We start from the raw sequence: 52,807 nt of genomic DNA on the forward strand, positions 1-52,807 counted from the left end.
TGGGGTCCTGAGACTTTGGCCCTGGCCCTCCCTCCTTCCGTCTCCCACGGGGCCTCCCACGGGGTGCACCAGGGGCCCCCAGAGATCAAGTCTTCCTGGGCGAGGGAGTCCCAGGGTCCCGCCCACACACGTGCACACAGGGGCACCCAGACCACCTCAGGTCAGAGAAGGGTGGACGGAGCCCTGGGCCACGTTAGTGTGCTCCCTGGGGTGGTTGGCAAGGCACCCCCCGCTCTGCTCCGCGCGAGCTCCCGGGGCTCCGAGCTGGGCCTTGGGCCGACCCCGCCATCCTCTCTCCCCCGATGAAGCGGGAGGCATGGAGGACAGCGTGACCTGCTACCAACAGGCACAGCCTCTTCGGAAAAGGAAGTACCGGGACCAGGCTCCAAGGAGCAGGGCCCGAGTGGCAGGGGCCTTCCCGCGCGGCCTGAGACCAGACCCGAGGACCGCGCGTTTCCTCTCCCCACGGAGGGAAAAGCGAGGTGGGGGCGGTGCATCTCCTGAAAACGGAGGGGTCGGAGGGGAGCGCCAGGGACGCGCTGGCCAGATCCCTGCGGCCCGCGTGCGCGTTGTGACACACCCCGCCGCTGTGCGACGATGCACCAGAACGAAAACATGCGAACACAGGGGCTGTCACCACTGGACCAACGGTCCCAGCGTCCTCCCGGGCCAGGGGCGATGAGGCCAGGACACCGTCTGGGGAGGCCCAGCGCCCTACAGGCCTGAGGGAGGACCCCAGCTCTGTGGACCCGGCAATAGAGGGAGCTTCCCTGGGCTCGAGGGGGCTGCGTCCTCCACGTTGGTGACCGGCAGGCTGCGGAGAGAGCCAGTGGTGAGCACGGCAGGGCCATGCGGGGCAGCCCTGGGCACTGAGCCCAGGCCAGCCTCCTGCCTGTCCTGCCCAAGGCCCTCAGGGTGGCCTAGCTGGGAGTGGCAGAGAGGATCCGGGCTGGTGCTCCCAGCTGGTCCCAGGCCAAGGAAATGACTGTGGGGTGGGGGACAGCAGGGCTCTCCTCCAGCAGGGAGGGCAGGCCGGGGGACATGTCTGCAGAGGGCCCATGGGGACATCTGGAACAACACAGTACTGGCAGAGATCGCAGAGTATGGGGGCACAGTGGACTGACCAGGACACTGGCCACAGAGAAGTCAACACAGGCCCACCCCAGAGCATGGCCAAGGGCATGTGACAGTGGTGTGGACTGCCTGCCAGGGTCCTAGGAAACAGCTGCTGCCCGCGCCCTGGGCCCCTGCCCACTCACCTGGCCAGCCTCTGCAGCCAGACCTTGGTGGTGGAGTGGACCTCCAGAGCCACACTCTTCAACAGCCCCCACATCCACCACAAGTCTGTAGGCGCATCAGGAAGCCACATCACCAGCCTGGAGGGAGGTCAGCGTCACCCTGGCCCAGCCACCAGCCCAGAAGCCACCTCCCCCAGGCCGGGAGTCACCAGCCCACAGGAAGTGATGGGGGCTGCAGGATTGGGCAAGAAATGCCCTGGCCATCATTGAGAGCAGATCAGAACCCGGGGCACCCACGTGACAGGATGACCCCTGGTGGGCTTTGAACACATGGAGGCAGCAGGCCTTAGGTCGCCAGCCACAGCACAGGGAGGAAGCCAGGGGTGGGAGAGGCAGGGCTTTGGGTCAGGCTGGCTTGGGTGCCACCCACCTCTCCTGCCCACTAGCTGTGTGAACTGGGAAAGTTGGGGAACCTCCCTGGACTCGTTTCCTCCCTTTGAATGAGGACAGCCCGCCTGCCTGCAGTTCCTAGCCTCCTCCGCATCTCCCCCGCCCCTCCTCGACTCCCCTCCATCTGCTGTGCTCTCAAAAGTCAGCGAAGTTCCTAAAACATCATCTGACCAAAGCCTCCCCTGCTCAAGATGCTCCTGTGGTCCCTGCTGCTGTCCTGACACAGCCGGCACCAGATCCAGGTCCTCAGTCACTTCTTGTCCCACCACAGAAGAAAGCTGGAGCCTATCTACAGAGCCACCACCCCAGACCAGCAGAGGGCCAGCAGAGGGCCAGGCCCCCTACCCGTCACTGAAGAAGCACTGGCTGGACACCTCCTCAGACTCACTGGATGCTGTAGGTCCTCCCCCCATTATCAGGTTGCCCTGGGAGAGGCCTAAACCAGGGGCTCAAGCTGGGCAGACAGTCCAGAGGATGTAAGTAGCAAGCAAAACAGAAGCTGGGCCATCACCTCCCTTATTCTGGGCCTTCTGCCCCCATTAATGCAATCTACATGCTGAGCATGTGGATTATGGAAAAAACTAAAGTGAATGTCCGTGTATTCTGGGAAGACTCTCCATCAGTGCTCACATAATGGTTTTTTTTTTTTTTTTAACTGAAAAGGTTAGAGTTCACCCTTCTTTTATTTCAACTTGCAGTTTCAGTAAATAGCTCAGCATGAGGAGACTCTGTAGGTAGAATGTTCTTTCCTGGCTTTGGACCACTGGTCATTTAAACAGCAGGGCTGACCCAGTCATCAGCTCAGTACGGAAGAGGACAGAGGCCTGTGACTTGCTGTCATGGACTTTACATGGAACACTGGATTTTTAAAATGCAGAGCTCCCTGTGACACTCCACTTGAACCCTCCGCATCTTGCACTAGGATAGAGAGCACACCCAACTCACTGCAGAGCCCCACATGTGGGCCCTTGTCAGCCTCCTGCCCCCCTGGACGGCATGCCAGCTTCTCACTCCAAATGGCCTCCCTTTCTGCTCCTTGAATATGCCTTACTCCCTTCTGCCCCAGGACCTTTGCAGATGCCTTCCCATATGCCTCAAATGCTTTTCCCTTCCCCTGTGTCTAGTGAACCTTCAGATTGTAGTTCACAAGTCATCTCTCCTCTGGGCAGCTTTCTGGCCAAATAGCTACTAGTGTGAGCTGCACAAGCTCAGAGCCCGTGCAGACCTCTCCCAGGTCTCTCCAGGAGGACCCAAAGTTGCACAGCAGTGGTTGGCAGGTGGTGAGCTCCACAGACCAGGAGCTGGGTCTAGGTCAGTGCTGCCCCCTTGCCCAGTCCCTCAAGGGCAAGTGGTGGAGTGAAAGGAGGAAGGACTGATGAGTGCCAAGCACAGCCAGCATGCCCTGGAAGGGTCTTGCCTTAGAGACGAGGCCCCGAGGCCCGGCACAGTCACGAGAGCTGGCCCGGCCACATGGCTCCCGAGCTGACGTGCTCTGAGGGATGCAGGAACAGCACACCGTCTCCGAGGCTCTGACAGCGGAGCAGGGGCCAACAGCCCTGGATGCAGGGCAGGGCCAGGAGCTGCCCCGGGCTCCCAGTCACAGCTGCCACCCACCTCCCACCCGTCCTCCCCTGCAGAGGAGCCCACCAAGGCCAGCCCTGCCCAACCCATGTGCCAGCACCAGCCCACCGTAGGCCCTGGCCTCCCTGCCACAGGCCTCACCTTCTGCTGCGGAAGTAGACGTACTCCAAGGGCAGCGTGCAGGGCAGGAGAAGGTACGTCAGCACCTGGCCTGGCCCTGACCGGCGGAAGCGGGCCCAGGAGCTGGGGTCCCTCCTGACAGCCTTCCTCAGTGCTGTGGAGAAGTCACCTTGTGGCCTGTCCATGGTGCCAGCCCACCTCCAGCCACCCCTCCAAGTCACTCCCTGAGAGTTGACAGTCTGAGCCCCTCTCTATCTCAGGAGGGTCACAGATTGCACCTCACCCCACCCCTTTCTGCAGAGGAGGACACAACAGTGACTGAGCCCAACCATGTGCCAGGAGGGTGCCAAACCCTCTGCACATGTACTCTCATCTGTGTCCTGGAGAGGAGCATGGTGTGCCCCTTTCATAGACAAGGAGACAGGGTTCACAGTGGAGATATGACTTGACCATCACCAGGCAGTGCTCCTAAGCACCCCCACTCCTCCTGCCCCTCCAGAAGTCTGCCATGGCCCCCTTGGATGGGACCAGTATCCCCATCGTACCTTCCTCCACAACAGTAGCATTTGGCATATTAACCACAGCCGCAGCTGTGACCACAGCGACCATTTCCTGAGTCCCCTTCTCACTGACCAAAGCCAGAGCCCAAATCCCAGCCTCAACACATCCCAGCAGCCTCCAGGCCAGCGAGGGCCAGTGTTTGAGAGCTCACAGACCCAAGGCCCGGCCCCACCTGGGATGCGTCCTTCCCTTCCCTGAGCCTAGATAAAACAAGGACACAGGCACGATCTTCCTCCCTGGACAGGTGGGTGAGGGTTGAGGGATGTGGACAGGGGCCAGCACTGCCCATTCCTTCCCGACCCTGCCAGGGCTCCAGATCCAAGGCCTGGACCTCAGGGGCCAGCACAGATCCAGGACCGTCGGGAACCAGGAAGAGGCAGCTCCCCCCAGGCATCCTGTCACCACCCCCACTGTCCCTGCCCAGGCCTGAACCACCACCACCCCGCCCCCAGCTGGGTGCACTAGACCTCACGGGGCTCCCACTCACTCCTTCGCCGCTCCCAAGGCTGCCCACCGGGCCCGTCTGGCCCCCTTAACCTCTGTGCTGGAGCCCAGTGAGCCTCCCAGCTCTCCCTGACCCTCGGGGACCCTCCCAGGTGTCTGCTGGGTGTCCTTGGCCTCCTTTGAAGTCTCAAACTCACCCCACCACCTGGCATGTGCCTATGGGGCTTTGTCCTTTCTTGTTGCTGAGATGATAACGCTTGGTTAAACCAAACAGGGGGCGCAGACAAAAAGGTTCAGAGGAGAGCTGTGCCCTGCCAGCGGCAGGCTGTGTGGGCTCCGCAGGTCCCTGCCCGCCACCCCACCCCAGTGTTGCCAGAAGACCCACACAAGCCTGGCTCCCTCAAGGGGGTCCAGTGTCTCTCATAATGCATGCCCTGGGCTTTCTCAAGCACAGGCCTAGATTCGGTCCCTGCTGCAGGCTCTGGGACCTCACCAAGTCCCTGTCCCTCTCTGAGCTCCAGTTTCCTCATCAGGGAAATGAGATAAGAATGATGCAGAAGCCGGGGCGGGATGGGGGTGTGGAGGAATGAGTGTGGTAGCACGGAAGAGGCCCTTTGCACCCTTGGCACTTAGCAGGTGCTCATTAAATGAGTCCTGACTGCTGCAGATCACCAGCACCTCAGGGCAGGGTTCCTGAGCCCAATCCCCAGCGCAGGAACGGGCAGTACCAGCCTCCAGCTCTGGCGAGAGCTGCTCCAAGCTGGGCACATCCTTGACCAGCAGATTGGGCACATCGCAGTTGAAAGACGGTCCGGCATCCGGGGTCCTAGCTGCTGGGGCTGGGGGATCCTTAGACACCAACGTCCACAGCACAGGCTCCTTAGTGAGTCCTGGCCAGAGAAAGAAAGAGGACCCACAAGTCGGTGCCGCTGGAGCCCCGCTGGCTAAAGGCCCCGCCCCGCGCGAGAAAGGCCCCGCCCCCTGACTAAAGCCCCGCCCTGCGCCAGCACACGCTCTGCTGGCAAGCATTCCTGCCTCCCCGCGGCGCTGTGGGTTGCGGTGACTCTCCAGTGTCTCCAGTGGTTCGCCAGAGCCCAGACCCTGAAGTCACAACCCGGTGCCTGTATTCTGGCTCCACCGCCTGCAGGCCGTGTGACCCAACCCCTCTGTGCCTCAGTTTCCCTCTCCGTGAAAAGGCAAGTGAAGGCCGCCTGACAGAGCGGTTCTGAGAATGAAGCGCAATCAGGACAGACACAGGCTGTGCTCGGCCAGTGCCCGCTGCTCCGTGTGCGGACCTGCTGCACAAGCACAAGCGCTCTAGTCCAGGAGACCTGTCCCCGCCTCTGCTGCCCCAGGAGCGCACTCACCTCCCGCGTCTTGAGCTCCCCGCTGTGGGCTCTATGACCTGGCCAACTCCCTGTCCTCATCCCAGGCCGAGCCAACATCTCTCCTGGGCTCCCACAGCCTGAGCGTCCCTCTGTCACTGCACCCCGCTCCCTGCGATGTCTCTCTCTGCACCAGGGACCTGTGTGTGATTCCTCTCTGGTCCCCAGGTGTCCGGTAAATGCCGAGCAGAAGCATGCGTGGGAGTATGATGCTGAGCAGGGAATGAGTGAGCCCAGGTTCCCGGTGACTCAGGTGCCTAAAAGGCAGGGTCCACCTGGTACCCCTGTGAGACACGATGCCCTGACACTCACCACGTGTCTCCAGGAACCTCAGGGCATCCAGGTAGCCTTGTCGGCAGTTGTCAGCCACCACCTGCCAACACACAGGGCAGGGGGCTGGGCCAGGCCAGAGTTCACCCCAGGCCACCAGTCACAGGCTAGAAGCTGGAACTCAGCTGGATGCAGTCTCAGCCCTGCCTACCCTCACTGGGCCACCCCTAGGCTGGGCATGGGGACCCCAGGGTACCCTGGCACCAGGTAGGGAGGCCTATAGGGCCTACTGATCTGCTTTGTGCCCCCTCCAGCCAGTGGTCCCACATCCTGCTCTTCTTGGGGACACCTGGCTGCCAGTTCTTGCCCCAATCCTCCCTTAGGCCTCAGGGACGTCCCCTAGAAGATGGGGTAACAAGCCTGGCCCAGGACGACGGGCTTCGCCTGGCTCTTGTAGGTCAGCAGATGGCCCTTCCCTTTGTCCCTTTGATGTTCATTTCCAGGACCAGTCTGAGGTGGGCAGAGGAACCAGCAGGAGAGGTGGGAGGGGCCGGGGAACCGGAGTGGCTGGGGGAGGGGTGTGTCGCAACATGGACTGATTGGCCATCCACAGTCTAGGGCAATGGTGGAGACCAAGGATCGGAACTGGCTGAGAGTCTAAATCTTAGCTGTGTGACTTTGAGCAAGATGCTTAAGGTCTCTGAGCCTTTATGTCCTCTGAGAAATGGTGACAGTGCTCATTGCACCTGGCCCAGGGGAACATGGCCAAGGCCTTGCTGCAAACCAGCTCAATAGCACCGACGTCCATGTACTCACCCAACTTGGGGCCTGTCCTAACTCTACACCCCCTTAGTGAGGGAAGGAAGAGCAAGAACCCATGCTTTGAATGGGAGGCTTGGTGTGAGACTGGGCTGCATCTGCCCTGAGGTGGTGTGGAGGGGACACGGGCACAGGGTCTGAGCATGGGCCCTTGACCATGGCCCAGCCTCTGCAACGGAGGAGCCAGACTTACCTCAGGTTTGGGGGGTATGAGCGATATGAACCCCAGGAAGAAGTTCTTGGTGGAAATTTGGAAGCTGGCGTTGAAAGCGTTCAGCTCGTGCAGGCTGGCCGAGGTGCTCCGGGGACAGATGTCCACTGTCCCATGGAAGGGGGACACAGTGATGGTGGACGGGGAGTCCGCGAAGGGCAGATTGTTGCTCAGAGCCCCATCAATGTAGCGCTACAGTTCAGGTAGCCAGGTGGCTATGCTGCCCTCTCAGGATGTCCACCCTCCTCCCACACCCCGAGAACTGGCTGCAGCAGGTGACCCTCCCTGCTGGGTTGCGAGGCCCACACCAGCCCAGGAGCTGAGGCCCCAGCAGAACAGAGGGCCAGGTATGCAGTAGGTGCTTTAGGACAAAGGAGGGATGTGTACCCAGCCACCCAGAGGCGTGGACGCTGCACCTCGAGAGGCACTCACCTGCCCTCTGAACTCAGGGGGGATGGTCCCGCAGTAGACGGGGAAGTACAGGGTGCAGACCAAGGCCTGGAAGACAAGAGCCCCGAACGCAGTCCTTCTCGCCCTCCTCCCAGCACAGTCCTCACGCCGGCAGAGTCCTCAGTGGAGAAGTGGTTTGGACGCCCCCTCCTTTCTGCCAGGGGAACCCCTGCCCATCCAGGCTGTGCTGGGATCCCACCAAGGCCTCGTCTCCTTCACCCGTCCAGCAGGAATTCACCTCCGGGAATGCAGGTATTTCTCCCAAAGACTATTCCCTGGGTGTTGGTCCACAGATGCACCTCCCCAAGGAATCCTGTCCACTCTAGCCACCAGGAAAATACCATCACTCTTCCGTAAAGGTGCTGACGAGTCTTACAGAAAGCTAACCCACCTAACATAGATGGATAGGTGGCCACTCAGGCTGGCCGTTTCCGTACTGGTGGCCTGCTTTCCTGTATGTGGCAGGATGTGTGGCAATGTCCATGTGCCGTGGGGGCAAACTCGCTTCTGGTTAGGAACCGCTGACCGCATGCTCACCATGCTCATGGGACACAGACCCTTGCACAACAGGACACCTCCCACCCCCTCTGGGAGACGCAGACCCTGTCCTGCCCTGAGCAGGTGTAAAGGCAGGTGAGCGCCTCCTCTCTGTAGACGAGTTACAGTGACAGCAGCCAGGTCTTCTGAGCACCTACCACCCGGGAGAGGAGGCTGGCACTCACTCTGGGGTCCCCAGCCAGATTCCTCAGGAGCCCGGGGTCCTCAGCCTGCAGGAAGTGACTGGACCCCTCTCTGTACACTGATAATCAGACACTTACGACTCGGCCACCTCGGAACTGAGATAGTCCCGAGCTGGGGGCAGGGAGCACCACGGTGAAGCTCCCTGGGTGGGGCCCAGGGTGGCTGGCAGACGAAGCCCATGACGGGAAGGGTGGGCACGGCTGCAGTGGGGGCCCAGGACTCCCCACCCAGCCACTGCCTCACGGGAGGCCTCTCTGCTACCTGTGTGAGCTCTCCCAGGGTCTGGCCCACTCAAACCCCCTGGCCACTCCTGGCCTGCCCCACTGTGTCCTTCCTGTGTTTTCCTCCGGTCTGTTTCAATACTGGCTGGTTTCCTAACGTCCATCCACATTAGACCTAAGTCTCGGGGAGGCAAGGAGTTTTGTCCATTCCGTTCCCTTGTAATCACAATGCCAAGAGCTGCGCCCGGCACAGAGTAGATGCTCAATAAAGGCTTGCTCAAGGACTCAAAAAGTGCCTGGAGGACTGGGCTCCAGCTGCGTGGCATGACACCTGCCTGTGTGCGGGAGCCCTAGTTGGATCCCCAGCACACAGGTTGGATCCCTGGAGGATGGGGTGGGTGAGGCTGGGCAGAAAGAGCAGCCCTGTGGGTCCTGACCGAAGAAGCCCCCTCCCCAACCTGGTCCTCTGAGGACAGCCGAGGGAGCCTCCCTGGCAAGCACACGCCCCTGCCACCGTGCACACCTGTCTCCTTATTTATAAACAGACTCCGGAGACTCAGTTTCCTCTCTGCTCACACCTGCCAGACTCCCACACGCATCTGCCCTGGGAAGCACTCCATCACTCTCCTTCCAGCCGCCTACCTGCCCCCGAGCCCTGGGTCCCAGTACCCAGTACCTGCTCACCTGAATGAGCTCATCTCTGGTGGCGAAGTCAGTGACTATGGAGTTGCGGCCATCAGGCCAGTGGGTCAGCGAGATGCCCAGCCGCTGGGAGGCCAGGATGTGACAGTTCTCTGGCAGTGTGTCCTGCAGCTGTTGCTTAATGTGCTCGATGGGCGCATAGGCGGGGTGGAAGATGCCCAGGCTCAGCCCCTCCACATGCTTCACCATCTCCAGGAGGTGTGAGCAGCAGAAGTCTGCGTGAAGAGGGGGAGGAGTCCTGAGCCCCGCCCGGGAGGCCGCAGCACTCTCCCACTGCCGTCCCGGCTGGGGCAACTCTGCAGAATTTCTATGCCAAGCCCTGGATTCAAACGCTGCATCTGCCTACTGCCACCAAGTGACCTAGGGAACAGTCTTTCTGTCTCTGAGCCCAGTATCCCTTCTCTGCAAACAGCGGCAAGTGTTTAATCCCCATTAATCCAAGTGTTTAATCCCCAGATTAAATGGGAATTTGGGGACTGGGGACTGTTGGGTGTAGTGACTTCAGCGCACAGAGACAAGCAGGAGCCCTCTGACTCCCCCGCCCCCGTCAAGAACCAGCCTGCCTTGGGATGGGAACGGGGTTGCCCCTTCCTCCGCGCCCTGGGCAGCCCTGTACTGGGACCAGGACCGCACGCACCGACCGACTTGCCGCAGACCACGCTGACGGCGTTGAGCGCGCCAGACGAGGAGCCGTAGAAGCGGCGGGCGCCCTGGAGGAGGCGCGGGGCGCGCTGGCTCAGGCAGTGGGTCACGCCCACGTGGTAGAGACCCAGGAAGCCGGCTCCCGCGAAGGACAGGCTCCAGCTGCCCTCCTCCAAGAAGTCCATAGCTGGCGGGGCCCGGATGCGGCGTCTGGCTCGGAAGGATCTCTTGCGGTCGGGATGCGCGGGGACCAGGCCGGGATGGGCGCTGGCCATGTGCGCTCTGGCCGGAGCCCGCCCTCGGCGTGGATGTCCCCTGCCCCGCCCCGCCCCAGACTGAGTCAGCCGCGGTCACAGCCAATGAGGTTCCGGGGCCGCGATCACCCCTGCGAGATGTGCCAGGTGTGCCCTAGAAGGCCTGCAGGCTCTGCGCTGCGGTTCCGCCCCCAGTCGCCCACTCTGGGCCCAGATCTCAGCCACAGATATGGGGCTGACACGGCCGGGAAGTGGTACCCAATCTTCGCCTGGTGTCAACCTTAGCAGGTGTGTTATCCCGACCTCTTCCCAAATGGGAGGAAACTGGGTGTGGTCAGGGAAAGTGGGAAGCCGCAGAGGAGGATCCGCAACCCCTGGCGGTTGGGGTCAAACCGGACTCAATTCCTCAGCTGTGCTGCTTCAGGGACCCGGGAGAGGTGGGAGTCGGGAGGTGGGGGTCCAGGCTGAGGCCCCCCCAGCTCCCAGGCTTTCCTGGACTCCTGTCCACCTCAAGGCATTTTTCCACACAAGGTGTGGGTTTCCATGTGAGATCCTACGGAGCCCTTTCTGCTGAGCCCTACACTCAAACTCAGACCCAGCACAAACTGCCAGCACTGGGGCGAAGGGCTGACAGCAAGGGACACCTGACTCCGGGTGGCCACAAAGCAGGTTCCCCCATCAGCATGCTAGGTGCTTTCTTTCCAGTCACCCGCATAAGCTGTGTGTTGGGGACAGCGGTGCCCCAGTGAGAGGGAAGGCTGAGCCCTGGAGAGGCGAGGGGCTCACAGCCAGTCACACCTCCTCTGGCGATCCCTGCGGTGAGATCCTCAGCTGAGGCCACAGGCTGCTCAGAGGAGGAGGAGGGCAGTGCTGTGGGGTTGCTGAGGTACCCACCACAAGGGGATGGGCGAGTCAGTCATCAGGGGGCTTGAAAGTGACAGGTATCAGCAGCACGGGGTTTATTCCCGCTGCTGTTCATGCAGACGGTTTAAAACACTCTAAACACGACTGCGTTTTCAAACTGCTATTGTTATGGGGTGCAAATTAAGAACAGACCCATCACCACTGAGAAGTCCAAATTGGAGAGTCTTTATTAAGCTGGCCAGCTGACTGTCTCACACAATGCCCCAGAAAAATGGCTATTGAGAGAACAGCCCGGACCACAGGGTTGTAGGGGTTTTTATACCAAAAATCACATCAATCATAAGTGTCTGTTGCTATGATTTAAAACTACATACTAACATCATGAGATCATCGACAGAGGGGGAAGTGGGTCAAACTGACCCTTACCTAGGTACAAACTAAAGAATGGTTGCTAACATCCACACAATTACCATTTACATGGTTCATTGGTTACTACATAGGAGTTGTCATTGTATATTATTAAACATGTCACGCTAAGTAACTGATGATGGGCACAGAGGCAGGGTGTTCCCATGGGAGAAGCTTATCTCCTACATAACATGGAGTCTCAGAGCAAAATGGAGTCTGTTGAGTCATTTCCCTTAGAGTCTGGCCTGTAACATTCTCATGGAGCCAGATCTGTCAGCCCATCACACTATTGGTACCTGGAACGTCACTGAGGGCCAAGGATGCTGAGAAAGGGGAGTGGGGAGCAGGGAATAAAGTCATAAGATGAAACAGATGAAGTGCAGGTACAGGACTAACAGAAGGGGGCCGAGACACTGCTAGAGGCAGCAGAGCTGGGCGTGGACCAGGCCAGCTGGGTGTGAATGGGATCCCACCCACGGGTGGACCCTCATGGGCCCATGTGAGGTTAAGATCATGAAAGACAAAGAAATGCAAAATGAAGAAGGCAAAGGAGACAAGACTACTCAACACCACACAGGTGCTCCTAGACACACGACGATGACTCGTGACCTCCCCAAAGGACTCATTAACGTGGGAAGCATCCTAAGTCAAAATGTGGTTGACACACCTAACCTACTGAAGGTCACAGCCTAGCAACACAGCACACCCTGGAGTATCAGATCCTTGGAGAGTGGGGTGCTGGCAATGAACTAGCCATGGGGCTGGGGAGATAGCTCATTTGGTAGAGTGCTTGCCTCGCATACACAAGGCCCTGGGCTCAATCCCCAGCACCGCCAAAAAAAAAAAAAAAAAAAAAAAGAACTAACTATAAAGGACATTACCAGGACAACTGGCAAAATTTAAATATGAACTTTGAATTAAATAACAGTGCCCCGTCAATGTGTCTTTTACCAATTATATATAAGAAAAAGTCATTGCCCTTAGGAAACTGGATGTAGGAATAGATACATAATTATCTGCAGACCAATCTCAAAAGGCTCAGAAAAAGAACTGTTTTTCTATGTGTCTATATCTCTCTGTCTGTGGAGAGAGAGGGACAGATGGAGGTATGCAAGGAAAGGAAAAGCAGGGTGTGGTCATGGGCAGCGGCTGGGGTGTCGGAGGAAATCTGCAAGAGCAGGGACAAGAAGAGGAACTGTAACGGAGCAGGCTGGCCCTTTATGAACCCAGCAGGCCAGTGGGCCTTGGCCATCAGCAGGGGGGGGGGGGGGGGCAGTAATGAGGAAATCTTCCTATCCAGGGAAAGAATGTGGTCTCAACACATGAGGTCAGAGGTTAGTAAGCCACATGGCCCAGGCCATTGGCAGAGGAGGAGGAGGGAGGAGGAGGCTGTGCTTAGCCAGACCTTGGGAGGAGGTGGGACCCACTTCCTGCTGACTCACACTTCCTGTCTATCCTGGCTGCTGCACCTGGCTCCTGACTGGCAGGATTTCCCAAAAGCATTTCTGCCCTGGACTCAAGATCTAGGGATTTGAGCACTAGATCCCAGGGCACTTGGTCCTAATCTTAGCCACTGAGTCCTGGGCAAAACTGCTGCCTCTCTCTAGCCCCAGTCCTCACCCCCCTGCAAGTTGAGGAATTGAACTATATCAGCAGATCCCAACCTTTACAAAGATGGGGGTTCTGCTTAACACACAAAAAATGCCCCCAGGGTACCAAGGGACAACAGTCCTCATCTTAGCAGCCTTTGGTTGAGAAAATATTGGAAGACCAACAGCAGCTGTGACTTTGGGACACTTTGGGAAAAGTGAGCAGTTTCCCTCACAACAAGCACTACCAAGATATTTGTGCAAAAAGCATTCTCTTAAAAAAAAAAAAAAGCATTCTCTTGACCTGCAGCAGGGACTCCGTCGGTGTGGACACAGACACCAGGGCTGCACTGGCCCCTCTGCTGGTCTGGTACCCAGCACAGAACCTGGGCACTGCTGGTGTGAGCTGAGGGACGTTGTCCAGATGAACACTAGGGGAAGCAGACAGGCCCTGGGCCCAGGGGGCACGTCCACCCCCTGGTTCAACCCATGGGAGGTGGACCGGGGAAGCAGAGGGCAGGCCCAAAGCCTAGGAGTAGGTGGGGAATGCAAATGAGCACTGCCATCATGGAGCACCGCGTGGAGATTCCTCGGAAAACTGAAAAGAGAGCAGCCAAGGACCAGAGACCTCACTACGGGGCTTCTACCCCACAGACCTGGGATCAGAGCGCTGAAGAGACACCGGCAGTCCCGTGTTCAACGCCACACTAGCTCGACAGCCAGAGACCAACCAACCTTAGTGTCCCCCAGAGATGAGTGGATAAAGAAGATGTGGTACAGAGAAGACACAGCCAACACTATTCACCACGTCACTCATGACAGCATGTCCTGGACGCGACTCCAGGACATTACGCTGCACGAAAAGAGCCAGGAAGACGAGTTGTTCTCCCTATTTTTTTAATTTTTATTTTATTTTATTTTATATTTGTGCTGGGGATGGAACCGGGGGGCTCTACCACTGAGCCTGGCATCTCCAGCCTTTTTAATTTTTTTATTTTGAGATATGTTCTCAAAGTTGCTGGGACTGGCCTTGAACTTGAGATCCTTCTGCCTCAGCCTTCCCAGTCACTGGGAGCATGTTCTCACTTATACGTGAGGCTAAAACAATCAGACTCCAACGAGCAGAGTGGAACAGTGGTTACCAGAGGCCGCAGGAGGGAGAGTGACGGCCCAAGGCCACGCAGCCCAGTTAGACAGGGGGACGTGGGGGCTTTCTTTCCATCCTTTCTTTCATTCATTTTTTTTGGTACTAGGGATTGAATCTGGGAGCACTTAACCTCTGAGCCACATCCCCAGCCCTTTTTATATTTTATTTTGAGACGGGATCTTGCTAAATTGCTGAAGCTGGACTCAGCCTCCTGCCTCAGCCTCCCAAGCCGCTGGGATTACAGGGGGTGCACCAGCACCCAGCCAGGTTTTCCTTTGAGATAATATTGCAGAGTGTGGCAGGTTGAATATAGTAAATAATCATGTGTGGTATTACACATTTCAAAATTGCTAAGAAAGCAAATTACAAATGCTTTCACATTAAAAAAAAAAGTATCCAAGGTCCCACAGGACAGGAGAGTAGCAGGAGAGCGCCCTCTGCTCAGCCCCTGCGGCAGGCACAGGTGCTGCCCCTGGACTCTGCTGGAACACAGGCTCAGTCCCCCAGGGCAGGGAGGGTCCCTCCAAAGTCACCAAGACTCAGCACCTCCCAGGTGTTCACACTGCACACGGCTTGTAGCCGTGGCTTAGCGAGCACCCTGGGGACCTGGGGTGGGTAGTGCAGGTGGTGGGGCAACACCAGTCTGAGGGAGGGAGGCCTCTGATCATGGCTACTCAGGCACTGTCTCGACTCCTCTGCCCAGCCAGCCTGCCCCGCTGCACACCCAGTGACCACAGAGGGACTGTGGTCCTGGAACCTGCCACTCCAGATTCAGGTCACTGGGAGGTCAGGGACCTGTCCATTTCATAGATGAAAACACCAAGGCCAAACCTTCCTGCCTTCCTTTGTCTGTGAGACCCACCTTGATCCGAAATCCATCCTTCATATATTTTGTTTTGTACTTTTTTCAGTATGAAAAGAAGTGGGGGTGGGGGCAGCAGGGGAAGTACCAGCAGAAAAATGAGATTGAGCTGGGCGTGTGGTGCACACCTGTGATCTCGGTCATCTTGGAGGCTAAGTCAGGAGTGTCATAAGTTAGAGGCCAGCCTCAGCAACTTTTCTGTTTGTCCCAGGGATTGAACCCAGAGGGTCTTTACCACTGAGCAGCGTCCCCAGCCCTTTTTATTTTTAATTTTGATAAGTCGCTTAGGGCGTCACTCAAATGCTGAGGCTGGCCTTGAACCTACGATCCTCTTGCCTCGGCCTACTGAGTCATTGGATTACACGTGTGCCACCATGCCCACACAGCCTCAGCAATTTAGGCAAGCCCCGTCCCAAAATTTAGAAACACTAAAGGCCTGGGGATGTAGCTGTAAGGTAGAGTGCCCCTGGGTTTATTCCCAGTGCAAAGGAAGAAAGGAAAAAGAAAAAAGAGGAAAGAAAAGAAAAATGAGATGACTACGTAGTGGTGGTGACTCTGGGCACCTGGCCCACGGGCTCTAGGGGGAGGCGTGGCCCACGGGGCGCCCCAGCTTGGTCTGGGTCCGAGGGAAGGAGGCGGTCCTGGTAGACTCAGTCGTAAACACTGAGCTATGGTTAGGGAACTGCCAGTCTCTCCGGGAAGCCCAGGCTGACCCCAGAGCCCGCCTCCCTTCCCCACATCCCTCCCTCGGACGTGGAGTTCTGAGGCGGGGCCGCCTGGGCAGAGGGCCTGGAGGTGGAGCTGGAGCACCGCCCTGAAGAAAGGGAGGAGCCCGGGGGCGGAGACTGAGGCTCCAGAGCCCAGGCACAGAGCTGGAAGCACCGGGCAAGTTGGGGACTTGCCAGGAAGCCGTGGGGTTAGAAGAAGGACAGAGGGGAGGAGCTCCAGAGGAAGCTCTGTTGAGTTGGCCACCACCAGGCAAGTGTGAGCAGGTGCACAGGATGGGCAGCTGACCTGGGGCCACATGCGGCGGGACCAAGGGCTCCCAGTCTGTCGGTCCTGCCTGGTCTGCCCCTTTGGAGTGCGGGCCAAAGCTTCAAGAAGGAGGCAGGAGTCCTGTCCCCGCAGGGCGAGGCCAGCCTCCTGCATCCCCACCCTCAACCCCACCAGGATGGGCTCATGTGCCCCACAGCCTGCCTGTTTCTGTGGCTGTGAAAAAGGACGGGGACGCGGCCTCCAGCCGCAGGGGCTGTGTGAACGTGGGCGTCACCGCGGCTGAGCGGCGACCAATCGCCACGCCCCTCCTCAAGGCGGAAGTGCCTGGTGGGAAGCCCGGCTTGGGAGGGTCCTGGATAGCGAACTCAGCCGGCGTCAAGGTCAGTGTCACAGGGGGATGAGGGCAGGGGCGCAGAGCCTTCCCGGGAAGCCCCGCCAGAGTGGGAGAGCTCCTCCTTCGAGCGCTGCCCTGGGCCGACTGGTCCCAGGCAGGCAGTGCCCACCAGGTTCCCTTGAAGGAGCTGCAGGAGTGAGTGGCAGGTCTGGGTCCTGGGGCCACCGTGGGACCTGGGGGCACGACCTTACCCCAGCCCGGCTCTCTCAACGGTCTGTCCCTGCAGGAAGCTGCCCTCCCCCAGCCACCCCCAGCTCCTGACAGGGGAGCCCTGGCCCTCTCACCCCTGAGCACCAGCCTGGAACCTTCCAGCACCTCCATCAGCATGGGCCCCTCTCAGCCCCCCAGCAGCAGGACAGAATCCCAGCCCCCTGCCCTCCCAGGCCCCGCGGAGCTCACTCGCCACGCCAGCCCTCCAGTTCCAGCTCAGCTCCGCCTGCCCCAGGCACAGGAAGCCTGGTCACCTCTCCCCGCATCAGCTGGGGCCACGCCACATGCCTCACGGTGGCTGTCATCCCTGTCACCCCCACTCGTCATTGCTGCTCTGCCCACCTCACTGACACCAACAAAACAGAACAGGGCCAGCCCTGGTCTCAGTAGTCCATCAGAGACGGGCTGGCTGTGGACAGAGGGCCATCCGCATGTGCTAACAAGGGCCACTCCAATGGAGGGAGCCCCAGGGAAGAAACTGTGCGTGAGCTTCGTCCCCCGGTGGGTTTTGCTTTCTTTTTTGAGGATCACACAGAGTACACACACCTCCGCGTTCCCGACCCAGGACCCCCAGGAGAGCCAGATCCACTGAGGGGGAGACGCCCACTGACCCGGAAGTGCTTCATGAACTGTGAAGCCCCTCTGTCCTGGGATTCCTGCCTGGGTTCTGATCCGGTTCCAGCATGTCCTGCAGGTGACCCAGGGGACGCTGATGCCGGGTGCTCACCCAGGCAGTGGGAATGACAGCGCCCCTCCTCCTCTCGCTGCTAGGTGCGGCGAGGGGACAGAGCGTCCCTACCGCCGGGTGTTGGGCCTTGCCGGCACGTGACAAGCAGACTACACGGTTACTACCGCTTACTGCGCTAAGGACTGGGCACTGCGCATGCCTTCTCACCCGAGCCCCCGGGGTAGGGTGCCGCTGGCTCTGTGCCTGCAAGAAGTGGGCTTCACGAGCCGCCTGGACGGAGGGGTGGAAGGTTCTGCTCGTCTGCGTGCACGCTCACCCTTCACCCGCCCAGAAGCCAGGTCAGCTTGCACTCGTGGGCACAGGAAGCCACAGGCCCCAGCCAGACAGGCCGGCCCGGTCTCCCTCAGAGTGGGCGGCACCAGCTTCCCTGGTCCCCCTGGAACAGGTGCCTGCCTCGGACTCGCCCGGCGGTGGGAACCCTGGCGCTGGCCGGCTCCTCTGAGTCTCTGTGCTTCCCTCCGGGTATAAGCGGCTGGGGGGCTCTGGGGCTTTCTGGCCGTGGGACAGGCTCCCCAGCTGGATCTGAGGGCACAAGTGTGAAGTCCCCCTGTGTCCTGGGATCCTGTCTGGGTCCTGCCAGAGTCTGACCCAGCTGAGCTCTTGACCAGCGTATGTTGCAACAGTTTTTACAAACTTGAAAGTTAGGCTGGGGTGATAGCTCAGTCGGTAGAGTGCTTGCCTTGTAAGCACAAGGCTCTGGGTTTGATCCCCAGCACCCCAAAAAACAAAACAAACAAACAAAAAAAAAAACTTAAAAGTTAGCCTCTCAAGTCGGGCACACCTGGAGTCCCAGCTCTCCGGAGGCTGAGGCGGGAGGGTCCCTTGAGCCCAGGGGATCAGCCTGGGCAACATAGCGGGACCTCACCTCAAAACCAACATTAAAATCCCCTCAAAGAAAACCTGTATATAAATATAACATTATGCATTAGCTTTACTTGTGAAGATATAAATACATGTATGAAGAAAAAGAAGGTATCCTCTCCCTCCAGTCACATGGCCCTAAGCCCCTGGGACCCCCTTATCACCTCTGTGCCCCGTCACTTGCCTCATACCCCACTCAGCAGGACCCAGTCTGCTCCGGGGAAGTCATCTGCACACAGTGACTCCACCCTGGCCTCACATCCCGGCTCCATGGACTGCTTGCTGGCCGCCCTGGCTAGACCCTGCACATCAAATGCCTCCGTTTCTTCCACCTATAACTGGGGACATGATGGGACGTCCCTCATAGGCTTATGGCTGGGATTGGAGAGAATGACAGTTGTAAAGCACTTACTAGGGTGATTTAGCTTTTGATCTTCTGAGAATTCCTGCCTCAGTGTGGAGAGGTCTAGGCATCTGCTCCGGCCAGAGTCTGGGGATCTGTGGGCGAACAGGATTCGGTCCCAGCCCTGGAGTGGCTTCCTCATCTCCAATCTGGAAGACAGGCGATTGCCAACAACTGATTGGAACACTGCTCAGAATCAGCCAGGGCAGCCCCGCTGCAGCCCCAGAGAGGGAAGGGGAGGTGGGGAGGTCTGAACTGGCCTCTGTTGGTGGAAGGACATCACAGCACAGGCCCCTGGCCAAGCACCAGGGAGCTGGAGGCCTCAGCCCCAACTCCTGTCAGCTGGTTCCTGAGAGCAGGTCTGGGCAGGTGGGAGCTAGAGCAGGAAGCCAGGCATCCGTGACTCCGGGAGGCTGAGGGGCCTTGTGCGGCAGGGCGGGTCACGGGACAGCAGAGGTCGAGGCTGGGGGGCAGAGGCTGGGGTGGGGAAGGGTGGCACCCAGGACTCTGTGGCTGTGGGGGGACACTGGGAAGGCTGAGCAAGAAGAGTCCTGGGAAGCAGTGGTGACTTGGGAGGGCCGCAGGGGCATGGCCATCAGCCGTCAATTTCATAAGATGAGGTAAGGAGAGAAGGATGGGGCCTGAGTTCCCCAGAAGACCATCAGCTGACAGATGGGGAAACCGAGGCAACAGGGGTGCCGCTCGCCAAGGCCACACCTCAGCTCCCATCTATCCTTCCAGTTCTCATGGCCCCCACCCCGATAGAGCCAAGACCACCTCCTCAGTGCCCGGATTTGCCCCGGAGGCCCATGGCCAGAGGGCTGGGCTGGTGCTGGAGCAAACTCGCTGACTCAGTGCAGGTTCCGTGACATCGAAGGCAGAGGCAGCTGACGCTCCCCTTGGCAGGTGGGTGGGCTTGGCAGGTACTGATCCTACCAAGCTGGCATGGCCCTCACAGGCCTGTCCCTGCTGGCACTGGGACCTGGGCACCGTATCCCTGCCCCCACATCTGAGTCCACAGTGTCTCCTGATCCCTTTGAGCCTGCAGCAGTCTCCTCCTCTGACCAATCTGGCTCTGCAGGTGGCCAGCTGGCTCCAGGATGCTGCCCAGTCTGATGACAGCTCCTCTGGGCCAGGGCACCTCCGCTGCCAGCTGTGGGCCAGAAGGCTGTGAAGCCCAGAGCAGCTGCCTGTCGGGTCATGCCTGCCCGGCAGGCTCAGGATCGACCTTGGCTCAGCCCTTCCTTTGCAGGTGCCCTCAGCTTCCTCCCACAGCGATCTGGAATGATCTGGAGCTGGCTGGTGCTCTTGTGGAACCTGCACCCAGAGAAGAGCCTGAGTGGTCCTCCTCGTGGGGAGAAGAAAAGCTTCCTGGCTCCGAAAATGGGGGTGGGCAATGGCGGCTGAGTCCTCTGCAGGCCCATGCCCAGGGGATGGGTGGCCGACCCCACGCGACTGGAGGGAGAGATCACTTTGGAGTTTCGTCCCTCGGGTGTGCGCTGTGGGTGAGGACAGGCTGGGCTCCTGCTGACCTGCCCAGGGCTCTGCCAATAGTCCTCCCTGGGACCTGGGCTGCCAAGGGGCATGGTGCCCTGGCAGAGAGGCCAGCACTCATACTGCCCAGGGTGCTGGCCAAGCCCGATGTGGCCTGGTGGCCCAGAGAGCAGGCAGAGAAGGCCATGTATGGACAGCTGAGGAGTGTGGGCAGGGACCAGGCCCTCTTCACTTCTAAGGCTACAAGGGCCTGTCACCTGCCAGGTCAGGCACCTGAGAGAGGCCCTCAGTGCAGAGCCTTCGCCGTGCACCTTGCCCAGCTGGCTGAGGGCCCCGCCTGTTCTCTCTTCTCGGACTCCGTCTCCCCTCCCCTCACCCATGTCTGTGGGTGCTGTGGCCTCCCAGCTGTCTTTCCCTCCTCCCCCATTTTCCCAATGCATAATGGGGGGCCAAGCTCCCCAAGGAGAATCCTCTGCTGCCATGTTCTTCCACGGTTGTGGCGGAGGCAGGAGGGGCTCATGCTGCCTCTGAACGTGTCTTACTCGTGTTAAGAGATAAGCCCTTCTCAAGCAAGGGTCCCGGGCTCTGAAGTCATGAGAAGGTGGCTGCCAGTCCTGGCCTGGCTACTGATGTTCCCAAGCTTTAGGGATCCCTGCCCCAGCTCCCAGCAGGCTGGCCGCCCCTGAAGCTCCCCTCGCCTGCCTCTCTGGGTGACAAGGCACAGCCACCCCACCTCAGGGCTATTTCTAGAGGCAGAGGCCAACAGAAACATCCAAGTCAGCAAGCTGGTATTACCTGTTGCTCCTTATTTGAGGACAGCTATTTGTGTCCTGGCACTTGGATGGCCCAGTAACTCACATCTGCACCCGCCCCCTGGGTCAGCCCAAATGCTCGGCCAGAAGATGGGCCAGCCATTCCTCTTCCACCTGCCTGGGAAGGGGGGCTGAGCGGTCTCCCCATTTGACTGCCTGGAGGCTGCAGGGGTCCTTCCTCCCTCCCTTCTTTCTTTCCTTCCTTCCTTCTTCTTTGCAGTATTGGGGAGCCTAGGGGCGTCTACCACTGAGCTACATCCCCAGCCCTTTGTATTTTGAGACAGGGTCCAAGTTACCCAGGCTGGCCTCAAATTTGCCACCCCCTGCCCCATTCTCCCAAGTCACTGGGATCACAGGCCACGGCGCCCACGCCCGGCTCACTTTGTTTGTCTTGTAAGAATGGAAACCATTCTCCTGCTGGTTTACCTCCACCTGCCCTGCTTCTTCCAATTTCTTCAAAGTGAGGCTTGTTTCCTTCCTCACAATGAGTCCAGGGCACTTCATATAAGACTGTTTAAAAAAGATGAGTAATGTGTTTCTGTGCACTGATTCACAGTGTGGAAATGCAAAGTCCAGGTTTTTCAGTTCACCTTGAACTGTTCCAAACACTGGATTTGGGAGGGAAAGGTGACATCAGAATCACCTTCCTCCCAATCAAATGGTCCCTGTGCTGTACCCCAACACACACATCGATCCTGATAAAGCCCCGACCTGGGTCGTGGCCCTGTAGTCTGTCAGGGCTGCTGACCACCATGAAGGTGAGCCGGTGGCAGCTCACAGGACCTGCTTGCCCCCAGTGGCACCATGGTGACAGATTCTCAGAGGAGGAGGAGCATGAGCCAGGCCGTGGGTGGCAGTCAGGACAGACAGTGGGAGAAATGGGGCTGATCCGGAGACTCCTGGTGTCTGGGGTGACAGGCTGATATGGACACTGATGTCAAGAGCAGTCAGGTTTTTGGACTGGACTCCTGTCCTGACTGGGCCGCCTGCTGCCCCAGAGAGATGCAGGTCCAGGCAAAGTCACAGAAGGCACTTTCTGGTCAAGGTCAGCTGCCTCCTACCAGTGCATCCTGGTAGGATCACTCTGGCTGCCAGGGTCAGCCCGCCACGGGGCTGCCAGAAAAGGGGCCCTTGTGGCATCTGGTGCTAGAGCCACCAGGGCACCAAGGGCAGTGGATTGCCCTGGTGAGCAAGACAGGGGCTTGCAATGGGCATGCTCTGGGCAGTACCAGATGATGGTGTGGATGAGGTGGGACAGGTATCAATGCCCCAGACTGGATGTGTGGCATGTGCCTGGAGTCCCAGGTATTTGGGAGGCCGAGACAGGAGGATCACTTGAGCCCAGTCTGAGCCTTTTGTGAGACCCTGGATCCTAAACAGAATGAAACAAAAGGATAGGTGCTGCTCCCACACACGCATTTCCTCATCAGCAGTGGCAGGTGTGACACAGATGGGCCCACTCGCTGCCCCAGAGAGAGATACAGGTCCATGCCATGTCCCCTCCTCCGAGAAGGCCTCCCTGCCGCATCCCTCTCCCACTGAGGTGGCTGTTCCGTGGAGGTCCTTGGCCCACTAAAGGACGCTCCGGGGCAGCTTGGCTGGAAAAAACAGGAAACTGCTGATCCCCAAGGGTATGTTCTGGAAATGGATGTTCTGCCAAGGCTGCCCAAGGGCGCCTCAGGAGGGACAGAAAGCACAGACTGCTCCCTGGGCTGTTTAAAACTGCTGTTTGTGCCTTTCCAATCTTGCCTGCAGCTCCTGCTTGCTGATGTGATGGGATGCAGCAGCTCAGCGCTCACAGTTACTTTAAACTTGTCTGTGGTTCCGTGTTCCTGAGGACGCACACTGTGTTCACCCTCCTAACAAAAGGAGCCGGTCAGCCTGGGACTTCATCTTGGGTGAGGTCCCCCGGTCCCTGGCTTCAAATGACATTGTCTCTGTCATTCATTCACTGCAACCAGGGCCTGGCTGGTCTGGGGAAGAGGGAATTAGACTGGCCGGGTTCCAGCCCTAGTTCCACCTCTGGGCCGGCAGGGTCCTGGGTGAGTCCCTCAGCTTCTTCACCTGTAGAAGGGTAAAAACACCTCACAGAGTTGCTGTGAGGTTAAACAAGAGCCAGGAAGGGGCGAGTGGAACTCAGTGCCGGAGTCCTTGCCTGGCGCCACAAGGCCCTGGGTTCTGTCCCAGCACCATGCACGCACGCACGCACGCATGCACACGTGTGTAACAGGCACACTTCCTGCTATTCCCTGGTCGCACTAGCTATTATAACTATTGTTGTTAAAATTAACAGTACTGATCACACACCTCTAATCTCAGCCACTCAGGCAGAGGCAGGAGGACTGCAAATTCAAGGCCAGCCTTTGCAACTTAGCAAGACCATTAGCAACAAAACCCTGTTTCAAAATAAAAAATTAAAGACTAGAGATGTAGCTCAGTTGGTAACATACCCCTGGGTTCAAAATCAAAAATTTTTTAAAATCAAAAAATCAAAAATTCTGAAAAAAAAAAAAGGTGAGCCTGTATTTCTGTTAGCGCTCCCATCTTGGGTTATAAATTCATGCGTCTCAACCACCAGCCCATAGGCTCTGGGACACTGAGGCAGGGACCCTGAACGGTTCGTCTCTGTGAGCCCAGCACACTGTCTGGCAAACAATGTTAATAGTAGCAGCAGCAATAATCATGGCAACGCTTGGAACTCTGCTCTGTGCCAGACGCTGCCCATGGGGTGTGGAGACATTCAGCTGATCGCCATGGTGGCCTCCCAGGGAAGACCTCATCTGCATTGCTCTGCCCTGCCTGAGGACACGGAGCCTGTCCGACCCTGAGGCCGGTACCCGTGCCGGCCAAGCCATGTGCCCTCCACTTGCCTGCAGGGGCAGTAGGTGTGAGGGAGAAGGACCGTGGGAGCCCCGTGACTCAGCCACGGGCGAGGGAGATGGGCTCAGGATGTCGGGTCCCAGGCGGCAGGGAGGTCTGCACTGCCCTTCCAGCTCGGGGTCCCGGGCAGGGCTTGGATGCTGGAGGTTCCCTCCATCTAACCCCTTCATTCCAGGAAGCCACAGTTTGAGAATAAAACTTGCCTTATTTATGAGTAAGACCCTCAAAAGCAGGAGGACAGGGCTGGGGCTGTAGCCAGTGGTAGAGAGCTTGCCTTGAATGCAGAGCAAATTGAAGCTAAGTGTGTGCGAGGCGGCCAGCTCGGGGCTGGGAGGGACCTGCAGGCGGGTGCTGGCCTCTGGGCCCCTGTGCGGGGCTCAGCTGTGACATCGGAGGTGGAACCTTATTCTCAGCTTTCAGGCAGGAAAGGTGTATTGTGCCCAAGGTCACAGGGCAGGTCTGGTCCAGATCAGAGGCCTCCAATGAGGCAGGTGGGCTCTGGTTTGTGCACCTTTCCCCCAAGTGTGATGGGTCCCCACTGTAGCCAGTGCCAAGCCTCTGGGTGTCCAGATAGGGTTGGGGGTGGAGCTGGTGTTGGCCCTGCTGACCCCGTCCACGGGCTTGCACTCTTTGTGCTCTGGGCCCCCATTTCCAGGTGAGAGCCGGGCCCTGTGGCGGACTGTGGACTCTGCTTAGTTTTTCCCCTAGTGTAACAGTGTCCCCTTTATGCTTTGAGTATCACTTGCTGCTCTGCCACTGCAACTTATTTTTAAATCAGACATGTTTCTTTCTCTTCCTCCCTGTCACTAATCTCTCCCCTCCCTAATCTTGGGGGAAATAGGAGCACCCTTCTTCCCCATCCGAGGCAGAGTTATCTGTCCTTGAGCACACACCCACCACAGGAACAAAGTAATTCAGACTTCGGGGATGGCACCAGAAAATCTCAGAAATGACCGACTCCCAAATGAACAAGTGAATTACAGCTCCAGACAGAACACATGGAATGTAGCCTTTGAATCACCTCTTTAAAAGCCCCTGCTCCCCTTGATGGGCAGGATTCTGGCACATCAAGGAAGGAGTCCCTGTGCTTCTCCTTTGGAGCAAAGCAATAAAACATCTTTTTTCCTTTTCCTCAAAACTGCATCCTTCTTATTGGATTGGCATCAGGGACAAGCACCAAGCTTTCGATAATGAATTTGGCAACCCCGTCGGGACCTGGGAGCAGCCCCTGCTCCAGCTCTCTTGGGCAGGCCTGGCTCTCCAAGGAACCCCACTTCCGTGCTACGGACTCAGCATGGCCAGCGAAATTGTTAAGAGTCAACTGCAGGAGAGTTAGGGGAAGGGTGAGTTTGCCTCGGGTCGAACCAGAGGTTCTGTGAGTAAGGAGAGGGACTGAGGGGCCGTCCTGGCAGCTGCCAGCTCCTTTCACTTCAGGGAACTCCCAGCTTCCCTCCCTGGACAGTCCAGGTTGCTCCACCATGGTCCACTTTGAGAAAAAGGAAACTGAACCTGGTTATGTCGTGACACCCTTGACCATCTGGTAAGTTCCCGGCGTGCATGCCGAGACCCTGGTTCCTCTTCCTGGGAACATCTGGTTGCATGATTAGGGGTCTGAACAGTCAGGAACTAAGTTGAAGGTGCCAAAAGGCACTGCCTCTGGTGTGCAAGGATAGAAAGGTTAAGAGAGTTTCTCAGCCTGGTCCCAGGCAGTTGCAGGTCATCTTGCTGTGATCCAAAACAAATCCCAGGGAAGCCACCTGGGCCGTAGCAAACTGGCTGAAGAGACCTGGCCTCCGCCCTGGCTTCTAGGCTCTTTTGCCCATGGTGGGAAGGGGGCGGGGTGGAGGCTGTTGGCCACAAAGAATGTGGCAGTAGGTTCCAGCACTGTCAGGTTATGGCCTGGGGACAGGAATAGTCTCACTTTCAGGATCTGACAGGACACCCTATTTGGCCAGGGGATATCCATCCTTGGGGCAGAGCAGTTCTGGCTACGACATTATCCCATCAAACTAAATGCCTGGGGGGACGGGTGGGACAAACAACTGCACCTGGAAAAGAAAACCAGAACAAAGGCCAACCCCTGTTTTGTTGGCAGCCTCTGCAAAGGGATCTCAAGGAAACCTGAAGAGAAGGATGGAGAGGGCTTCCTCCACTGCACAGCAATGTGCCTGTGATAAGGAAGGGCCCAGAAGGAGGCTCGGGGTACAATTCGCAGTCGGGAACTCACTTAAAGTTGATGGCATTGTGATAGTGATAGGGCAGACAGGTCAGGCTCAAAAATATCCTGACTCCAACCCCTTGAAAGTCACCTGGGAAACAAAAGATTAAGGCAGAGCTTTTGCCTATAGCAGGTTGCAAGACCCTCTCCTGGCATAAAATTTGTTGTGTAAGTTAAATACACAGATAAATTCATAAGGATTGTTTCAGAATATGAATTTAAGAAAGGATCTCAAACTAGAAAAGAGATATAAGAAAGTCATAGGTATGGAAATATATTTTAGTATGGAAAATTAGTAGGTAAAACAAATGTTTCTACGTGAGAAAGTTTTTTATATGGTAAATTAATATTCTTGTGCTAAAGTCCAAGAAGAAAGAGGGCAAAACTAAAAATAAACAAGTTGTGAATGTCTAAGTAAGTTGAAGAAGGTTTGTGGAAGGCAAATCTCAAAAAGTCTGGGTATGTGATTAAATTGGCTATACTTAGCACAGTCAGTTATTCAAATTTTAATGTAGTGATGTGAAGTAAATCTGCACAATCATCTGCTCTGAGCTATCAAGATAATTTTCTTGTATCTGTTAGGTTTTATTACATAGGGAAACTAAGTCTTAAAGGAATTAGGGTTTGTGCCAGTTTTAAAGTCTTTTAAATGATTGCTTTGTAACTAGTTAAATTAACAGTTCTTATTTTAGGTTATCAAAATATAGTTGACACCCTAAATTTATGTAACAAGGCATATGTATGCATCTGAGAACTACATCTGTCTAAGCCTTAGCTAAATGTTGTGTAAGTTTATAAAATGAATGTTTATGTTAGTTTACCGGCAAGATAACCAATAAGTGCTCTCTTTGATACATTGTATCTGTCGTAGAAGGGTCACACTGCCATTTGAAGACCTGTCTTATATCTTTTTGCTTGGAGTAAATCTATTTCTGATTCTTAACAGTTTCCTAAATGAATAAGAGATTTAGGACTATCCTTTGATTTTTGCTGGTACTGCCTGTAAACTCAGGGACATGGTTAGTGGCCAAATAACATCAGACAGAAAGCGGCCAAAGCAAATAGGGGAGTAAGGATAGGGGTCAGCCAGGTGACAAGAGTGGAGTTCAGCCATCCTGGCCAGGGGTCATTTGATTGATGTTGCTTCAGCCTTTCACTCAGATGTTTGAGTTTCGACGTTCTTTTCGACCAGTCCAGTTTCATTACTGTAATAGCAGCATTCTTCCCTTAAGAATAGACATGTCCCCCTTTGTCTGCTGTCAGAAGATCTAGCGCTTGATGGTTCTGCAAGGAAACTTGAGCAATAAATATTATTTGTCTTTGTAAGGATGCCAGGGAAGCAGCAGATGCCTCCACTGCCTCTTGGAGTTGCTGTTGTAGCTTTTCAGTGGCGCTGACTGCATAACCGAGTCCTCCTGCTCCCAACCCGGAGGCCACAAGCGAGGCGGCTGGGGAGAGTCCAACCACCACCGGTAGAAAAATGGCCCATCTTACCCTAGGGATGGGATTTTGAGAAAGCCAGATTAATTCAGCTTCACTATGTAGTGTCAACTGAGGAACTAAAATAGAGGGCACGCAGAAAGCAAAGGGCATATTGGAACCTAATTCTTTGGTCAGAACGCCATTACACCAGAAAAAGAATCCTGGAGGGGCAAATATTGGAGAAGAGACTTGTATGGTTCGGTTGCAAGGCACTGAGTTAGAGGAAGCATAACAGTAAGCAAAGTTTCCTGAGGAATTGTGATAAAGGGGAACTCACTCCAAAGATGAAAAGGGGGGGTTCCTTGAGGTTTCGAGGAAGTGTTAAGGAGGGTACTCATAGGAACGGCTGTTAGGGGGGTCCGGTCCAAACCTGCAGAGAAAGCAATCTGAAATGTTACTGACTCTGGAGAGATTGAGAAGTTGAACACCTAGACGTACCAGAGTAAGCCATGAGGAAGGGTTAGCCTGAGGCTGTGTAGCTGCGCTGAGCTGGCATGGATCTCCTTTTCCTGTTCCTGAATGGTTAGGTGAACCTGAGGAATTACCTGAGTATAAACACCCCAGATTTTAAGTGAAGCCACAGGTCGGCTGGCTATGGGCCCTGTGTACACTTTACTGTCAACCCCTGAGGCTCGTCTTTGATGTTGACTCTTATTGCACTCCCCCCGCGGGGCTCTGGGAAACGTCTTTTACAGGCATTTTAGGGGCTCCCTCCATATATGGCGGGCTCTGTCTGGCAGAATGGCTGGTATTGGTCAAATAGGAAGCAAACCATACAGACATAGCAAGAAGAGACAGATATAGTTTTTTTTTAAATGTTTGATTCATTCTGTTATTTTTTCCTTCCCCCACACCCCTCCCACACCTCTTTTCCCTCTATTCAGTCCTTCCTTCCTCCATTCTTGCCCCCCCGCCCCCCATTATGTGTCATCATCAGCAAGATCATTCGTCCTTCGGTTTTTTGAGATTGGCTTATCTCACTTAGCATGATATTCTCCAATTTCATCCATTTGCCTGCAAATGCCATAATTTTATTATTCTTTATGGCTGAGTAATATGCCATTGTATATATACCACAGTTTCTTTATCCATTCATCAATTGAAGGGCATCTAGGTTGGTTCCACAGTCTGGCTATTGTGAATTGAGCAGCTATGAACATTGATGTGGCTGTATCTCTGGAGTATGCTGATTTTAAGTCCTCTGGGTATAGGCCGAGGAGTGGGATAGCTGGGTCAAATGGTGGGTCCATTCCGAGTTTTCTAAGGAATCTCCACACTGCTTTCCAGAGTGGCTGCACTAATTTGCAGCCCCACCAGCAATGTATGAGTGTACCTTTTTCCCCACATCCTCTCCAACACCTATTGTTGCTCATATTCTTGATAATCACCATTCTAATTGGGGTGAGATGGAATCTTAGTGTAGTTTTGATTTGCATTTCTCTTATTACTAAAGATGGTGAACCTTTTTTCATATGTTTGTTGATTGCTTGTAGATCTTCTTCTGTGAAGCGTCTGTTCATACCCTTAGCCCATTTGTTGATTGAGTTATTCGTATTCGTGTAGAGTTTTTTAAGTTCTTTATATATTCTGGAAATTACTGCTCTATCTGAAGTATGAGTGGCAAAGATTTTCTCCCACTCTGTAGGCTCTCTCTTCGCATTGCTGATAGTTTCCTTTGCTGAGAGAAAGCAATTTAGTTTGAATCTGTCCCAGTTACTTGATTCTTGCTTTTATTTCTTGTGCTATGGGAGTCCTGTTAAGGAAATCTGATCCTAAACCAACAAGGTGAAGATTTGGACCTACTTTTTCTTCTATAAGATGCAGGGTCTCTGGTCTGATTTTGACAATATTAATTTTGCCTATCCAAGAACATGGGAGATCTTTCCATCTTCTAAGGTCTTCCTCAATTTCTTTCTTCAGTGTTCTGTAGTTTTCATTGTAGAGATCTTTTACCTCTTTGGTTAGATTGATTCCCAAGTATTTTATTTTTTTGGAAACTATTGAAAATGGAGTTGTTTTCCTCTTTTCCCTTTCAGCTGTTTCATCGCTTGCGTATAAAAATGCTGTAGATTTATGTGTGTTGATTTTATAGCCTGCTATTTTGCTGAATTCATTGATGAGGTCTAGAAGTTTTCTGGAGGAGGTTTTTGGATGCTCTAAATATAGAATCATGTCATCCGCAAATAGTGACAGCTTAAGTTCCTCTTTTCCTATTCGTATTCCTTTTATTTCTTTGGTCTGCCTAATTGCTCTGGCTAGAGTTTCGAGGACAATGTTGAATAGAAGTGGTGAAAGAGGACATCCCTGTCTTGTTCCCATTTTTAAAGGGAATGGTTTCAGTTTTTCTCCATTAAGAATGATGTTGGCCATGGCTTAGAATAAATAGCCTTTACAATGTTCAGGTATGTTCCTTCTATCCCTATTTTTTCTAGTGTTTTCAGCATGAAGGGGTGTTGTATTTTGTCAAATGCTTTTTCTGCATCAATTGAAATAACCATATGATTCTTATCCTTAAGTCTATTGACATGATGGATTACATTTATTGATTTACAAATGTTGAACCATCCTTGCATTCCAGGGATGAACCCCACTTGATCGTGGTGCACAATTTTCTTAATGTTTTTGGATACAGTGTGTCAATATTTTGTTAAGGATCTTTGCATCTATATTCATCAAGAATATTAATCTAAAATTTTCTTTCCTTGATGTGTCTTTTCCTGGTTTGGGTATGAGGGTGATATTAGCTTCATAGAATGAGTTCAGTAGGGTACCCTCCTTTTCTATTTCCTGGAATACTTAGAGAAGTATTGGAATGAGTTCTTCTTTGAAGGTCTTGTAGAACTCGGCTGAGAATCAGTCTGGTCCTGGGCTTTTCTTGGATGATAGATTTTTAATGGCTTCTTCTATTTCATTACTTGATATTGATCTGTTTAAATTGTGTATGTCCTCCTGGTTCAGTTTGGGAAGCGCATATGTCTCTAGAAATTTGTCAATGTCTTCAGTAGCTTCTATTTTGTTGGAATACAGATTTTCAAAGTAGCTTCTTATTATGTTATGTATCTCTGTGGTGTCTGTCATGATATTTCCTTTTGCATCATGTATTTTAGTAATTTGAGTCTTCTCTCTCCTTCTTTTTATTAGTGTGGCTAAGGGTTTGTCTATTTTGTTTACTTTCTCAAAGAACAAACTTTTTGTTTTGTCAATGTTTTGAATTGTTTCTTTTGTTTCAATTTCATTGATTTCAGCTCTGATTTTAATTATTTCCTGTCTTCTACTACTTTTGCTGTTATTCTGTTCTTCTTTTTCTAGGGCTTTGAGCTGTAATGTTAGGTCATTTAGTTGTTGACTTTTCATTCTTTTCTGAATGTGCTCCGTGCAATGAATTTTCCTCTTAGTACCTCTTTCATAGTGTCCCAGAGGTTTTGATATGTTGTATCGTCATTCTCATTGACCTCTAAGCATTTTTTTTATCTCCTCCCTAATGTTTTCTGTTATCCATGTTTCATTTAGATATAGTTTTAAAACCCTTGAGATCGAGGGTGATTTCCCGGTCACACCCTGTGGGGGGGAACAGTCCTTTTCCACTAAAATCTTGGAGAAGGAGTCTCCACCCATCTGCCACATTTCCTGGGCATAGAAATGCCACCTGTAGGCTGGGACAGAGGCTAGAGATAAACTAATGAGTAGTAACAGTAGTAGGAGGCTGGCGAGAGATTTTAAGTTTCGTGGGTCCCAGCGCAGTGGATGCCCAGGACTGGGTATCCCGGAAGGGTACTTTTTTTTTTTTTTTTTTTTTTTTTTTTGTGGTGCTGGGAATCGATCCCACGGCCTTGTGCTTGTAACGCAAGCACTGTACCGACTGAGCTATCTCCCCAGCGCCAGGAAGGGCACTCCTTTAAGGCGGGAGTCATGGTATCAAGGGGAGTGGGCCCAGAAGTTTGGCCGCTGTTGGGGTGTAAGTATAACTGTGTGAGGTCCAGTCTAGGCAGGGTGCAGTGATTGAGGATGTAATTCTCAATGCAAAACCGCATCGCCCGGTTAGAGAGGAACGATGCTGATTGGGTTTGCAGTCCAGCTGGAGACGAGGCTGTGGATGGCGCTGGAAGGTCGTGATCTGTGTATTCCCCGAGGATTGGGCTCGGTAGGGAATGTGGAGTCTCCAGGTGATGGTGAGGTTTTTGGAGACTAGTTGAACAAGTTGAAGGCTGGACTGTTGTCTGGCTGGATGGTGCAGGAAGTCCGAATCTGGGAATAATCTGCTCAATGAGGATGGAGGCAACAATGTCTGCAGTTTCCTTGGGGGTGGGGAGGCTTCTATCCAGCCTGAAAAAGTATCAACCAGGGTAAGGAAATGACGGAGCTTTTTGTGTCTGGGCATGTGGGTGAAGTCGATTTGCCAGTCTTCGCCTGGCTGATGACCTCTCAGCTGATGTGTTGGGAGTCTGGGTTTGATGTCCCCTTGTGAGGATACTGTGGAGCAGACTGGGCAGGTGGAGTGGATCTGTTCCAGAATGGCTCTCATTCCTGGAAGGTAAAAGAGGGGTTGGAGAAACCGCAGGAGAGGCTTGGGGCCGATATGCAGAGAGTTATGAATGTCCACCAATAAGCTGTAAGCTTGCTGCTTGGGAAGGGCGATCTGGTCCCCCAGGAAAATCCAGCCATCCTCCCCGAGATGGCTGCCCTGGGTCATTAGGTCCTCCTGTTCCTGTGGAGAATATTTAGGTTTAATTGTAGTGGACAGGAATAAAATGGGGGCTGTTGAGGATTTTGTTGCTGGCTCCCGTGCTACAGAGTCCGCCTGGTTATCACCCATGGTTACAGGGTCTGAAGATCTTTGGTGCCCTCTGCAGTGTATGATGGCAACTTGTCTGAGCAGCTGAAGTGCCTCCAAGAGTTTAGAAATCAGGGAGGCGTTGACCACTGGTGACCCCTTTCTGGTGAGAAATCCCTGCTCCTTCCAAGTAGCCGAGTGTGAGTGAGCAATCCCGAAGTCATGTTTGGAGTCTGTGTAGATGTCGACTGTTCACCTTTGGGTAAAACTAGAGCCCTGATCAGAGCAAAGAGTTCGGCCTTTGGGGAAGTGGTCCCTTCTGGAAGGCAAGTGGCTTCCAGAACTGAGGCGGTGGTGACAACTGCGTGAGCGGCTCTACGGCGTCCATCTGTACCCAGCACAGAACTGCCATCTACAAAAATGGCTGGGTCAGGTGAGCGAGTGGGTAATCGAAGAGGTCCTCACGGGGTGAGCGAGGGCCTCCAGCACCCGTGGACAAGAATGACTGACAGTCGAGGGAGGAGGGGACAGTGGGAGAAGGGTAGCAGGGTTGAGGGAAGAACAGAGAGTGATGGTGGGGTTTTCTATAAAAAGGAGATGAAATTCTTGAATCCGTGATGGGCTCAGGAGGGAAGGGATCTATGGCTTACGAGGTCCTGCAGTCGGTGGGTGGAATACACAGTTATTGGTTGGAGTAGGGTGAGCTTTAGAGCTTCCTTAGTTAATTCAGCTGCTGCCTCCCATGCTCAGAGACATGGTAGCCACCCATGAACCATGGAATCGAGCTGCCTGGAGAGATGCCACCGCTCTGTGAGAAGGTCCAGTTGGTTGTGCGAGGAGGCCAGTGGCTACACCCTGTTTTTCATCCATGAAGAGGCGGAAAGGACAGTTAGGGTTGGGGAGAGAGAGAGCAGGGAAGGACGTGAGAGCATCCCTGAGCTTGCAAAGAATTAGCTATCATCTTTGGGGAGGTAAGGGGCCCATCTGGAGTCTCCTTTGCTGCCTGATATAGGGGTTTGGCAAGGAGTGCAAAATTAGGGACCCAGTGTCTGAAAAAAGCCAGCCAAACCCAGGAAAGAGAGAATGTAATCTGCTGTTTCTGGCGGCTGTAAGTCACGCAGGTCTTCAATTCTGTCTGTTGTGAGACTCTTAGAGGTAGGAGTGAGGAGTATGTCCAAATATGTGACTGAAGGGGTGGTGAGCTGGGCTTTGGCTGGAGACTCGATAGCCTCGAGACCCCAGGAAGTTAAGGAGCTGGGCAGTCTGGGAGGCCTTGAGGGATGGGCTGCATAGGAGGAGGTCACCACATATTGTAGGAGTGTGCTCTCTCCCAAGTCACAAGTAGCCAAATCCTGAGCTAAGATTTGCCCCAAAAGGTGAGGACTGTCTCGGAAGCCTCAGGGTAAAACCGTCCATGTCAGCTGTTGAGACCTAAGGGATGTGGGATCCTCCCATGTGAAGGCAAGGAGGTAGCAGGAGTCAGGGTGGAGGGGAGCTGTAAAGAACGCGTCTTTGAGATCCAGGACTGTGAAGTGGGAGGTAGAGGGGGGATGTGGGAAGAAGGGTGTAAGGGTTAGGAACCATGGGTGGATGGGAATAACTGCCTCGTTAATTAGATGGGGGTCCTGGACCAAGCGATAGGTTCCTGAGGGCTTACGTACTGGCAATATGGGGGTGTTAAAGGGGAGACAGTAGGGATGAGGAGTCCCTGATTAAGCAACTGGTCTATAATGGGTTTAAGTCCTTCCCTGTGAGTATGGGAAATTGAAAGCTGGGGACGTGAAGGAAACACAGCTTGAGGTTCAGTTGGATAAGGACTGGCTGGTGGTGGGAGGCTATGCCTGGCTTGGAAGTGTCCCAGACTTGGGGGTCGACCAGGTCTGGGAGCAACGGTAGGGTAGGTGTTGTGGAGGCGCTAGAGAATGTATGAAACAGAGGTAGAAGAAGGTGAGCACTCGCAGTGTGCCTGGGAAGAAGCTGTAGGGTGGATCCTAGGAGTTGGAGAACATCTCTTCCTAGGAGGGGGACTGGACAAGAGGGAATATTAGGAACGAGTGTGTAAAAGGGTGTCCCTCCAGGGCACAGGCTAATCTAGCTGTTCTGCTTGGGAAGGAGGGTTTTCCGTCAATTCCCATAACTGAAACTTGGGAAGGAAATAAAGGCCCAGAGTGGACAGGCAAGACAGAACAGGTAGCCCCCGGGTCCACAGGGAAAGTCATGGACTTACCCACTACCTGGAGCTTTACCCTGGGCTCGGCGAGGGTGATGGGTGCCCTCGAGTCCGGGCTCCTTCAGTCTTCTGCGAATCCCAAGTTCATGGGAAGGGACCGCCTGGCTGGCCACACCCCTGCGTAAAGGCGCTAGGGAGGGACCAGCCTAGGGCAGTCACTCTTCCAGTGTCCTGCTTGTTTGCAGGTGGGACACGGCCTGGTGGGGGTCCGTGGGTTTGGACATTGGCGAGCCCAGTGACCTTCACATTTGCACGTGAAGCAGGCCCCTGGCGGAGAGGATTGCTGGCCCTGCTTTGAAGCTCTCGCTGGAGCCGCAGTCCACAGGGCATCTACCGAGGCTTGGGATTGGAGTGTCACCTTTTTCTGTAAATGAACTTGCCTGGCCAATTTGGCTGACTCCTCTCTGGCATTATAGACTTTAAAGGCCATTTCCACCAGATCTCGGAGAGGGGTTTGAGGGCCCTCCTCAGCTCGTTTGAGCTTTTATCTTATATCAGGGGCTGACTGAGAAATGAAGTGGGTTGCTAGCACTGTAGCCCCAGAGGGAGATCAGAGTCCAGTTTAGTATATCTAGTAAGGGCCTCTGTAAGGTGGTTAGGAAACAGAGCTGGGTTCTCATCTGGATTCTGGTAATTGCCCTCAGGGTATCAAAGTTCACCACCTTATTGGAGGCTGCTGGCACGCCTGCTGTGAGAAATTGGACCATGTGAGCACGGTGACGGTGGCCCTGCTGGCCTTCCCGACAGCTCCAGTTTGGTTCGGTTATTGGAACCGCTGCTGCTCCTGTGGGTAGAGTTATGTCCATTAAATGGCTTGGTCAGCGTGGTCCAGTGCTGCCTGTGGGATACGGGCTCGTTCGTCTGGAGTGAGTGGAAGAAAGAATAACAGACTGTCAGGCCAGGTGAGACTGTAAGTTTGGGAAAGATATTTAAATTCCGTAATATGAGTAGAGGAATCAGCAGAGAAAGACCCTAAGCGTTTCTCAATCTGGGAAAGATCCTGGAGTGAGATTGGAATGGGGACTGGCACCACGCCCTCTGCACCAGCCACTTCCGGAGGAGAAAGTGGAGGAAGAGGAGAGGAGGGGGAGGAAGGAGTTGGGCCAGAGTATGGAGAAGGAGGACGAGTGGGTGGAGCTGAAAGCATTTCAGGTGGATCTGAAAATGTGGACGCAGAATCAGGAGAACAATGAGGGGGGACTTAGAACCCTCCCTGGCGAGAAGGACTTGGGTGGAAGAAGAGGGACGAAGAAGGACCGGGTGAGCACGCAAAGCCCAATAAGCTTGCAAATAAATAAGATCTTGCCACTTTTCTGCCTTACGTCAATGGTTACTCAAGTGGATGAGAATTTGAAAGTCAAAAGTGCCCTCTGGTGGCCATTTTGAGCCATTATCTAGAATATACTGAGGCCAGGCCAAGGTCAAGTAAAAAACTAGCCGTTTTTGACTTAAGTCTTGGGGGGAGGGTCCCAGTTTAGTAAAATTATAGCAGGAACAGCCCAAAGGAGTTTTGGGGTCCAATGAGCTACCACTATTTCCCATTAGCTGTCCAACTTTACCCAGATGGATGTACAGAAGCAAAAAAGGCATCCCAATTTTAGATCGTGCACACTGGAAAAATGGCGGACAGGCCAAAAGCCAAAACGTCTTTCTGTTTTCAGGGGTCCAGAACAGAATAAACGGGGAGTTAACTGGAGGCCGAGACCAGAGCCCAAACAGAATGGGGGGGGGGGGTCTGTGATGCGCACAACAGACAGGACCCCTTGTAAACGGAGGGTAAAGATTGGAAAGGCAAATGGGAAAAAACCCAAGGAACTTAACCCCGTTTGATTGCCGAATAAAGGGAAACGGGATGGAGCGGAAACAGAGCAGAGCTGAGCGGAATGAATGGAATCTCCTGGTTCTTCTGAGGGAGGGTGTGGACCTCAACCCAGATGGGGGAAACCCGAAAACCCTCCCAGGTTTCGGCACCAAACGTAAGCTCGGGGGCATGGCTAGTGGCCGAATAAAATCGGACAGAAAGTGGCCGAAGCAAGCTTTATTGGAATCTGGCTCTAGGGAGAAATTCCCAGCCCCCCAGGATACAGGCCAGGGTAGGAGCCAGAGAAAACTGCACATGGCCCCAGCTGCCCAGGGTCTTTATAGGCCGAATGGCAGGGGTCCTGCTGAGTGACAGGTGGATGTAAGGGTCAGTGGAGTTTTCCTGCCCGTTTGATTGGTCACCGTGTGTTGTGTTGCCCTTTGGCCCTCAGTTGCTCTGCCCTCCCTCCCCTAGTCGTTCCAAATTCTGACCTAAACACTGCCAACTCATGCAGACCTGTGATCGTTGTTAACATACACTATGGATTCTAAATTGCACTTTAAAAGTTAAACTTGGTTAAATGTAAGTCTTAGGGAAGAGAACTTTACAAGTTGGTGTTCTCCAAACTAAAATTGTCTGTAGCAATAGTCTTCTTCAGATTTATATAGAATAACAAATTTGGTGGGTATTTATTTCATTTAATGTTTATAGCTGGATAAAGGTAACCTGTTGTCAATAAGTTATATAATCGATTTTACGTTACTCTTTATACTGAATGGGAATTTAAATGCATTTTTGGAAGGTAATGAGGAGAACCTGAACTTGTTCAAAGGTTAATAATTTGAAACATGAAAATATTCCCTTTTCCACAAAAGGGAAGTTAAGAGCTCTCTTAGCCTCTCTGTTTGATTATGTAATGTTGTATTATGTAAACTGATATTCAGAGACTCTATAAATACATACATGAGCACTTTGTAGAAAAATATTTTTAAAGGGGGTAAAGATCGGATTCAGAAATAAAACACTTTTTAAGATTTGTCAAGAAGTTAGCCTCACCTAAGTAAAGGTCTGCCTCCTGTCTGTCTCCATGTTAGGATGGCTTTGAAGTAGGCGGGAATTAAACTCATTTAAGTTGTGTTCAAAAGGTAGGTTGTTTTTGGTTATAAGGATTACTGTGATCTCAAAGCAAACAGGGGACATAATACAAAAATAAGGGTTTGGATAAATTGTAAAAGGTATTTAGATTTGTAAAAGAGTTTTTAAAAAGTAAAACTGGTATGTAATTGAGTTGATAAATATATGGGTCTTTGTAGAAGCTAAATAGACATCCAAGATACTTTAGTGCTATACTTTGTGTTTTTCTTGTAAAACTATATAACTGTTGCCCATTAGTGTTTTGCAGAGTACCAATAGAACAACCTGAATTAATTTGAGACAATAAGCCATCACCTGTAGGACAGCTAGGATACAGTGCTGACTTCCAGTACTAATACTGACCTCAATTAGATGAAAGGGGTAACTGTAAATTATAGATATTGAAGTTGTTACGCATTACTCCCACTTTTAAGACTGGGAAACTGGCCTGCTGAATGTTTACAACCAAAAACTTGGAGACCAAAGTAAGGAAGTAAAAGGACCCAGGAAAAAGCAGTCAGCATTTTAGCCCTTGCTCTCTAAGGTCAGCCAGGACCCCTCTCTGAGCTCTGCAACTCTGGTGAGTCCCCTGATCTGCAGATCAGGGAGATTGAGAGGACCCTAGAGAACAGGAAGCCAACCAGTGCACATTTTGCAAAGAGGAGGGTCATTGGCGAGGGCAATGTCCCTCATGCTTCCAAGAGAAGCCACATAGGGTCAGCAGGACCCTGACCCATCCTGGCAGATGGCACAACTGGTAAAGGAAAGTGAAAGGAGCCAAGAGGCTGTGCACACGTCCCCAAGAGTGATCTCTGAGGAATCTCAGTAGATTTTTAAAAAAAATTTTTTGTAGTTGTACATGGACAGAATGTCTTTATTTTATTTGTTTATTTTTATGTGGTGCTTAGGATCGAACTCAGTGCCTCACACATGCTAGGCAGGTGCTCTGCCACTGAGCAACAGCCCTAGACCTCAGTTGACTCTTAATACTAGATAGGAACAATGTTGGTTTTGATCAACTTGGTCTTAAACACCTGGCAGGAGAGGATAGCCAAAGCACAGTCCCCACACAGACATTTAAAGGAAAAACAATGCTTTAACTTAAGATGGACTTGTGTCAGCCCTATCAAAAGTAGGCAGAGCTGGAGGCTACAGAGGACGGGTTTCTAGCATGGGAGTGCCTAGTACTAATGATCACAAAGGACTCTAGTCAGGTTTGTCCTGAGTCAATCTGAGCCTGATCTCAAAGACTTACAAATCTTCCTAAACTCCTACATAGATAAACTCAATCTGTGATTCACTGAGATGACTGTGAGTTACTGTCTTCATGGTTCTCAGAGACTGGCTAAAATGCTAATTGCTTTTGTGCTAATTATTTACAAGAAAATAATGCTTTGCTGTCTTATGTATTGTTGTCTTAGCATGAGCCTTGCCCTATGTTTGCCTTGTCCAGTCACCTGCCAACTGCCACCATGGACTTCTGGACTGCCCTGAGAAGGACTTTGTGTTGCTTCTCCCAACTTCACCCTCTTTCAACAGGAAGCTTCTTGGAGATGCTGTCATTTCATTTTTCCATAGAATTGGAAAGTAGAAATGATGGTGGGGAAAAGTAACAGTGTTCACTTTATATTTTGAACATAGCCCCTCCTGCTCTGCCACTGGACTTATTTTAATTTTATTTATTGTATTTCTTGTGGTGCTGGGGATCAAACCCAGGGCCTCATGCTTACAAGGCAAGCACTCTACCAACTGAGCTGTATCCCCAGCCCAACGACTTGTCTTTAAAAGAACATGTTTCTCCTCCTCTCTCCCTGCTCTTCCCTAATATCTCCCTAATCTCAGGGGAAACAGGATTGCTCTTCTTCCCCAACCTAGGCAGTTATCTCTCCTTGAGCCCACACCCACCACAGGAAGGAAGTAATTCAGACATTGGGGATGGCACCAGAGAACTCAGAAATGAGTGTCCCCCAAATTCACAGATGAATTCACAATTCCAGACAGAACATCTGAACTGGAATCTTGAATCACCTCTTTAAAAACCTCCTGGTTCCTCTAATGGGCGGAGTCACAGCCTCTGGAACAGAAGTCGCCTGTGCTTCTCCTTTGCTAGCATAGCAACAAAAATTCTTTTTCCTTTTTTTTTTTTCTTTTTTTTCATTTTGGGGATTGAAATCAGGGGTTCTTGATCACTGAGCCACATCCATAACCCTTTTTAATGTTTGATTTAGAGACAGGATCTCACTGCGTTGCTTAGGGCCTTGTCAAGCTGCTGAGGCTGGGTTTGAATTCTTGATCCTCCTGCCTCAGCCTCCTGAGCTAAGGGATCACAGGTGTGTGGCACTGCACCTGGCTCATTTTCCTTTTTATCAAGACCATGTCCTCATTGTTGGGTTGGCACTGGGGACAAGGGACTGAGCTTTTAGTTAACAGTCCTGAGGGAATTGAGCCCATGTTACTCTACTGCTAAGCTAATTACCAGTTTTTAAAATTTGTTTATTTTTAAAAAAATTTTTATTGTAAACAATGGGACACGTGTTGTTTCTTTGTACATGGAGTAACAGCATGCCATTTGCGGAATCATACATTCACATAGGGTGATGATGTTTGATCATTCCGTTATTTTTTTCCTTCCCCCACCCCTCCCACCCCTCTTTTTCCCTCTATACAGTCCCTCCTTCCTCCATTCTTGCCTCCCTCCCACCCCCATTATGTGTCATCATCCCGCTTATCAGTGAGATGATTCACCTTTGGATTTTTGAGATTGGCTTATCTCACGTAGCATGATATTCTCCAATTTCATCCATTTGCCTGCAAATGCCATAATTTTATTATTCTTTATAGCTGAGTAATATTCCATTGCATATATATACCACAGTTTCTTTATCCATTCATCAATCGAAGGGCATCTAGGTTGGTTCTACAGTCTGGCTATTGTGAATTGAGCAGCTATGAACATTGATGTGGCTGTATCTCTGGAGTATGCTGATTTTAAGTCCTTTGGGTATAGGCCGAGGAGTGGGATAGCTGGATCAAATGGTGGGTACATTCCGAGTTTTCTAAGGAATCGCCACACTGCTTTCCAGAGTGGCTGCACTAATTTGCAGCCCCCACCAGCAATGTGTGAGTGTACCTTTTCCCCCACATCCTCTCCAACACCTACTGTTGCTTGTGTGTCTTGATAATTGCCATTCTAATTGGGGTGAGATGGAATCTTAGTGTAGTTTTGATTTGCATTTCTCTTATTACTAAAGATGGTGAACATTTTTTCATATGTTTGTTGATTGCTTGTAGATCGTCTGTGAAGTGTCAATTCATATCCTTAGCCCATTTGTTGATTGGGTTATTTGTAATCTTGGTGTAGAGTTTTTGGAATTCTTTATATATTCTGGAAACTAGTGCTCTATCTGAAGTATGAGTGGCAAAGATATTCTCCCACTCTGTAGGCTCTCTCTTCGCATTGCTGATAGTTTCCTTTGCTGAGAGAAGGCTAGTTAGTTTGAATCTATCCCAGTTGTTGATTCTTGCTTTTATTTCTTGTGCTATGGGAGTCCTGTTAAGGAAGTCTGATCCTAAGCCAACAAGTTGAAGATGTGGACCTACATTTTCTTCTATAAGATGCAGGGTCTCTGGTCTGATTTCAAGGTCCTTGATCCATTGTGAGTTGAGTTTTGTGCAGGGTGAGAGATAGGGGTTTAGTTTCATTCTGTTGCATATGGATTTCCAGTTTTCCCAGCACCATTTGTTGAAGAGGCTATCTTTTTTCCATTGAATATTTTTGGCCCCTTTGTCTGGTAAGAGAAAATTGTATTTATTTGGGTTTGTGTCCCTGTCCTCTATTGTGTACCATTGATCTACCTGTCTATTTTGGTGCCAATGCCACACTGTTTTTGTTACTATTGCTTTGTAGTAGAGTTGAAGTTCTGATATTGCGATACCCCCTATTCATTCTTCCTGCTAAGGATTGCTTTAGCTATTCTGGGTTTCTTATTCTTCCAGATGAATTTCATGATTGCTTGCTCTATTTCTGTAAGATACATCATTGGGATTTTAATTGGAATTGCATTGAATCTGTATAGCACTTTTGGTAGTATGGCCATTTTGACAATATTAATTCTGCCTATCCAAGAACATGGGAGATCTTTCCATCTTCTAAGGTCTTCCTCAATTTCTTTCTTCAATGTTTTGTAGTTTTCAGTGTAGAGATCTTTTACCTCTTTGGTTAGATTGATTCCCAAGTATTTTTTTTTTTTTGAGACTATTGAAATGGAGTTTGTTTTCCTCTTTTCCCTTTCAGCTGTTTCGTCGCTTGCGTATAAAAATGTTTTAGATTTATGTGTGTGATTTTATAGCCTGCTATTTTGCTGACTTCATTGATGAGGTCTAGAAGTTTTCTGGAGGATGTTTTTGGATCCTCTAAATATAGAATCATGTCATCCGCAAATAGTGACAGCTTAAGTTCCTCTTTTCCTATTCGTATCCCTTTAATTTCTTTAGTCTGCCTAATTGCTCTCGCTAGAGGTTTCGAGGACAATGTGAATAGAAGTGGTGAAAGAGGACATCCCTGTCTTGTTCCCATTTTAAAGGGAATGGTTTCAGTCTTTCTCCATTAAGAATGATGTTGGCCATGGCTTAGCATAAATAGCCTTTAACAATGTTCAGGTATGTTCCTACTATCCCTATTTTTTGAGCATGAAGGAGTGTTGTATTTGTCAAACGCTTTTTCTGCATCAATTGAAATAACCACATGATTCTTATCCTTAAGTCTATTGACATGATGGATACATTTATTGATTTACAAATGTTGAACCATCCTTGCATTCCAGGGATGAACCCCACTTGATCGTGGTGCACAATTTTCTTAATGTTTTGGATACAGTGTGTCAATATTTTGTTAAGGATCTTTGCATCTATATTCATCAAGAATATTAATCTAAAATTTTCTTTCCTTGATGTGTCTTTTCCTGGTTTGGGTATGAGGGTGATATTAGCTTCATAGAATGAGTTCGGTAGGGTACCCTCCTTTTCTATTTCCTGAAATACTTTGAGAAGTATGGAATGAGTTCTTCTTGAAGGTCTTGTAGAACTCAGCTGAGAATCAGTCTGGTCCTGGGCTTTTCTTGGATGGTAGGTTTTTAATGGCTTCTTCTATTTCATTGCTTGATATTGATCTGTTTAAATTGTGTATGTCCTCCTGGTTCAGTTTGGGAGGCGCATATGTCTCTAGAAATTTGTCAATGTCTTCGGTAGTTTCTCTTTTGTGGGAATACAGATTTTCAAAGTAGCTTCTCATTATGTTATGTATCTCTGTGGTGTCTGTCATGATATTTCCTTTTGCATCATGTATTTTAGTAATTTGAGTCTTCTCTCTCCTTCTTTTTATTAGTGTGGCTAAGGGGTTTGTCTATTTTGTTTTACTTTCTCAAAGAACCAACATTTTGTTTTGTCAATGTTTTGAATTGTTTCTTTTGTTTCAATTTCATTGATTTCAGCTCTGATTTTAATTATTTCCTGTCTTCTACTACTTTTGCTGTTATTCTGTTCTTCTTTTTCTAGGGCTTTGAGCTGTAATGTTAGGTCATTTAGTTGTTAACTTTTCATTCTTTTCTGAAGCGCCCCATGCAATGAATTTTCCTCTTAGTACCTCTTTCATAGTGTCCCAGAGATTTCGATATGTTGTATTGTCATTCTCATTGACCTCTAAGAATTTTTTAATCTCCTCCCTGATGTTTTCTGTTATCCATGTTTCATTCAATAGCATATTATTTAGTCTCCAGGAGTTGGAGTAATTTCTGTTTTTTATTTTGTCATTGATTTCTACTCTTAGTCCATTATGATCTGATAGAACACAAGGCAGTATGTCTATTTTTTTGCATTTCCTAAGGGCTGCTTTGTGGCATAACATATGGTCTATTTTCGAGAAGGTTCCATGTGCTGCTGAGAAGAAAGTGAATCCGCTCGTTGATGGATGGAATATTCTATATATGTCTATTAAGCCTAGGTTATTGATTGTGTTATTGAGTTCTATGGTTTCTTTGTTCGGTTTTTGTTTGGAAGATCTATCTAGTGGTGACAGCGGTGCGTTAAAGTCACCCAGAATGATTGTGTTGTGGTCTATGTGATTCTTGAAATTGAGAAGAATTTGTTTGATGTACAGGGATGCACCATTGTTTGGGGCATAAATATTTACTATCATTATGTCTTCCGGATTTATGGTTCCCTTAAGCAGTATGAAATGTCCTTCTTTATCCCTTCTGACTAGCTTTGGCTTGAAGTCCACTTTATCTGATATAAGGATGGAAACCCCTGCTTTTTTACTGGGTCCATGTGCGTGGTAGGTTTTTCCCCATCATATCATCTTTAGTCTGTGGATGTCTTTTTCTATGAGATGAGTCTCTTGCAGGCAGCATATTGTTGGGTCTTTCTTTTTAATCCATTCTGCCAGTTTATTGTCTTTTAATTGATGAGTTTTAGGCCATTAACATTCAGGGTTATTTTTGAGATATGATTTGTATTCCCAGTCATTTGGCTTATTTTTGGTTTTTTAAGTTGGCTTGGTTTTCTCCTTTGAGTGGTTTTACTCTAAGGTAGTTCCTCCCTTTGCTGACTTACATTGTTGTTTTTCATTTGCTCCTCATGGAATAGTTTGTTGAGAACATTCTGTAGTGCAGGCTTTCTATTTGTAAATTCTTTTAACTTTTGTTTATCATGGAAGGATTTTATTTCATCTTCAAATCTGAAGGTTAGTTTTGCTGGGTATAGGATTCTTGGTTGGCAACCATGTTCTTTCAGAGCTTGAAACATGTTGTTCCAGGCCCTTCTAGCTTTTAGAATCTGGGTTGAGAAGTTGGCTGCTATCCATATTGGTCTCCCCCTATATATAATCTGATGCTTTTCTCTTGCGGCCTTCAAAATCTTATCTTTATTTTGAATGTTAGGCATTTTCATTATAATGTGCCTTGGTGTGGATCTGTTGTGATTCTGTGCATTTGGTGTTCTGTAAGCCTCTTGTATTTGATTTTCCATTTCATTCTTCAGACTTGGGAAATTTTCTGATATTATTTCATTGAATAGGTTGTTCATTCCTTTGGTTTGTATCTCTGTGCCTTCCTCAATCCCAATAATTCTTAAATTTGGTCTTTTCATGATGTCCCATAGTTCTTGGAGATTCTGTTCATGATTTCTTACCATCTTCTCTGTTTGGTCCACTTTATTTTCAAGATTAAATATTTTGTCTTCATTGTCTGAGGTTCTGTCTTCCAAGTGGTCTAGTCTTTTGGTGATGCTTTCCATTGAGTTTTTTATTTGGATTATTGATTCCTTCATTTCAAGGATTTCCATTTTTTTTTTTTTTTTTTTTTTTGAGAATCTCTATCTCTATCTCTGTTTTGCTTCCTGCAGGTGCTCTTTCATCTTATTGGTATTATCATTCATTGCCTGCATGTGCTCTCTTATCTTATCCTTTGCTTCGTGAATCATCTTAATCATGTATAATCTGAAGTCCTTTTCTGACATTTCTTCTAACATACTGTCATTGGATTCTATTATTATAGAATCTAGATGTTTGGATCATCTTCTTCCCTTGTTTTTTCATGTTGTTCATGTATCTTCCCCTCTAGCAGTGCAGATCTGGGGTATTGCAGATTTCCTGCTATAGGCTTATAGTGGCCCTATAGGTTTCCAAAACCCTTTCTTTAAGGGGAGATCAATATTGGCAGTGCCCAAATCAGACACTATGCAATCCTAGACCAAATAGCCCTATGGGGACAATAACTAAATTGTCATAATAAACAGAATGAGTTAAAATATTATCTTCAATAAAACAAACAGGTTTGCAATAAGGTCTGCAGTTTCTAATGGAGGACAAAGAGGATGCAGAGGGATGTAGAATGTGGCTGTTAATGGGATAAGAAAAGATTATACAGAAGTTGTAGATAATAGAAAGGGTGAGAGTGTAATAAAAAGAAATTGGATGTTAGCATGCAAATAATGGAGAAAGAGACTCTGAGGGAACAGGTAAACAAAAGGAAAAGAGAGCAAGAAAAGTAAAGAAATAAAAACTTAAATTTTTTCTATAAGGAGAAAAAAGGAAATCTACTGTATAACAGTCATATACTAATGAAACCTCCCAGTGTTCAGTAGCCTGATGCATGAGGGGTACCTGACAATGAGCTTCAAGCCTCCAGCAGGCGTCTCAGGATGGGATTTGTCCCACCTAAAGATCATTGCAATGGCTTCTAGGATTATCCAAGATGGCCGCTCTGACTTTGAAATGTGTTGGCAAATGGAGAGCTGCCGCTCAGGGGAGCTGGAGGTCCTGGAGGTGGGATGTGGTTGGTCAGGCAGGGGTCCCGGAGGCCCGGTGTGTTTGGTGTGGTTGTGGGATCCTGGAGGCTGGGTGCAATCAGTCGGTCTGGGGTCCCGGTGATAGGGCGCAGTCAGTTGGTCTGGGGTCCTGGCGGCAGGGAGCAGTCAGTCGATGTGAGGGCCCCAGAGGCAGGGAGTGATTGGTTGGGCTGAGGGATCCTGGAGACGGGGCTCAGTCAGTCCAGCCAGGGGTCCTATGGGGCCTGGCTGTTGTCTCAAAATGGCAGCAGCCACGTGTAATCAAACCTGCAGGACAGAGAACTTCCAGGCAACAGCAGGCAGCTGGTGCTCCACTGGTGGTCAGCGATCAGTTTGCTGACTGTTGTCGGACGATCGGGAGGTGCACCTCGTGTGTTGGGTGATGGATAGGGGTAAGGCAGGCGATGCACAGGCGAGAGGCAGGCAAATGGCAGATGTAGATGCCTGACAGTGAGCAATCTGCTCTCAAAAAAGGCATCGATATGCTGGCAGACTGCAGGTCATCACAGCAGACAAATGGGGTAAACACCAGAGAATCAATATGCAGCCAAAACTGCCTCACCGAGAAACAGATATCCTCTGCTTGAAACCCAAGTTATGGAGCAATGAGGAACGCAACCTCCCTCTATTTCATCATCTTGGATCCTCTACCACTTTTCATTTTGAGAGAAGGTCTACCTGAGTTACTGAGGCTGGCTTTGAACTTGTGATCCTCCTGCCTCAGCCTTCTGGGTCTCTGGGACTGTAGGTATCTGCCTGTGTCTGACTTTTCCCCTACACTCGAGTTTGAAGGAGATATTAGGTTGTAATTAGAGGTGGTGAAAAGAGTTTCTTACAGGACGTGAGAGGCGCACTGCATGTTAGGTTGGAATTTGGGCAACTACAGGAGGGAGAGCAGAGCAACTGAGGCAAGGGGCAGTGCGCCACACCGGGACCAATCAAACGGGCAGGACAACTCCACTGACCCTTACCTCCATCTGTCACTCAGCAGGACCCCACCCACGCGGGCCTATAAAGACCCTGGGCAGCTGGGACCACGTGCGATTTTCTCAGGCTCCCTACCCTGACCTGTTCCCTGGGGGGCTGGGAATTTCACCAGGGAGCCAAATTCCAATAAAGCTTGCTTCGGCCACTTTCTGTCTGATTTTATTTGGCCACTAGCCATGCCCCCGAGCTGGCATTTGGTGCCGAAACCCGGGAGGTTTTTTGGCTTCCCCCATTGGGGTTGAGGTCCACAACCTCCCTCAGAAGAAACAGGAGATTGCGTTCCATTCTGCTCAGCTCAGCTCTGTTCTGCTCCATCCCGTTTCCCTTTATCTGGCATCGGAGGGGGTAAGTTCCCTGGGGTTTTTCCCACTTGCCTTTCCAATCTTTACCCTCCAATCTGACGGGGTCTGTCCGTTGCATGTGCCAAGATGCCCCGGCCTGCAGTTAGCCCCCCGTTTCCGTTCTGACCCCCAAAATTCAAAAGTTGTTTTGGTTTTTGGCCCATCTGCCATTTTTCTGGTGTACACAAGCTAAAATTGGGACGCCTTTTTCTGCTCCTGTACATCCATCTGGGTAAAGTTGGAGGGCTAATGGGAAATACTGGTAGCTCATTGGACCCCAAAACTCCTTTGGGCTGTCTCTACTGTAATTTCACTAACCTGGGACCCCCTCCTATTCGACCGTTGCCTGGCCTCAGTATGTTTTAGATCACTAGATGGCCACCAAAGGGCACTCACGGCCATTCACAAGCTTTTCTTTTTGGAAATTGGCACTTGCCCTGCCCCTTCTTCAACCTGTTCCACCACCCAAGTTCTCCTGGTAGGGCGGGTCCCAAACCCCGCCCCCTCCATGCTCTGGCCAGAATCCCCTCCTCTTCCTGTCCTTCTCCTGCACCCCCCACCCCCTCCCCCCGCGGAGGCAGCTCCTCCTCCTCTTCCTCTTCAGACCCTCCCACCTCCCCTCCTCCTCCTCCTCCAGAACATCCCTCCACCCACTCTGTTCCCTCCTCCCCTGGTAGCGCTCACGCTGGATCTCATCAGACCCTCCCACCGCCTAACCCAGAGAACTTTCTCCTCCGGAAGTGGCTGGTGCAGAGGGCGTCGTGCAAGTCCACATTCCATTCTCACTCCAAGATCTTTCCCAGATTGAGAAACGCTTAGGATCTTTCTCTGCTGACTCCTCTACTTGTATTAAGGAATTTAGATTATCTTTCCCAGACTTATGATCTCATTTAGCATGTCTTTCTTCTGCTCTCACCCCAGACTAAGACCTGCATCCAACAGGCACCACAAGATCTGGCTGATCAAGTCCACCTAACAGACATGATTCTCCCCACAGGTGCAAAAAAAAGCCTTTTACCAGAACTCCAACAAAGTAATGATTAATGGCCCTGTCATTTTTCCAGGACTCTTGTTTTGTTTTGTTTTGTTTTTTGTTCTTAAATTCTATATTTTTTGAGTTCATAACATTGATGTTTTGATCAGTCCTATTTTTATTGAACTAGAGTGTTTAAGTATCTGTTACATGGCAATGGAAATCTCAGCTATGAAAAATACAAGTCATTTGTTTTTGTGTTATGTCTATATTGTGTTGTCTATTTTGTGTCCAAAAATTGTGTACATGTCATGACTTACCTCACGTGTCTCCAGGTGGTCAAGTTTAAAAATGTTAATTGATCTTAATCATTTGTTTCTAGAACTTGTCTCCAACAGAAAAGAGACCACAAATACGTTCAATATACCTATCTGATATCTTGGATTTTACAGTAAAATAAGGATTTCACATGTGTGTGATTACTCAAATGTGTTTCTTGGAAACATCTAATTGATTTACAGGGTGTTGTCACTGGCCTCCTTGTGCAACCTACCAGACCTTCCTACAGAGTGGTGGCATCTCTCCAAGTAGCTTGATTCTGCCATTCATGGGTGGCTACCATGTCTCTGAGCACTGGCTGCAGCAGCTGAATTAACTAAGGAAGCTCTAAAACTCACCCTACTCCAACCAATAATGGTGTTTTCCACCCATCGACTGCAGGACCTCGTAAGCCATAAATCCCTTCACTCCCACAGGTGCTTGAGGCCCTGTGTTCACCTAGTGAAGACTTCTTTACCCACTCCCCTCACCTGACCTAACCATTTTTGTAGATGGCATTTCCATGCTTGGTCCTGATGGACGCCGTAGAACCGCTTATGCAGTAGTCACCACCGCCTCAGTTCTGGAAGCCAATTGCCTTCGAGAAGGGGCCACTTCCCCAAAGGCCGAACTCTTTGCTCTGATTAGGGCTCTAATTCACCCAAAGGTAAACAGGTCAACATCTACACAGATTCCAAACACGCCTTCTTGATTGCTCACTCACATTCGGCTATTTGGAAGGAGTGGGATTTTTCACCACAAAGTCATCACCAGATAGGAAAGAAAAATGGACGTTTCTAAGTAGGGAATATATTCAGAAGAAGGGAAAAGAAAATGTTTCTGGGTAAGAAAGTCTTTGTGTGATAAAATACATGAGGGTTTAAATAAGTGCTTATAAAGTCTGTGTGTAAGTAAAGGGCAAATGTCAACAAGTTTGCATATAACTAAGTTGGTTATATGCACGTGAAACAATCAGTTAAAGCTATTTAAGGATTTTCCTAAGGCCATACTGATGTACTGATATAAAGCAAAGTTTAATCTATATGTTAAAATGTTGTACAAAGATTTCTTCAAAAACACTAATTTACCCTTGACATTGTGTCTGTTAAGTTTTATTCTTTATAAACTTCTTAAAATGACATTTAAGAGTGTGATGTGTGATAGCAAAAAATGGGACAACAGTGACTGAAATTGGGTCTCTGATGACCTCACGGCTGTGGCATGCCTGGTGCCTGGGAGTGTTCCTGTGCAGGGGCACAAGATGCCTGGCTGCTGTGCAGTGCCCTCCCGGGGGAGGCTCTGTGCAGGAGTCCTATCAGCTCTGACGTTGATCTCAGGCACACAGCTCTTGGGCAGGAAGAAATTCTTTTGCTAGATAACCAGTGTTTCCTTAGCTCCCTTCTCTGGTTCCTGCCCATCTTACAGTAACTTTGGACAGTGGACTTCCTTGAGAGCTACACAGAGCTCCTAACATCGCACTTTGCAGCTGTGAAAAAGTTACATAGATGTCCTCGTCTCTGTAACTTTCCTGAAAACAAAGAATAATGCTTACATAGTCTTTAACCTGAAAATTAAGACATATAAATAAAGATTGCTGGTGTAACTCTTTACATCTGCATTTCCATCAGAGAACAGAGCTCCGTCTGATCTCAGCTTAATCTACAAAATCTTTATTTTCTAATCCTCTTTTGCCCCTCACTGAGCTTGAGAATTTGGTCATGCTAATCATAGCAAAAGAGGCAAAAATTAACTTCAGAATTAGAACATTTTACCTAAAATTTGTGAAGAGCCCTGAGATAGGTCTCTGCCTTACCCTGCTGCATGTTAGAATGGCTCCAAAGTAAGCCAGACTTTAACTCATTTAAAGTTATGTTCAAAGTTTGATGTTTGTTGTGAAGATTACTGTGATCTCAAACAGGGGATATAATGAGTAACTCAGCCAAAATTTAAGATAGCTATTGCACAAACTGAATGTTTTACTGTTGGTGATTCCATTTTGTATTTTTCTTGTAAACTCTAACTGTTGCCTGATTAATTTTTTGCAGAAGTACTGCTTCAAGAGCAAACGCCATAGCTTAACTTGAAATAGTAAGGCATCACCGATAGGACAGATAACGTAGACCCCAATTAGATAAAAGGGGGGGGGTGAATATCTGTAAAGTCATAGACATTGAAATTAAAGCCCAGTAGTCTTACTTTATGACTGGTGAGACTGACTTGCTGGATGGTTAAGATCAAATTTAGAAATTGATTGAATACAGAGAGCCAAGAAAAGCCAATATTTGGCTCTTGCCCTGAGTCAGCCTGAATCTAGGGAACAAGAACTTCTCTAAGGAGCTTTGAAACTCTGGGCCACACAACCTCCTGCTCAGGGAGATTGATGAGACCACTGGAGGATGAAAACACAATCAGTGCACCTGCTGCAAAGGAGGTTCATTGGGAAAGGGAGACATCCCTGATGCTTCCAAGGGAAGCCACCTTATTCAGGAGACCATGCCTAATGGACAGGAAGCTGTCCGTTAAGAAGCTGCTCTTAAGTTCTCTACAAGTGACCCCTGTGGGAACTCAGCTGACTCTTAACAGACAGGATCAGGTCAATTTGACCAGCTTGGTCTTAAACACCTAGCAAAACAGTTAAAACTGAAATATAGCCATTCTTGGGCATTTAAAAGAAATAATAGTTAAATGCAATCTAGATCTACACTTGTGTTGACCCCCCTAGAATAAATAAAGACTGGAAGCTACAAGAGAGAGATTCTTAGCAGATGTACCTGCTAACTATCAACAGAAACTGCCAGATTCAGGAGTTTTGGGTCAGTTTAAGGCCTACAGATCCTCCTAAGCTACATAGGTAGGCTTAATCTATTCTTGCTTAGTATGATTATCTAAGTTACAGGAATATAGAGAGCTCTACTAAACACAGGTTATACCATCAAGAGGACTTGGCTATGCAGTCACTGCCACCCAAAAGCTAGGACAGCAACTCCAGAAGGCAGTAGAGGCATCTGCTGCCCCCCTGACATCCCTGCAAAGATGAATAACATTTATTGCTCAAGTTTCCTTGCAGAACCGTCGAGCACTAGATCTGCCAGCAGACAAAGGGGGAACATGCCTCTTCCTAAGAGAAGAATGTTGTTGCTGCATCAGTGAAACCGGTCTAATGGGAAAAAAATGTTGAAACTCTCAGATGTCTAAATAAAAGGCTGAAGCAAGAAGAATCAAATGACCCCCGGCCAGGATGGCTGAACTCCACTCGTGTCACCTGGCTGACCCCCACCCTTACTCCCCTATTTGTGATAGGATTTCTGCTAATGATTGCTCCCTGTCTTCTCAGGTTTGCCCAGATCCACATGAGTGAGGCTGCCAGGGTGACATGCAACCAGATGCTCCTCCACTCTCATAGCCGCCTCCCCACTGAAATGGAACCTGAAACTTTTTCTCCCCGCAATGCCCCCTAACATGCAGGAAGTAGCCAGATAGACTCCAGCACCCCATATCACCAAAAAAGTCGGGATGTTAGGTTGGAATTTGGGCAATTATAGGAGGGAGAGCGGAGCAGCTGAGGCAAAGTGCAACACGACACATGGCAACCAATCAAATGGGCAGGAAAACTCCACTGACCCTTACCTCCAACCTGTCACTCAGCAGGACCCCTGCCCATTCCGGCCTATAAAGACCCCGGGCAGCCTGAGCCATGTGCAATTTTCTCCAGCTCCCTACCCTGACCTGTACCCCGGGGGGCTGGGAATTTCGCCCGAGAGCCAAATTCCAATAAAGCTTGCTTCAGCCACTTTCTGTCTGATTTTATTTGGCCACCAGCGGTGTCCCTGAGCTTACACTGCAAACCGTTCACAAAGCAGAGCCTCCCAGCAGGGACAACAGGGCTTCTAGGGGGGAAACTGCACGTTCACATGCCCCATCCTGCAGAGCTGGTGCATTAGTGAACATGCTCAGTTCAAGGTCACACATCACATGTTCGGAAAAATGGTGGGCTGGTTCGCTTCTATGGGGAATGTTGTACTGTGATGAGCACTGTTTACTGAGGTCACCTGAAAAGATTAGTCAGTGACTCAATGATTCCTTGACTGGTTCCTTGCAAGTTTCTACGGCGGGCCTAATGGGAAGCAGAACCCCTTAGGAAGACCCGGAGTCCCAAAGCCAGCGCATGGCACTCAGCGAGTCCGGAACCTTGGGTGGGAACGAACACACCCTCGTCTCTCACCCTCGGGTCTTACTGGACTTTGTAAGACTGGGCAACAAATCCCTCTGCCGCCCAAGGGACTTCCAAGTCTTTTTCTTCCACAAAACTGAGTGAGTACCAAAATGATTTTGCAGCTGATACGTCAAGAAACAAATTAGTTTTCTTGACTGATTACTGTGTGATTTTTACATAATTGAGTGACCCTGCAATGACAAACTCCCCACTCTGACCCCCTTGTTTGAGTTTTTTCT

At 50.9% G+C, this 52,807-nt stretch overlaps 1 protein-coding gene and 1 long non-coding RNA gene across 2 annotated transcripts; one reads left to right on the forward strand and one right to left on the reverse strand.

Annotated features, from left to right (window-relative positions):
• Nucleotides 1-703: 703 nt before the first annotated feature.
• On the reverse strand, nt 704-10,030 carry PNPLA5 (patatin like domain 5, triacylglycerol lipase). Its single transcript, XM_079141536.1, has 9 exons — nt 9,831-10,030; nt 9,176-9,408; nt 7,512-7,577; nt 7,062-7,271; nt 6,092-6,152; nt 5,123-5,284; nt 3,411-3,543; nt 1,260-1,376; nt 704-814 (listed from the first exon to the last, which is right to left on the reverse strand). Exons 1-9 carry the CDS (start codon nt 10,018-10,020, stop codon nt 715-717), a joined length of 1,272 nt encoding a protein of 423 aa, XP_078997662.1. The 5' UTR covers nt 10,021-10,030; the 3' UTR covers nt 704-714.
• Nucleotides 10,031-15,933: 5,903 nt separating this feature from the next.
• LOC306660973 lies at nt 15,934-26,566 on the forward strand. The gene is made up of 3 exons (XR_013763803.1): nt 15,934-16,335; nt 22,633-22,780; nt 25,853-26,566. It is a non-coding gene; the product is annotated as an uncharacterized lncRNA (long non-coding RNA).
• The last annotated feature ends 26,241 nt before the right edge of the window (nt 26,567-52,807 follow it).

This window comes from Sciurus vulgaris (assembly GCF_902686455.1).
Source record: "Sciurus vulgaris genome assembly, chromosome: 5".
NCBI lineage: Eukaryota > Metazoa > Chordata > Mammalia > Rodentia > Sciuridae > Sciurus > Sciurus vulgaris.

What these genes read in the sequence shown, in the direction of transcription:
- PNPLA5 (XM_079141536.1), bottom strand. Translation starts at nt 10,020, where the DNA reads ATGGACTTCTTGGAGGAGGGCAGCTGGAGCCTGTCCTTCGCGGGAGCC. An exon ending in GGTCTGCGGCAAGTCGGTCG is followed by an intron (nt 9,409 to 9,830) that starts GTGCGTGCGGTC and finishes CTCTTCACGCAG; the next exon opens with ACTTCTGCTGCTCACACCTC. An exon ending in CTCGCCAGAGCTGGAGGCTG is followed by an intron (nt 3,544 to 5,122) that starts GTACTGCCCGTT and finishes ACTTCTCCACAG; the next exon opens with CACTGAGGAAGGCTGTCAGG.